The 70,624-nt window shown below is 38.8% G+C and overlaps 5 protein-coding genes across 5 annotated transcripts; all 5 read right to left on the reverse strand.

Moving 5' to 3' along the window:
• Nucleotides 1–10,886: 10,886 nt before the first annotated feature.
• LOC115685148 (receptor-like protein 7) lies at nt 10,887–14,018 on the reverse strand. Its single transcript, XM_030610163.2, has one exon. The coding sequence runs from the start codon at nt 14,016–14,018 to the stop codon at nt 10,887–10,889; it is 3,132 nt and encodes a 1,043-aa protein (XP_030466023.1).
• A 6,335-nt stretch (nt 14,019–20,353) lies between these two features.
• On the reverse strand, nt 20,354–24,452 carry LOC115685149 (receptor-like protein 7). The gene is made up of 2 exons (XM_056316679.1): nt 21,427–24,452; nt 20,354–20,537 (listed from the first exon to the last, which is right to left on the reverse strand). Exons 1-2 carry the CDS (start codon nt 24,450–24,452, stop codon nt 20,354–20,356), a joined length of 3,210 nt encoding a protein of 1,069 aa, XP_056172654.1.
• Nucleotides 24,453–30,568: 6,116 nt separating this feature from the next.
• Nucleotides 30,569–33,773, reverse strand: LOC130139521 (receptor-like protein 7). Its single transcript, XM_056316680.1, has one exon. The coding sequence runs from the start codon at nt 33,746–33,748 to the stop codon at nt 30,569–30,571; it is 3,180 nt and encodes a 1,059-aa protein (XP_056172655.1). The 5' UTR covers nt 33,749–33,773.
• Nucleotides 33,774–39,517: 5,744 nt separating this feature from the next.
• Nucleotides 39,518–42,368, reverse strand: LOC115667767 (transcription factor IIIA-like). The gene is made up of 6 exons (XM_056316585.1): nt 42,177–42,368; nt 41,844–41,978; nt 40,736–41,030; nt 40,402–40,637; nt 40,127–40,270; nt 39,518–40,002 (listed from the first exon to the last, which is right to left on the reverse strand). Exons 1-6 carry the CDS (start codon nt 42,312–42,314, stop codon nt 39,868–39,870), a joined length of 1,083 nt encoding a protein of 360 aa, XP_056172560.1. The 5' UTR covers nt 42,315–42,368; the 3' UTR covers nt 39,518–39,867.
• A 10,183-nt stretch (nt 42,369–52,551) lies between these two features.
• On the reverse strand, nt 52,552–55,722 carry LOC115668012 (receptor like protein 27-like). The gene is made up of 2 exons (XM_056316682.1): nt 54,905–55,722; nt 52,552–54,796 (listed from the first exon to the last, which is right to left on the reverse strand). Exons 1-2 carry the CDS (start codon nt 55,720–55,722, stop codon nt 52,561–52,563), a joined length of 3,054 nt encoding a protein of 1,017 aa, XP_056172657.1. The 3' UTR covers nt 52,552–52,560.
• Between the last annotated feature and the right edge of the window lie 14,902 nt (nt 55,723–70,624).

Here is a 70,624-nt window from a genome sequence, read left to right on the forward strand (position 1 = left end):
TTTGCCCCAGTGTCTTCTAGCAGAAAGTCTCGACCATGTGCTAGATTGAAATGTCCAGTTTTGACCAAGACTGATTTCCAAGTGGGGTTTGGAATTTTTGTCGGCGAGTATGAACCTAAAACTTGTAAAAAAGAAGTGCAATCAAATCATAAAAATGTAAAAAATTACAATCGAATTCCAAATTTATGAAAAAAAGTGTAAAGAGGTGCTTCCATTAATTTCTTCTATTTTGACGTGGTATTTTATTTTTATTTTTTTGGAAAGCATGGAGTGCTGATGGCACCGCATTAGAAAAAGATATATAAAGAAAAAAGTAGGGGAATAGAATGAGCAAATAGGTAAAGAGAGACTTTACTAATTTAAAACTGCAATACTGTAATAGAAATACAAACAGTGTCGCGGACTGGTTAGCGAAGACCCACAGAAACAAAACACTCACTGATCACTGGTTGATTTATCCTCCGCATGCCCTTAGAGACTTGCTCTGTTTTGAGATTCTGAAAAGGGGTTATGGTTTTACTAGATATCAATGAAAAGTATTTGATTTTGGCCAAAAAAAAAAAAGTAAAGAGAGGGGGGGAGAAAATATTCAGTAATCACTACGTCATTACTCTATGTGTCAATATTTAGTGATTAGTAATCACTACGTCATTACTCTATCGTGAGACTAGTCAGCTCCATTAAAGAGGTGACACATGTCATATGACATGGATTGGCTGAAAAATAAAAAATTAAAAAAGCTTTCTTTTCTATCTCCTCTAGCCAATAGAAAAGGACTGAACAACAATAAATGCTAAAAATAAAAATCCCGATTAGAACTCTGTCTCTCCTCTTTTCAATTTTAAAGGATTTCTTTACCTACTCTCCTAAAGAAGAACAACGAGGACACTCTCTCTCTTTCTTAAGTAGTCCCTTTCTGTCTCTGCCTCTACCAAGTGCCCTGTCAGTCGCTCCTAGCTCAGATTTGCCTCCGGCACGTCGCCTCCCGCAAGAGTCCGGCTGGTTGTAGCTGCTGGATCCCAAGGCCCCTCCGCCTCTGTCGTCGTCTCTTGAGCCCCATTGGCGGTTTACGATTTGTTAGCTAACTCCTCTCTTTGTCTTTCTTTCTCACACATGCACGATCACGCCAACGCGCAACGGACGGCACCAAATCCCCAGCCGTTTCCAACGCGGGGATTGAGCACAAGGTCTACTTGCGCCGGTTTCTTGGGGAACCCTAGTGATGTATACTACGATCGCACCATTCTCTCTTAGCCTCAACAACTTCTTTTGGGCCTCCTTCCGATTGCGTCCCTTCGCAATATAGCGTGTGCACATGTTATTGAAGGAGGAAGGCCTTGTCTATGTTATACTTGTGAAGAGAGAGAGAGAGAGAGAGAGAGAGAGAGAGAGAGAGAGGAGTTAGTTGATGAATCGTAGCCGCCGATGGGGCTCCGAAGGTGACGGCAAAGGTGGAGGGGCTCTTGGGGGAGGTGGCATGCCAGAGGCAAATTTGAGCTCCAAGCGACCAGTGAGGCACTTAGGAGAGGTCGAGGTGGTGGGGGAATCCTAGAGAAAGAGAGAGTCCTCGATGTTCTTCTCTAGAAAAGCAAGTAAAGAAGCCCTTGAAAATTTAAAAGACAAGAAAGAGAGTTTTAAGTGGGATTTTAATTTTTAGACTTTATTGTTACTTAGTCCTTTTCTGCTGGCCACAAGAGAAAAGAAAGCTTTTTTTTCTTTTTTTTCAGCCAGTCCATGTCAGATGACACAAGTTGCCCCTTGAGTAGTGTTAACTAGGCTCACATGCCACATAGACTGATAATGCGGTGGTTACTAATCACCGAATATTTTCGAGAGAGAGAGAGAGAGAGAGAGAGAGAGATTTTGCATTTTTCTAATATGTCGTTCACTTAAATCCACATCAACTCCAAATTTTATTGAGCATATAAAAAATTCCGAGTTAATTTTTTTCATGGAAGTAAATAATGAAAATACTTGATTGTAATGGACAAATTTACGATGTGATTGAACTATCTAAAAGTTCTTACACGTGGTCATACTTTTGTTATAAAATTTAGGACTTATGATATAATTGATCCTCAATATTCCTTAGTTTTCTTATTTGGCAGCTAAATAATGTTGCAAAGTAAAATTTTCAAATCCGACCTTAGGGGCCTTCAACTAGTTTCTAATAGCATTATGGCTTTAGGTTTAGACTTCACCAATTAAAAAGCATTCCATCTTAGTTAAAATAATCATCACTAAAGAATTTTCTCCATTGCAATTTTTCACTCCAAATCTTCGCGAAAATGGTTATGTAATTTTGTCATATTCTAATTTCTATGCTAGACGCAGACGTGCTTATTTTCTTGATTGGTAAGCAAGACTTCTATTGATCGATAAAGAGAATTGTCTTTTTTAATGGTGATGAATAAAAGTTTTAAACTAAGTTTTCATATATAGCTATTTAAATATCCTAACACTCCTAACGTTTAGGATGGACTTTCGTCTAAGATTAAGGGTCGATATATATAACAAGGAAGAAGGGATGCAATTAAGGCAACTGAAAATATTTGAATTCATAATCTCATGCTCTATACCAATTAAAATTTTATGAGCTTACTGTCAACTATTCTAAAAATTTAAATTGTTTGATAAAAATGCGATTTAATAAGTAAATACTTTAATAGACAAAAGAAATACTCTTTAAGTTTAACATCTAAAATCTTAGCGGAAATCTTCGTGGATGCGAGTGTCTGAATAATACTTTATCCCAAAATGATATAAGCAAACCTCCATAATCTTATAAGCACTAATTGACCACAAAATACCTAGAGGCCAACCACGAATCCAAGCAGTATGCTCATGTAAAACCAATTCTTCTCGCCTTCAATTTTGTCGCTGTCGTTATCTGTGTTGCTTTGAGTTGGAACACTACCTGCTTCTTCCGTCCCGTTCGCGGTAATTGAGCAACTTTTGTCGAGCGGAAGCCCGCACAATCCAAGGTTTCCTTTGAAGGAACTCTTGGAAAATGTGAGAAGCTGTCCGCTTGTCGGAATGCTTCCCACAAGTTGATTGTTTGAGTGGTTTAGGAATGAAAGGAAATGAAGATTTGCAAGCTGAGTCAGTATGGCTCCATTGAGGTAGTTCCATGACAGGTCCAATGACTCGAGCTGCCCCAAATTCCCTAAAAGAAGAGGAGTTGAACCCAAGATGGTATTATGCAATACTTTGAGGACATAAAGCGCTTTTGAGATCGCCAATGTGTTTGGCATTGGACTCTCCAAACTATTGCCCGAGAGCCCGAGAAGTCGATCAACCTTGTATGAGATTTCGATGCAGGTGTGTTTGGTCCATAATTCTTATCATATCGTACCATTAATTTTTTTTGGTCTCTATGCGGAACTATCTTAAGTTGGCTTGACTTGGGAATGCAAATTCATCAAATCACGTGGTTGAACCTGTGGTGGGTTTCAGCGGTTCTTGATTATTGATGCAACTTCTTGAATGATCTTGTGAGGGATGTCACGTTTGATATTGACTTGAGCTACTTGATCCAATAATTCGGGCGAGGGTCCAAATACCATTGGAGGAAATGGCGCACGAGATGGACGGGGATTGAGCGCGAGTACTTTGGTTGCCCTTGGTCCTTCATTATGGCTACTGTTGCTTTCAGTCACTATCCTTATAATTGTCGTGGTGGTGCCCTCGATTCTTTATTTGTTTTACGGAAGATGAATGATTTATAAAAAAATTTCAAAAAATGATCCCTTGTATCGCTTGAAAAAATTAATCAATAAAAAATATTTTCATTATAGACAAAAATTATATCTAACTTGTTTTGTGGATGATAAAATATTTTTTATTCATTTAATTTTGTTAGCGATATAAGTTATCATCTTTAGGAAATTGTTTTTCAAAACATTCATTTTCCGTAAAATAAACACACTCTAAAATTTGGTGCGAATTCGTTAAGTCAATTGTCGGTAGTAAAACTAAAATATCAGTGATAACTAAAAAGTGGCCAGTAATTTATGAATTCGATCAATTTTTTGTAAATTATTAATGAATTAATAATTTTACCATCGATAAATTGAATAGTAGATTACCACTTATTTTAAATGTTACAAGTGGGCGCGTAAGTGTTTGTAAGATACTAATGAAATAACAACTTTAACACTCACAAGACTCAGTAATAGATCACCACTTAATTTTTTTATTTATTTTACAAGTGGGCGCGTAATTGCTTGAAAGTTGTCAAGAAAATAACAACTTCATTACTCACAAAACCTAATCATTCGATTTTACAAGTGGCAGCATAAATGTTTGTAAGTTACCAATGAAGTAAAAATTTTACCATCTACAAACCCAATAATAGCTTACCGTTTATTTTAGTTTTTACAAGTAGGCGAGTGAGTATTTATAGGTTGTTAATGAATGAACAAATTTTCCATTAACTAAACACAATAGTAGATGACCACTTGTTTTTAGATTTTACAAGTGAGTGCATAAGCGCTTGTAAGTTACACATTAAATAGTAATTTTACCATCCACAAGCCCCGTAGTAAATTACCACTTATTTTAATTTTTATAAGTGTACGCATAAGTATCTGGAGGTTTGAAATAACAATTCTACCATCCGCACCCAATAGTAGATTATCATTTTTTTTTAGATTTTAAAGTAGGCACTTAATTGTTTGTAAGATACCTATGAACTAACAATTTCTACCATAATATCGACAAACCCAATAGTAGATCACGACTTGTTTTTAGATTTTACAAGTGGGCATGTAATTGTTTGTAAGTTATTAATGAACTAATTATTTTATCAACCAAAAAACCAATAGGAAGAGGACACCACATGTGTCATAACTTTGTTACAGTGCTTACTTGAGTACAATAACTTTTATTGCAATCACTTGAGTACTATAACTTATGTATGGCACGCACTTGTCGAGATCCTCCCGATAGGGGAAGAATGAGTTTAGAGGTAATGTCGAGGGTCCTCAATCGATGCGGTCTCCCAAACTTTTACCTTGCGTGACATTGGAAATTTCATTTTAGTCGAGTAATCCTATGAGAACTCGACGCTACTAGTCTATTAGGCTCGGCTAGAAGCCAAATGAGATACAAGAATATATCTCACTTCCTATGTAACTAGAGATATAAGAATGGGGACTCGATTACACTAGTCATCTCGCTAATACCTTTTCGGTACCTAAACTTGATTGTTTGTCAACTAAAATGTGCGCAAGGTCTTTCTACCAAATTATGAATCCTAAAATTCTCGTCCACTAAGTATCCATAAAATGTTTTTATTTTTATTATGATTCTAAGATGTAACCTACCATTTAACTAGAACAAACAAGTCCCCACACAAAAGCAATAAAAAGAATCGCAATAAATTCGGCAAGAACAACAATAAAAGAACGAGTAAAAGATTGAATGCAATAAATAAAGCAAACTAATACGAGTCGATCAAAAATATAACACGGCCTTATTATTAAGCCCCAAGATAGCAACCCTCGTGAGCTAAATTCAAATCGAATCCAATTTTTCTAAGAGACTAAAATATTTAAATCTAAACTAAGCTAAATCTAGCACTTAAATTTAACAGCTTAATCAAGGTCTCTGTTTCTAACCATTTTTCAATTTTTTTTTCGAAATTTTGATTTTTGAATTAATTTTATTCTTGTATTCTATTTTCATCATGCACCTTGTTAAAGTCTGCGCGATCAGTTTTTGAATTTTTCCGAATTTTTCTGTGTTTTTATATATTTTTAATTTTTAGAAAATGGGGACTCGGACCGAACCCCTTAGGCCGGGCAGGAATATGGGCAGCACGATGGTCTCACGGATCTGGGCTAATATGGGCACTATTGGGCTCTCCTATTGAGCCATCTTTTCAATTAGGAAAATAAGCCTATCTTTCTCAAAATCAGATTCAGCCCAAACCCATCTAACCTAAGTTAAGCCCAAACTAAAACTAAGCCCAAATTCAGTCAAGATTTGAGATTGTCACAGACCCAAATTCGAATATGGAAACCACCCAAGCCCGGTCATGAATATCGCCAGAAATGAAGGTCGAGAACCATAACTCCGGATCACATACTCATCGTGGACCGCCATGGAAAATCACCAGGACGTAGCACAAAGAACAAAGACGTATAATGATTCAGAAATGTTCTCGGCCATTCTGAAAACACGAGAACTCATGCTTAATTGACTTGAAAATTGATTAATATCACTTCATCTATGTCAACGTACTTTCGGATTCAGAAAATGACAGAAACTAATTCGCATTGAAACCTCATAGACATTTTGTCAAACAGGTTGCAGTCAATTGATCAAGGAGCAGATTTTTTACGATTTCAAACTCGTGTTTGTGACCATACGCGAACGAAATTAACATGTGAAGTTGATAATCGAATACACGACTCTAACATGACCAATCCTAACCGAAGCAAAACGAGCTTTACATTCACTTCGCCGCTGCCAGAACCATGGCACGAGATTACCTTGTCAATGAAACCAAGCTAAGTCGCAGTAGGCAGTCCAATCAACTATTGGGGGCTCTCTCATGATCGTCATCAGCTGAAAGGAAGACCGGTGGAAGAGCTTCAAGCGAGGTTTGGCCACTTCAATCTTCATGGCCGCGAAACAGAGTAGAACAGGACCTTCTCGGAGGCGGCAGTCCGGCGATGGCTACATCGCCTAGGGCGCGGCGATGAGCCAGAAACGAGATAGAAGTCTCTGGAAAAAAAATTTCCTGAGCGAAATCCAAAATGAGCTCCGATTGGAAATCAAGGACTGAAGTTTTACGGGTCAAAGTGAGCGGATTGAAGTATTATGGATCAAATTCATGCATATAGGATACAGCTTGCTAGTTAATGTACATTAGTGAGAAAAATCATAAAAATTGCATCTTTGATTGTCATGTGGCATATAGGCTATTCATGATCACCTAGGTAGTTGCAACTGGAAAGATTAAAAAATGAGGACATCTTAGAAGCATGCTAGGTGACCTTTTTTCCTTTGGTCTTGGCATGCTAGGCGACTTTGCATCTTAGATTACGTGAGTTTTGATTAATTCATGTTCGTTTAAATTAATAGGGCTATTTTGGCCATATAGCGCTATTCTCGATATGTAGGGAAATTTTAGGGTTTTAAATAGTGTTTACAAAGTTAGACAAAAGAAAAGACAAAAAAAGAGAGAGATTAATCGCATCTTAATCACATGTCGGCAACTTTTGCATCCCAGTGTTAGATAGTTCGCGATATTTGATTCACGCATGATGGCTCAGGCATGTTCGGCACTTAGACTGGGCATCTCATGTTTATTTTAATCTAGTGCACTTTTACTTTTTGATTTATAGCTCACAACAGTCCTGTCCTCGGGCTTAATAACGAGGCTTTGTTAAGTTTGCCCTATACTGTTCGGGTTCTTTATTTTCCTAGTACTTTATTTGCTTTATCTTTATTATCGCTTGATTTAATATATATTGCTTGAACCCCCATTCATGATCACCTTTTTCTTTTTTTTGTTACATGATTAGAGGATACTGGGAAAATAAAATTGAGAAGATTGCCAGCAAAAAAATTTCCGATTCTTCTTATTATTTATTATTTATGTTTTTTTAATCTGGCCAAATTTTAATTCAATGGCCGAAAGGGCTTCAAACATGATCTCTCTCTCTCTCTCTCTCTCTCTCTCTCTCTCTCTCTCTCTCTCTCTCTCTCTCTCTCTCTCTCTCTCTCTCTCATTCTTCTTATTATTTATTATTTATGTTTTTTTTATTTTTCCGATTTATTTATCCTACATATGCATATACGATTTTGCTGACAAAAATTCCAGCGTCAACACCACTTGAGGGCCATTATTTATTTTCTTATGACTTGAGTGCCAATCGATCGATTGACTGCCGTAATTTTTTGAAAAGCGTTCTCCATAGGTGTCATGCCACGCCAGATTTTCAGCACTTGGATGAACATTTTTGAAAAGTTGCACCACTCAAGTGATCAATTAAAAAATCACGACATTCAAGTGAACGTTGTTTAAAAGTGATGTTACTCAAGGTATCAAAATAAAAATATATATGGCACTCAAGTGGGCACCGTACAAAAATTATGATACTTATGCTATCCTTATCCAATAACAAATCACTAACATTGTTGTAAAATCAAGTTAGTTTACATGAGCAGTTGGTAGGACCTTGCTAAATATATTGTTGAATCATCGCAATATATTGTTGAAAAGTACACTCGAGGATGATTGTTTTGGTGCCTGAAACTTATTCTTTTGAGTTTGCGAGAGAAGTTACCAAACCTGCCATGTTGAATCGGAGAATTCACGTACTGTTTGTGCAGTGGAGTCCAATGCCGGCGTCCAACCCTCCAATCCTAGTGTCCACACTGAAGATTGTAGTGTTCTCGGTGTTGGTGTCCATTGAAAGTAAGATTTTTCGATCCCTTACACCTAGGAATTGAATTCCATCTAGTCTCGAGTGCATATTCATCTATTCGTGTCCATGATTCAATTGCATGTCTATGGCCAAGTATGATGATGACTTAGGTGCTGGGATTGTTGACTCCATGTTTATCTCTAAATTCCTCATCTTAACAGGATTGAGAGATTGCCATGTTTTGATTCCCCTTTGCATGAACTTAATCAGAGAAACGTCGCATCTTTATTACTTAGATTAATCTCTTTTTGCGTGGATTTGCCCTTGGTTGAATTATATGGATGATCTTTTTGCATGTTTGACATTGAATTGGACCGGATTGATGATTCCTTTGCATGTTGTTTATGGCCGGTCCCCTTGGTGCTCTTGGGCACGCCCCCTCTTTGTTTGATTGCATGTGTTTTAATGTTGTCTCGTATTGATTGCCCTTATTTTAATTTCCTTGTACCTGGGTTAGGGTTTGTCTTGCTTGGAAGAATTTTGATCATCTGTTTTGCTGAGATTCATGGAAAATAGGCTAAAGCTTCGACCTTTATCAATGACTTCGCTCATGTCAAAAAGATAGAATCTTTCAAGGAAAGATCAAGCCTTTACTGCTTTTTTATTCATGCATATAGGATACGGTTTGCTAGTTCATGAAGATTAGTGAGAAAATCCATAAAAATTGCATCTTTAATTGTCATGTGGCATTCAGGATATTCATGATCACCTAGGCAGTTGCATAAATAAAAAGGAAAGATTAAAAGTTAGGACATCTTAGAAGCATGCTAGGTGACTTTCTTTCTTTTTCTTTTTTTTTTTTGAGGGGGGGGGGGGGGGGAGGTCTTGGCATGCTAGGTGACTTTGCATCTTAGATTATGTAAGCTTTGATTAATTCGTGTTCATCTGAATTAATAGGGCAATTTCGGCCATATAGCGCTATTCTTGATATGTAGGGTAATTTCAGGGTTTTAACTAGTGCTTATAAAAGTTAGACAAAAGAAACGACAAAAAAGAGAGATTAGAATATCATCTTAATCGCACTTAGGCAAGTTCTGCGTCACGATGTTAGATAGTTCACAATATTTGATTCATGTTTGATGGCTCAGGCAAGTTCGGAACTTAGACTAGGCATCTCATATTCATTTTAATCTAGTGCACATTTACTTTTGGTTTATAGCTTACGACAGTCTTGTCCCTGGGCTTAATAACGAGGCTTTGTTAAGTTTGCCCTATATTGTTTGGGTCCTTTATTTTCCTAGTACTTTATTTGACTTGATTTAATATATAATGCTTGAACCCCCATTCATGATCACCTTTTTTTCTTTACATGATTAGAGGATATTGGGAAAATAAAATTGAGAAGATTGCCAGCAACAAATTTTCACAAAAAAAAAAATGTATTGGCAACGAATGTTAGATTTATCTAGTATAATCAAGTCTCCAAACTCACAAATCTCCAGTTTGCAAGAGTAAAGCGAGCTCCTATGTCTTACTCGGGCTCCTAATCGGCCCATAATTGATCAGTGCCAGCTCCAAAGCAAATTAAATTAAGCGATTGAATTGGAAAACCAAGTCGCAACTGGTAGGATACGGGAGTGTCCATGCTAGGCGTAAGCGCCACCTCGGAAGAGGAGTCATTAGCGCTCGCTTAGCAACCTATAAACATCCCTCAACTATGTCAAGCTCAGGAGGGTTGCAACATTACATATGATAGTTTGTCACTTAAGTTCCTTTCCTAAATGATGGTAATTGTTGGAATAGTCGGTAATTTAAAAAAGAGTTGATAAGTTCGCGTAAAAAAATGGTAAATTTAACCCATTGATGAGAAATAAATATAAATAAGCTATCAAAACCATATGAAATAATAAAATAAATGTTGGTGAGTGGACTCCAATAAGAATTGGTAGCTCAATCCACTTGTGATAAGTTCTTCACATTTTTCAACCATCACCATTCATCGCTGGTGGTGATTGCTGCCACCAAGTCCACCCCTTCTCTCGCTCTCTCTCGCTCTCTCTCCCTTGTGTTCTCCATTTTACTTTCCTTTTTCTATAGAATAAATCAGTTTCTTTTGATTTTAACATTACTGACATTAACCTTTTTTGATAATAAAGAAATATGAACTTAGCATACCACGTCTAACATACTAAGAGTTATTTTAAGGACTTGACTAAGAATAGGGTAGAGTTGGAGGAGTTGATTAAAAAAAAGAAAAGAAATGAAGGATCCAATTTTGCACAAGCAAATTTGAAGGATTCAATTGAAGGTCTAGGCCGCATACCTACATTTGAATGGTCATTTCTACGCAAGACACGGACCTGCATTTTTTCGCAATGGGTAAGCAAGAGTTCTATTGATCAGTAAACATAACCATCTTTTAGATAATGATGAAGAATTATGAAGATAAGAAAGAACGAAAATACTCTTTTTTCGAGTTTAGTAACTGAACCTCAGTGGAAATCTTCATGGACGTGAGTGTCTGAACAACACTTTATCCCATAATCGATAATAAGCAAACCTCCATGATCTTATAAACACTATGGGACCACAAAATACCCAGAAGCCAACCACGAATCCAAACGGTATGCCCATGTAAAACCACTCCTTGATATCATCACTGTTGCCGTCATCATCTATGTTGCTTTGAGTTGAAACACTACCCGCTTCTTCTGTCCCATTCGTTGTAGTTGAGCAACTTTTGTTGAGTTGAAGCCCGCACAATCCAAGGTTTCCTTCGAAGGAACTTTTGGAAAACGTGAGAAACTGTCCCCTTGTCGGGATGCTTCCCACAAGTTGATTGTTTGAGAGGTTCAGGAACGAAAGGAAATAAAGATTCGCAAGTTGAGCCGGTATGGTTCCATTGAGGTAGTTCCATGATAGGTCCAGCGACTCCAGCTGATCCATATTCCCTAAAACAGGAGGAATTGAACCCGAGATGGCATTATGCGATAGGTTGAGGAAATAAAGTGCTTTGAGATCTCCAAGTGTGTCTGGTATTGGACCCTCCAATCTATTGCCTGAGAAGTCAATCGATGTGAAAATAGTCAGAATCTTGACCAGTTCTAGCTTCTGACCTTTGAAGGTTACACTCACTGTATCTTCATAATAGGTCCCCATCATTCTGTTTAACTCATATTGCAGGTGATTGAAGTCTACGCTGGCCTTCATAGCCTCCCAAGATGTGAGGAGACTTGTAGGCAGCGTGCCTCTGAAATTGTTGGAAGATAGGTCAATGATTTGAAGCATCTGCCAAGTGCAGGGACTATGCGGACATCCAATTTCCCCGTGCAATTTGTTGGATCGTAAAACAAGGACACGGAGACTTGATATAGCATTGAAATGGCATGGAAATGTCCCGTCTATTTTATTGTCCCCGATGTTCACAATCTCCAACGTCGTGCAATTTGCCAACGACAACGGAATTTGGCCCTGCAGGAAATTCTCACTAATATCCAATGTCTTCAGACCGCATGTTGCTGGGATGTTTTGCGGAATATCGCCACTCAACTGGTTATTTCTCAAATTCAATACCGCGCGGGACGCCATCATTAAACAATCAGGAATAGTTCCGTTCAGATGGTTATGCGATAAGTCAAGCACTTCAAGACGACCAGCTTTGCAAATTGACTTCGGGATGGACCCATGGAAATTATTCTTCGAAAGGGAGAAGAATATTGTGTTTAATAGGTAGTCATCGATGTTATCCAGAATAACAGAAGTTATGTTGTTACTTGAGAAATCCAAGAAGTAAGCGAATGACGGCAGGGGTAGCATATTTCCTTGGAGCATGTTTGAATGGAGGTCGATGACATACAGAGCAAAAGTAAGATTGCCCAGAGGTGTTTCCAAATCTTCAAAGAAATTAGAGGAAAGATTGAGATGCTCAAGATGTTCTAGTGTCCATATCCATCTCGGTATATCCCCTTTTATATAATTGTTGGAGAGGTCGAGCAACTGCAATCTGGACTGGTTAGCCAGAAACTGAGGCAATGTCGTCAACTGGTTGGAAGCCAAATTTAAGAATTGAAGGTCAGGGAATGAAGAGGCCTGGGAAGCAGTATTTGTGGCATCAGTGGAAAAACGATTGTAGGAAAGATCCAAATCTGAAAGATTTCTCAGCTGCTGAAACAAATTAATGTGGAATGAGCCACTAAAATTATTGGAAGAAAGTAACAGGTACTTGAGCCCTCGGAGTTCCCATATAAACGTTGGTAGTTCTCCTATATTGTTGTTGCTCAAATCAAGTGTATTCAGCATGTGCGATGGAGCATCAAAAGATCCCTTCAATTGACCAGAAAATCGGTTGTTGGAAAGTCGAAGCTGCTGAATTGATGGATGTGTAAACAGAGATGAAGGAATACTTCCTTCAAGTAAATTGAAACCCAGGTCAAGAAAAAGAAGACTCAAGAGGGATTCCCATTGTGTTGAATCAATCGGACCAGTTAGACTGTTTCTGGACAAAATGATAGATGTCAAATCCTTGGACTCGCTGAGTGATGGAATTGAACCCGTAAAATTGTTGAATGACAAGACCAAAGAAGACAGCCGCGAGAGATTGGTGAGAGAGCTTGGGATATTTCCATCAAAGCTGCAATTCACCAATTCTATTCTTGACAGATTCCTGAGTTTACCAATTGAATTTGGGAGCCCCCCGGAAATATTCAAGCCTCTCAGAACCAGTGTCTCAAGAGAACTATTCTCCGGAAATATTGGCAAAGAACCCCAAAGAAGTTCGTTGGATGATACTTGAAGGTTCTGAAGTGTTTGTACCTGGAAGATTTCAGGAGGAAATTCCCCCTGCAGGTCACAATCATATAGGCTCAGTGTTTTCAAGCTAGAGAAATTCGCTAAGAAACTAGGAACTGTGGTGTACAAGTTGTTGTAATCGAGTTGAATGACCGACAGATTAGCCAGACTCGTAAGAGAAGCGCCGATAGGACCGGACAGAGAACAGGAAGACATGCTCAACACCTCAAGTTTCGGCACTGAAGAAGACAACGCGTCGCACCACTCACTTTCCTCAGCAGACACATTAACCCAATCAAGGTACAGCTCTCTCAACTCCCCCAAATCCCCAATCAGCGACCTCAAAGAGGGCATCTCAAGGAACAGCATTGAGAGATCAAGAGTACGTAGCTTCGTCAGGCGCGATAGCTCCGCCGGAATCTGCCCGGCAAATCCGGCATTGGATAAGTTGAGATGTACCAAGCGGCTGAGGTTCGCGAGGCCGAACGGAATCGCTGAGGAGTGGAAATCGTTGAACGCCAAGTTCAGGCTTTGAAGGAACTCGAGCCTGAAGAGGCTAGCTGAACGGCCGATTCCACCAGAGATCGACTCTTCGCTCAAATCGAGTCCCACGACGAGCCCATCCTCGCACGTCACGCCGCTCCATGAATCGGTGCTTCGGTCCCACCGTACTAGCTTGGACGACTTGGAGGCGTTGAAGATGAGGCTATTTCTCAGCTCGAGCAAGAGCGATCTCTGGTCGATGCCGAGACACTGGGCTGAAGCTGAAGTTGAAGCCGTAGCAACGCCGGAGAAGATGGAGATGGTGGATATCGCAAGAAGAAGCCATGAGATGATCGAACCGTTCATCGGAAGATGTTGAGGAAGAGAGCGGGAGGAGGGAACAGGGAAGAGAGACTCAACCGAAACAAAGTCGAACACTTTGGGAGTGGAGTAGTCTTCCAAGGAATTGCGTTGATATTCGGGATGTCATCGTTAGTCACGAAAGTTTGACTTATTTCACTTTCGACGATACTAGCACAAATATTCTTTATTTAACATACTTTCTCAATCGAAATAAAAGGCCATATTTTATTTTCAATGAGAAAAGGGAAAATAAAATAAATCTGCCTAAAATGTTGAGATTAGGACTTAGGATCCCTTGGAAATATTTTTGGCTTATCTTATTTGAACATCATAAAACAAATGATATTATGTGATCGGTTTTGTTTTTGTACATCACATTAACATGTAGCGATCCATTAAAAGTAAATAATGGATATATATCATAGCATTTGATCATAACACCAAAATACATATATTATATACTATTTCTTTTATTAAATAAGTAGATTCAAGAAAAGAAATAAAACGATGTACTTATATTTGGATTTAATTGTAAATATTCTAAAGGATTAATACCTTAAATTGGTACGCTTGTGACAAATTTACACCAAACTAATTTTTTGATCACGAAAAACTCCAAACTGGTACACCCGTGACAAATTTATTCAAAACTAATTTTTTAATCACAAAAAACCCTAAACCGGTACACCTGTGGTGAATTTATCCTCCGTTAAATTAGATTAATACCAAGAAAAATCATAAATTGATAAACATGTGACAAACAGAGGGGTAAATTCCCAAACCGGTACACCTGTCAACTGCCACGTGTCATCCAACTAAGCAATTTAACGGTAAATTTTAACAGAAATTAATTGAGGGTAAATTTGTCACAGATGTATCAGTTTGGGGCTTTTCGTTGTATTAACCTTATTCTATAGTACTATCAAAAAGCAAAAATGTATAAACTATAGAATCAGAAAATACAATGTATTAATCATGAAATATGAAATAGAAAAATACAGTAATATGTTAAAAAATAGAATGAATAACCAAATAAGCAAAAACTAAGAATAAATTTCTCTTATATTAAACTGAAAGGAAAAAAAAAGAAGAAAAAAAAAAGGAAAAGGCATATGTAAAACGAGGCAAAATGGGCACTGTCTTTACTTCGAGTGGTATAAAGGAAAATAAAAAGAGGGAAAAATCCGAAAAGATTTTAAAAAAATTAAACGAAAGAAGAGAAAAAGCGAACTGCAGGCACATGGAATTGATCCATCGTGCACGCTGAGAAAAGTACCATGGCCCCCCTCCACCGAGCTATTACCATTCGGCGCGTGGAATTGATCCATCGTGCACGCTGGGATTGTGCCATGGTCCACCTCCACTGGGCTATTTTATTGAATAGTAAGTGTGTGTGTTAGTTGGCTGAAGGAACAATCGACGTACGACGCATGGCAAACGCTGATAGTCGCCCCGGGTTTTCTCTTTTGGTATTGCACATTGAATATATTTAAAGGTTTTCTTCCTTCTTTTTTTCTTTGTTTCTTTGTGAGTTTTGCTATGCTAAGAGTGGTCTGAGAGAGATTCTTTGGGCTTTTGCTGTTTTTTTTTTCTTATTGTGCAGTCAAGTGCCGGGTTAGCTTACAATAAGACTCAAAACCAAGACCATAAGAAGAGGAACAAACTTCCTTACTATTTAAGACAACACATTATTATTAGATTTTTAGTGTAATTAAATTGTCGGATCTTTCAATAAGAGAAAGAGATCCTATTGAGTAATTCATAAATAAAAATCTACCCTCAAATGAGCGCCACATTAGCTATGCTCTATATCTTCTCCAAATGAAAGAAAAAAATGAGCACCACATTGTATGTTCACTTACACACTTCTCGAGGGCTTGTCCTACATGAAATGGGTCGGATAATTGCTAAGTCTTTCAAAATGGATCATAGACCCATTTCTTAAGCCATATTTGATGGGCTGAGTCATTATATGGATTAGCTATGTTTTTTTTTTTTCGGATTATCTATGTTCAGTAAATGTGTTATAAATGAATTTATAATGACAAAACCCAAAAAGATACGAGTGTTAAGTGGTTTCATAATTTACCGAAACCCAATCCACATTTGTAACTTTCTCTTTGCCCTTAATGAGAAAATAATAGACTCCTCAGACTATTCCAAGTTCAAAGAAGTCTTGGTGGGCTCGCAAGATGAGCCCGACTTCACCTTTATTAAAAATATTAAGACGGCTTCTTTTTTTCTCATTATTCTTTTATTTTTATTAATATTGTAAGTTTCGCCTGTTAGTTATTGGAGTATATCTTTCCTTGATTGCATTTGGCATTTTCATTTTTACATAATATTCTAATCTTAGTTCTTGTCATTACAATCCATTGTCGGTATAAATTATCTTATTAAACATCATACAGTTCATTTAATTAAAATTTCAATTCCTCCGCATTGTTTGTTGCTTTAATTTTATAAATTCACTACCAAGTACTAACTTTCTCTTACTCTTCACTGTGAATCGGTATAAAAATAAAAAATTCTATGCAATGCTTATAGTCTAAATAACGATTTTATCCAACTAACATATTTACATGAAGAGCTTAAAGTGGGTTAATTAGGTGGATACTGATTTACATAGGATGAATTAAATATAAAAGTATTTTAGTAAATGCGGTCGAGTACAGGTATGAGTTACTAACGGTGGAAATTCAACTTGAATTGTGGCAAGCTAAACTAAATCACCCCACGGTGCTCAACTTTGGCTACTTGATGAATAAGTGCTTGACTCGAGCGCTCACAGCTGCCTAGACACTTGACAATGATTTTGCTCATTTATGACGCTCGCAATTGCAAGAAAGTCCACCACATCTATGGTACGTAGGTGTTGCAGATTGGAGCACTAATGGCACCGGAGAAAACTTTATTTTGTGTTTTTCTTCATTTGGAATTGAAAAAGGACAAAAAAAACATAAAATAGAAAAACACAAAAATAGACTAAGACCAAAACCAACAAACAAACAGTAGTTTGATCTTGACAAAGAAGCAGAACCAATGACCACGATAAAGAAGGATTCACGAAGGAGTGAAGCTAGAGAACAAAGAGGCTCGACTTTTGGTAGACTTCACCAGCACAAGGATGTTTGCGACATGACTGATGAGGCCACAGAGAAAGGACAACTTCCTCTGACGACGAGGGAGAGTCCATCGACTCTCGAGATAGAGCTACCCTAAGAGACAACGTGAGCGACAAGCAGATGCCTGCCAATGAAGCACTGTTGATGACGAGGACTTGTTGCGGTTGCTCTCGACGATGAAAATACTCAAACGTTACATCTTTACTTTAATGAGTTACAATTAAGAGGTATTTATATCCGAACAATAAAAACAAGAAAGGAAGTAATCTAATCTAATAAGGATATTAGTTGTCCTAGGAGATAACGAAATGTCAAAAAAAATCCCTAACATCTAATAATATTTCTAACAATATCTTTTAATATTGAATTCTTTAATATTCATAAATATAAAGCCCATAAAAATGACGACATGGGGGAGAGGGATCCGGAAAATTTCGTGCGAAATGGGCAATTTCAAGAACCGAGAATTGCGGGGAGGAGGGGGAGGAAAACAAGGGATGGTACAGATTGGAAACAGGGAGCAGTCAAAGTAAACGATTATTGGTGGGGACGATTCTGTCTAGTGTTAACGTAAGCTACGGGACTGATGATGTTACTTACTCTGGGACACTTGTGTAGGGAATAGGAGCAGAAACGCGTCTGTCTGTCGGCTTTTCTTTATTTGTTTGCGGATTTTTCGGTGTCAATTTATGTTATGCTGGCCAGACCAAGAAAAATCAAACTTCAATGAATAGGATATGACTCGCTTAGGGGATTGGAATATGAGCTGTGGTTAGTGATGAAAATAGAGATTGTCAAGTAGTGCCCAAATCCAAAGGGTGGTTCAGTATTAGAACGATCCAACTATTGCGCTTCAAAAAACGAAGGATTTTATATTTGATCCATACTCGTCGCAGCCACTAAAGCCAAGATTGAATCAGAGATGGATTTGATTTTCATGGGAATGGGCCTGTTTTTGGGATTGGAGATTGTCGACGGACAAAAGGTTTTTGAGAATATCACAAATTCTCGATTAAAAGAAAATACCTTTCAGATCACTTGTTAAAGCTTGATAACTAATTGAAAACGAAAATTTTCTATCGACTGATAGTTGTTCTTTTGTTGATGTGTGCTTGTGTCTACTTGAGTGTTCCTCCTATATTAGTGATCTTGACTAGTGTGCAAATGATTCTTAATAGCAGACTCAATTTAATTTTATCGCAATTGTATTGTGGGTCTGCACTGGCATTGGGAACGTATTTGCAGGGGCTGACGTAGACGCAAGCTAATACCATGTCCAAATTTTCTTTGCTTTTCCACATTAAGTAATGTCATCTTGGACAAAGTCACAATCACATGCAAGATTCTCTTAGAATGAATGTCCAGTGATTACCGAGACTGATTTCCAAGTTTTGTTGGGAATATTTTTCAGCAGATACATAAAAGAGGTCTAATCGATCGAGTCGGTATTCATATTTGAATCGGACTAAACTTGAAAATTTAAGACTAGACACTTTATTCAGACTTGATCTCGTCAGACATCAACTTATTTGGATCGAGTTTGACTCGTGAATTATTTTTGTTAACTTGAAATGACTAAGTTTGATTCGACTCAGTTATCGTAAATGCGTATTTGTCATATCTTGATTCAAGCTTGAGCTCAAATTCGACTTTCATAAAATCTGAACAAATGAGGCTCAGACTTGACTCATTCCCGCACTTTGAACTCGTAAATAATCTAGGCGAGCTCGAGTAGCTTGATTGGTTTGCACATAAAGAAGCAATTAAAACCTGATTTCGAAGAAGCACGTGACAAAATGTTGGTAAAGCGCATAATCGTTTCAATCTTGAGTGTTGTGTATTTCATTCTAGTTGAGTTTTGTCTTCGAATGGGGTTAAATCTATTTTTAATCCTTCAATTCATAATATGTGCGATCAGGTCCTCGAGCCGGCAAGCCATTACCACTACGATGCAAAGTTGGAGTCCACCATGACCGCTTCTCCGAAGGTCAAGCCCATCGCTTCACATTTTCCAACCCTTACCAATGGTCGCTGGTGGGGGCTTCGGCCACCAAGTCGTCCGCCCCTTCTCGCATCTCTAGCTTTTCCACCTTTGTCTTCTACATTTGACTTTCTTATTTTTCTTAAACTAAAACTAGTTTCTTTTGATTTTAACATTATCGACTTTTACCTTTTTCAATAATTATAATAAAAAAATCATCCTAGAATACCACATCAAGGACTGAATTGAGAATAGGGTAGAGTTAGAGGAGTTGAATCCAAAAACAAAAAAAAAAAAAATTGGAGGATCCAATTCCACAAGCAACATAAGTTTGGGGACTAAAATTGAACTTAATCTTTTCTACTAGCAAGGGAACACCGGTTCGCTGGGGCCTACAAAAAATTATCAACTAATGGTAGAAGTCCTTAAATAATTGATAATGAGAACTGGAAAATATATTCGTAAAGTTCCAGCATTATAATGTAAAACTCTACCTACTGAAAACCAATAAGTGCCAATTTTTCTCATTAATCTCGACCAATATATTTTTTTAACATAACTATTTTTATAAATGAGGGTCATTTCAGTCTTTTTCTTGCTACATCAATACTTTACTCCTTTCTCAACTTTCTTTAAAGAAAGATTCCGTTTTTTTTTCCTAATTTTGGATATTATTATTAAGGCTAGGTTTAGTTAAGGGTGGGAAAATTACCAATTTAATACTGTACAGATTCCAGTGTAGTTCTAAAGTTTTCAATTGATTAAATGTAGCTCCAAAACCTCGCGCCAAATTCCAATGTACTCCTGCCCACCAATTTTCGCCTGAAAATGCTAACGTGGTATTCCAGTCATCGCCGGCCGTCCTATGAGCTCGGCCAGCGAGTGGACAAATTTATTCAAAATGACATCCTTTTGAGTAATTTTATTAATTTTTTGCTTTTTAAAATGTTTTTATTTCCTTTTTTTTCTTTTCCTTCCCTACTTTCCCTCTTCCCATTTCCTTTTTTCTTTTCTTTCCCATTAACACCAGATCTGAAACCCAATCCTCAAACTCTCCATCAATAACCCAGCATCACCACAATATTACATCCATATCAGCAGATATTGCGTAATAGTGGCATTTGCATAAACCATAAAGTTTTTATTTTTATTTTTCTTACGGATCATGAAAACTTCCAACCTAGCCTCGTTCATAAATTGCAAACATTATATTATTCTTGCTTACGGGGACATTATTCATCACCCACACAAGAAATGTGTTCAACGCCAAATCTGATGTCAGCATCGTTAGACTCTGTTCGCTTGCTTTGTTTGCCGTCGACCTCGACAACCTTGAGCTCCGCCGCGGCGACGAACTCGAGCCCCCAGATCTGGAGAGCTTGAGCTCCATCGCAGCACCGAGCTCGAGCCCCAGATCTGGCAGATCAAGCTACGCCATGGCATGGAGCTCCTAAAATTTATGCAAAAATTGTAACTGAGTATTTCCATTAGGTCCGACTGTTTTGACATGGTTTTTATTTTAATTTTTTTGCAGGACATGTAGAGCTCATATTGAGAGAGAGAGAGAGAGAGAGAGAGAGAGAGAGAGAGAGAGAGAGAGAGAGAGAGAGAGAGAGAGAGAGAGAGAGAGAGAGAGAGAGCTTTTTTATTTTTCACATTTTTTCTAATGTGTCGTCCACTTAAATCCCCATCAACGCCAAGTGTCACTAAGTATATTAAAGAATTCGAGTCAATTTTGTCATAGATATAATTAATTGAAATGCTTGATTGTAATGAACAATTAGCATGGGATTAATCTATATGAAAGTTCTAAGATTTATAGTTTCTATGAGTTTTAAGACTTTTTGATGCATTTATTTTCTAATATTATTTATTTTTCTAACAACATTATGGCATTAGGTTAAGACTTTTCCAATTTAAAAGCATTCCATCTTAGTTAAAACAATCCTCACTAAAAAAATTTCTTCATTTGCAATCTTTTAATTCCAAAACTCCGGGAAAATAGTTATATATTCTGTCGTATTCTTATTTCTACGCAATACACGGACCTACTTCTATTTCTCCTATTGGTAAGCAAGAGTTCTATTGATCAATAAACAAAACCATCTTTTCAATGGTGATGAAGAATTATGAAGAGAAGACAGAACGAAATAGTCTTTCTCAAGTTTAATAACTAAACCTTGGAGGAAATCTTCATGGACGCGAGTGTCTGAATAGCACTTTATCCCAGAATCGATAATAGGCAAACCTCCATGATCTGATAAACACTAACGAACCACAAAATACCCAAAAGCCAACGACAAACCCAAGCAGTATGCCCATGTAAAACCACTTCTTCTCGCTATCATCATTGTCGCCATCGTCACCAGCATCTTTCGTCCAGTTCGTGGTAATTGAGCAATTTCTGTTGAGCAGAAGCCCGCACAATCCAAGGTTTCCTTCGAAAGAACTTCTGGAAAACGTGAGAAACTGTCCGCTTGTCGGGATACTTCCTACAAGTTGATTGTTTGAGAGGTTCAGGGAGGAAAGGAAATTTAGATTTGCAAGCTGAGCCGGTATGGTTCCATTGAGGTAGTTGCCTGACAGGTCTAGCGACTCAAGCTGACCCAGATTCCCCAAAACAGGAGGAATTGTACCCGAGATGGCATTGTGCGATAGGTTGAGGACATGAAGTGCTTTGAGATCTCCAAGTGTGTCTGGTATTGCACCCTCCAATTTATTGCATGAGAAGTCAATCGATGTGAAAACAGTCATAATCTTGACGAGTTCTAGCTGAAAACCTTTCGAAGTTACACTTATTGTATCTTGATAATAGACCCCACTCAGTTGGGAAAACTGATACTGCAGACGATTGAAGTCTACATTGGCCTTCATAGCCGCCCAAGATGTGAGGAGACTTGTAGGCAGTGTTCCGCGGAAATCGTTTGAAGACAGGTCAATGATTTGAAGCATCTGCCAGGTGCTTGGACTATGCGGACATCTAATTTCCCCATGCAATTTGTTGGATCTTAAAACAAGGATACGGAGACTTGATATAGCCTCGAAATAGCATGGAAATGTCCCGTCTATTTGATTGTTCCCGATGTTCACAATCTCCAACATCGTGCATTTTGCCAACGACAACGGAATATGCCCTTGCAACAAATTCTCACTGATATCCAATGTCTTCAGATTGCATGTTCTCAGGATGTTTTGTGGAATATTACCATTCAACTGGTTATCCCTCAGATTCAATACCTTGAGGGACTCAATCATTAAACAATCAGGAATAGTTCCATTCAAATGATTATGCGATAAGTCGAGCACTTCGAGATTATTAAAATAACCAGCTGCGCAAATAGACTGCGGGATGGACCCATGGATATTATTCTTCGAAAGGGAGAAGAACATCATGTATGGTAGGTTGTTGCCAATGTCATCTGGAATAACAGAATTTATGCTGTTACTTGAGAAATCCAAGTAGTAAGCATATGCCGGCAAGGGTGGCATATTCCCTCGGAGCTTGTTTGAATGGAGGTCAACGAAAAGCATACTCATAGTAAGATTGCCCAGAGGTGTTTCCAAATCTTCAAAGAAATTAGAGGAAAGATTGAGATACGAAAGATTTGTTGGCGTCCATATCCATCGTGGTATTTTCCCTCGAATATAATTGTGGGAGAGGTCAAGGGATTCCAATTCGGACTGGTTAGCCAAAAACTGAGGCAATGTCCGCAACTGGCAGGAAACCATCTTTAAAGTTTTAATGACAGGAAATGAAGACGCCAGGGCAGTAGTGTTTGTGGCGTCAATCGAAAAATGATTGTAGGAAAGATCCAAATAGGAAAGGTTTCTCAGTTGCTGAACCAAATTAATGTGAAATGAGCCACTGAAATTATTGGAAGAAAGTGAGAGGTAGTTGAGCCCTCGGAGTTCCCATATAAACTTTGGCAGTCCTCCTCCTATATTGTTGTTGCTCAAATCAAGTGTATTCAGTTTGTGTGATTTGGTATTAATAGGTACCTTCACTTGACCAGAAAATCGATTGTCGGAAAGTTGAAGCTCCTGAATCAATGGAAGCTTAAATAGAGACGAAGGAATATTTCCTTCAAGTAAATTGAATTGTAGGTCGAGAATAAGAAGACTCAAGAGGGATTCCCATTGGGTTGAATCGATCCGACCAGTTAGATTATTGTAGGACAAAGTAATTTGTGTCAGATTCTTGGACTTGCTGAGTGATGGAATTGAACCACTAAAATTGTTGAATGACAAGTCCAAATAAGACAATCGCGAGAGATTGGTGAAAGAGCTTGGGATATTTCCATCAAAGTTGCATCGCTCCAATTCTATTCTTGATAGATTCCTAAGCTTACCAATTGAATCTGGGAGCCTCCCGGAAAAATTCGTGAAACTAAGATCCAGTGTCTGAAGAGAACTATTCTCCGGAAATATTGGCAAAGAACCCTGAAGCAGTTCGTTGAATGAGAGGTCAAGGGTCTGAAGTGTTTGTACCCGGAAGATTTTTTGAGGAAATTCCCCCTGTAGGCCACAATCACTTAGGCTCAGAGTTTTCAAGCTGGAAAATTTCGCTAAGATACTAGGATCTGTGGTAGACAAGTTGTTGTCATCGAGTCGAATGACCGACAGATTAGCCAGACTCATAAGAGAAGCGCTGATAGGACCATATAGAGAACAGGAAGACATGCTCAACACCTCAAGTTTCGGCACTGAAGAAGACAACGCGTCGCACCACTCACTTCCCTCAACAGACACATCGACCCCATCAAGGTACAGCTCTCTCAACTCCCCCATATCCCCAATCAGCGACCTCAAATGGGGCTTCTCAAGGACCAGCAAAGCCGATCCATAGTAATAAAGACTAGTGAGATCAAGAGTACGTAGCTTCGTCAGGCGCGATAGCTCCGCCGGAATCTGCCAGTCAAATCTAGCATTGGACAAGTTGAGATGTACCAAGCGGCTGAGATTCGCGAGGTCAGACGGAATCGCTGAGTAGTCGAAATCGTTGAACGCCAAGTTCAGGCTTTGAAGGAACTCGAGCTTGAAGAGGCTCGACGAACCGTTGATTCCGCCAGAGATCGACTCACTACTCAAATCGAGTCCCACGACGAGCCCGTCCTTGCACGTCACGCCACTCCATGAATCAGCGCTTCGGTTCCACCATACTAGCTTGGAGGACTGGGAGGCGTTGAAGACGAGGCTGTCTCTCAGCTCGAGCAAGAGCGATCTTTGGTCGATGCCGGGACACCGGGCTGAAGCTGAAGCCGTAGCAACATCGGAGAAGATGGAGATGGTGGATATAGAAAGAACAAGCCATGAGAAGATGGAAGTGTTCATCGGAAGAGGTTGAAGAAGAGCGCTGGAAGTGGGCAAGGGGAAGAGGGAGTGGAACGAAACAAAGTTGACACTTATTATGGAGTTGTCGTCGTTCGAAGTCAGTGCTAGCTGGTGTCGATTTTCGGGATGTTATTGGTCACTAAATTTGGACTCATCTCACTTTCGAAATTACTAGCAAAAATCGCGCATTCCTTTGCAACAAAATTACATCCTTTATTTAATATAATTTTTCAATAGAAAAAAAAACCATATCTTTATTTTCTAAGAAAAAACGAAAAAATAAACAAGTCCGCCTAAAATGTGGAGATTAGAACTTGACATCTCTTTTGAAAATGCTGTTTGCTCATCTTATTTTACATCATCAAACAAATGACAAATGACGAATCAATTTTTTCTTTGCGCATACATTAACGATGTAGAAATTTGTTAAACGTAAATAGATACCTAGCTTTTCGCGGTAACATCAAAATGCATCTATCATATCCTTTTTTTTATATTAAATAAGTAGATTCAAGAAAAGAAATAAAATGATTTATTAACGTTCGAATGCAACTTCATTACAGAATTTGTGAGTGAACACATAGGAGGAGGAGTTGCGTTCTTATTGGAAGGCAGACGAACATGAGCTTCCTTGGACAAGAGTTGTGCGTTTTGGTCCCTATGCGCGACTATCTTAAGTTGACTTGACTTGTGGTGGGTTTTAGTGGTTCTATGATTGTGGATGCAAATTCTTGAATGATCTCGCTAATAATGTCATGTTCGATATTGGCTTGAGTTACTTGACCGACCGAGTAATTCGGTCGAGTGGCGAGATACCACCAGAATAAATGGCGCGTGAGGTGGACAGAGATCAAGTGCGAGGACTTTGGCAGCCCTTGGTCCTTCCTTACGGCAACTGCTGCTTGCACTATCTGTCTTTTTCCTCGTTAACGTGTTTGTTCACCTTGACTAGAGAATGCGAAATTGTCGTTTCAATGGTGCTTTCCGATGGGCTGATTTCTAAAATTCTATCTCCGACAAAAACGGAATTTTTTCTGTGCACGTCAAACACGTAACGCCTGTACCGGCATTCAATTGAACCACGTAAACCTTTTGTTCTCGTTCTTTGTTGATTTCTCTGGTAAGCTTCAATTAAGGGCGATTCATGCTCGAGCAATATGTGCATGGAAGAAAGTGCTCTAATCTAACAAGACAATTAGTTATCTTAATCTAGCAAGGAAACTAGTTGTATTAGGAACTAACAAAATGTCAAATAATAACCCTAAAATCTAATAATATCTCCAATAATATTTTTTGATAATTCCTCAAATATCAATAAAGATACTTAGAACAAAGCCCATAAACATGATGATCCGTGAGCGAGGGATCTAGAAAAATTTCGTGCAAAATGGGCAATTCAAGAACAGAGAATTGCGGGTAGGAGGAGATAAACAGGGGATGGTTCAGATTGGATCAGAGAGTAGTCAAAGTAAACACCTGGTGGGGATAATTTTGTCCGATGTCTACGTTATTGTGGGACTGATGATGCTACTTTCTGGACTCATGTGTGGGGAACATAATCAAACTTCAATGCGATGGGATAGGACCAGCTTTGGGAATTGGAATCTTAGCTGGTCAATGATGAAAAGAGAGATGGTTAAATGGTGCCCAAATCCAAAGTTTGGTGTTTGAACAATTGAGATTTGCGCATCAACAAGCGTGAGTTATGCTTGGTCCACAACCGTCGCAGCCACTAGAGCCAAGATTGAATGGGAAATAGATTCGGTTTTCATGTGAATGGACCTATTTTTTTATTGGATCAAAGATGAGTTCAGTGGATGTATTAAAGGTTGCTGAAAATATCACCCGATCCCTATTAAAATAAATTACCTTTCGATCACTTATGTTGTACTTGTATCGGGGTGTATAAGGGGAATGTAACTGCTAGGCTGACTTCCGTGGTGGTAGATCTAAAGTAATTTACCATGTCCAAATTTTCTTTTGTTGTCCCCACCAAGCAATGTCATCTTGCACAAAGTCACGACTATGTGCTAGATTGCCCTCAATTGAATGAATGTCCATGGAAAAATTGTTCAAAAAATCCTAAACTTATTGCACTTTTGCCAATTTAGTCATAAACCTTTCAATTTTGCTAATTAAGTCCTAAACATTTTCACATTTTTTCAATTGAGTCTATCCGGTCAATTTTAGTTTGAAATCGCTGACATGGAAACTAGGCATTCTAAATGATGCGATCGGCGCTTACGTGAATAATGTTTATAATTTTTTAATTTTTTTTAATTTTTTTCCTACATTCTTCCTCTTCTAGCCAGTCGCCGGCCTCTGGCAAAGCTCGCCTGCCAGCCACTGGCGAGGGCAAGCCTCACCCGCCCCTAGCAAGGTTGAGGCTCGTCTGGCCGGGCTCGTCTGATCGGTTGTCGACCATTGCCAACGCCCATTGACTGGCTAGAGGAGGAAGAAGGAAGAAAAAGAAAGAAAGAAAGAAAGAAAATAATAATAAATAAATTCAAAAAATATTAAAATATTATTAAAAATTGTCCAAGTCAGAGTCGGCCGTTCTACGTGGCATGACCGACATCCACGTCAGCAATTTTTGGTCAAAATTGGTCGAATGGATTCAATTGACAAAAAGTGAAAATGTTTAAGACTCAATTGGCAAAATTGAAATGTTTATTATACAATTAACAAAAGTGAACACTATTGACTTTCACCTTTATGAATAATTAAAAAGTATTATCTTAGCATATCACATCAACATATTAAGAATTATTTAAGAAGGACTTGATTGAGAATAAGATAGAGTTACAGGAGTTGATACCCAAAAAAATTTGTTTTTGAAGAATCCGATTGCATAAGCAACATAAGCTAGGAACTAAAGTTCTGTTTATTTAGCAAAAAATGTGACATTTTTGTAAAATATTTTCTAGAAAGTCATTTTCTAGGAAAATGACAATATTTTTCATTTTTTTGGCTAACACGTTTGGTAAGGAAAATCTCATTTGATTGAAAATTACTGACTACATGGCACAGCCGTGCTGACATGGACAATTTTTGTAATTTTTCTAAAAAGATTTGAATTTTTTAATTGAATTTTTTCCTTTCTTTCTTTTTCTTTTTTTTTTCCTCCCTCGGTCGCCGGGCCTCGGCAACTGGCCACAGGCAAGGGCCGACCTCACCGGCCTCAGGCGAGCTCAACCTCGCCATATCCGGTGAGGTCGAGCCTCACCCAAGGCCAACCCACGCCTGTGGTCACTGTGGCTAGTAGCTAGCCATTGCTGAGGCCTGATGACCGGCGGAGGAAGAAGGAAAAAGAAAAACAAAGAAAAAATATATATAACATGAAAATATTTTAAAATTCGAAATTTTTTAACATATTTTGGCCTCGATGGACCCGGGCATGAGCATCAATGACCTAGAATCAACCTCGATACTACTGGGCCTGGCGTCTCGAGCCTAGCCATGATGGACCCAAGCGCGATAGCTAGGGTCTCGGGCGTGACCTAGATGGACCCGAGCTTGGGCGCTGGAGTCCCGGGCCCGACCTCAATGGACGCAGGCTCGGGCGTCAAGGACCTGACCTTGCTATTAAGGGCCCGAGAACGAGCGTTGGGGTTCCCATGCTCAAGCGCAGAGTTTTTTGTACAAGTACCGATACTTAGTCATATTTTGGAAAATGATTATTGATTTTTTAAAGAAGATATCATTTTCTTGAATTTATTAGTAAGAAAACATTTTCCTAAGCGATCCAAACGCCAAAAAATGAGAAAAATATTTTTTGCGAAAGAAACATAGCTTAAATCTTAAATTTAGGAAAATAATTTTCTCTTTAAATTCCGAGAAATGCATCTATCATATTGTTTTTTCTCATTAAACAAGTAAATTCAAGAAAAGAAATAAATTAAGTTGCTTACATTTGAATGCAACTTCAATAGAGTTTGGGAGGGAACACATCCAAGGAGTAGTGTTTTTATTGGAAGGCAGAGAACACGAACTTCCTTGTACGTGATTTCAATGGAGCGGTGTTTGGTCTCATTCATATCACGTCGCCTAATAAATTTTATGGTCCCCAAGAGCGATGACTTGACTTGGGAATGTAAATCCATCAAATCACACGGGGTTGAGCCAACGGTGGCCTTCAACGGTTCTTCACTATCGATGCAAATTCTTGAATGATCTTGCTAAGAATGTCGCGTACAGATATCGACTTGAGCTACTTGACCATGTAATTCGGGCGAGCGGCCAGATACCGCCGGAGCAATTGGTGCGTGAAATGGGCGGGGATCAAGCACGAGTTCTTTGGCTGCCCTTGGTCCTTCATGACGCGGCTATTGATACTTTTAGCCAGTGTCCTTTTACCCTCGTTAAGACCACCTTCGCTGCAAACTTGACTTGACTGGAGAACACAGAGTTGCCGTTTTCGTGGTGGCTCCCCGATGGGCTGACTTCTAAAGTTCCGTTTACGACGAAAATGGAATTTATTCTGTCCGTGGCAAATACATGACGTCGTTGTTAGTAAATTTAAAATATCAATGATAGCAATAGGTAATTTGTTAATCTGATTAACTATTTATAAACCGTTAACGAAATAACAATTTTACTATCAACAAATCGAATACTAGATTACCACTTTATATTTTACAAGCGGATGCATAAGTATTTGTAAGTTATCAATGAAATAACAACTTTACCACTCACAAAATCTAATAATAAATTACCACTTGGTTTTTTATTTTAAAAATGTACGCGTAAGTGCTTGTAAGCTACCATTGAAATAACAATTTTACCACTCTCAAAACCCAATAGTAAATTATCACATATACAAGTGGGCCCATAAGTGTTTGTAAGTTACCAGTGGACTAAAAATTTCCCCATCTGCAAACCCAGTTGTATATTACTCCTTAGGGACAAGTGTACCAGAAATTGTAAAACTTATCGCGAAAGTATAATTGAGTCCTAAAACTTTTAAAAAGTGCAATGAAATCTTAAAACTTGTCAAATCTGTGCAATTGAGTCCTCAAATTAACACCGTCAATTTGTCTAACAGAAAATGCTAATGTCACATTTTTAAATTAATTTCTCTCTCCTAGTTGGAATTTGTCGAAGCTTGATTCAAGAAGCAATTAAAACCTGATTTGGAAGAGGCATTTGAGAAAATGCTGGTAAAACGCTTAATTGTTTCCATCTTGAGCCTCGTGGGTCTCATTCTAGTTAGATCCATTTCTTCTCCTACCTTAAAATGTTCGTGCGATTGAGTCCTCGAGACGACAAGCAATTAGTGCTGGAAGGTTAGCTGTAGTTCACCACGATCGCTTCTTCAAAGGCCAACCTTGTGATAAGTTCTTCACATCTTCCAAACATCACCAATCATCGGTGGTGGTGGCTGCCGCCACCAAGTCCTCCACCATTCTGGCGTCTCTCTTGCTCTCCCACACTTGTCTTTCACATTTTACTTTCCTTTTTTTTTTCTAGAAGAAAATTAGTTTCTTTTGACGGTCGTCTGTCGGCCAACGTCCACATCAAAAAAATTCGGTCAAAATTAGCCGGAAGAACTGAATTGACACAAAGACAAAATGTTTAGAACTCAATTGGCATAAAGAAAAAGTTTATGACTTAATCGGCTCTAATGCAAAAAATTTAGGATTTTTTTTGACATTTTTCCCTATTTTCCAACCATCACCAATCATTGTTGGTGGGGGTTGCCGCCACCAAGTTCTCCACCCCTTTTGGTGTCTCTCGCGATTCCACCCTTGTCTTCTACATTTTACTTTCCTTTTTGTTTTTGTAGAACATAATTAATTTCCTTTGATGTTAACATCATTGACTTTTACTTTTTTTTTTATAACAAGAAAATTACCATCTTAGCATACCACATCTAACATACTAAGAATTATTTAAGAAGGACTTGATTGAGAATTGGGTAGAGTAAAAGGAGTTGATCCCAAAAAAAAAAAATATTGAAGGATCCAACTACACAAGCAACAGAAGTTTAAATACCGTTGACGCGGATCGGCAAACGCAAACGGAATGTCTTTTTAAAGGTGGTGGAGAATTGTGAAGTGAAGAACAAAGGAAAATACTATTTTTCAAGTTGAATAACTGAACCTCGGCAGAAATCTTCATGGACGTGAGTGTCTGAATAGCACTTTATCCCAGAATCGATAGTAAGCAAACCTCCATGATCTGATAAACGCTAACGGACCAAAAAATACCCAGAAGCCAACCACGAATCCATACGGTATGCCCATGTAAAACCACATCTTCTCGCTATCATCATTGTTGCCGTTATCATTTGTGTAGCTTTCCGTAGGAACACAACCCTCTTCTTCCGTCCCATTCGTGGCAATTGAGCAAGTTTTCTCGAGCGGAAAGCAACTTGTTTCCAGTTGTGGTCCACACAATCCTGCATTGCCTTCGAAAGAACTTGCTCCAAAGGTGCCAAATTGGTTGACTGCTGGGATGCTTCCCACTAGCTTATTGTATGAGAGGTTCAGGAAGGAAAGATTAGTAAGGTCTAAAAGCTGTTTGGGGAACGTCCCATTGAGGTCGTTCCGTGAAAGGTCCAAGGACTCAAGCGGTTGCAAGTTTCCTAGGGATGGAGGAATTGGCCCTGAGAATGCATTGTTTGATAAGTTGAGGAAATAAAGCGTTTTCAGATCCCCCAGAGTATCAGGGATTGGACCTTCGAAATTGTTGCATGAGAAGTCGATTGAAGTGAAAAGAGTCAAGATCTTCACCAGCTCAATCTCCACGTGCAGACCTTTGATGGTGACGCTTACCGTGTCCTGATAATAGAGTCCAGTGAAGCTAAGGAATGGATACTGGATATGATTGATGTCTACATTAGCCTTCATAGCCTCCCAAGTTGTTAGGCATTGAGCAGGCAGAATGCCGCTGAAATTGTTGGAAGAGATGTCCGCAATTTGAAGCATCTTCCAAGTGCCCTTATACTTCGGACATCCAACCCCTCCATGGAACTTGTTGGATCGTAACACAAGGACACGTAGACTTGCAATGCTCTCCAATCGACATGGAAACACGTCATCAATCTGGTTGTTTCCCACGTCTAAAACCTCCAGAGCTCTGCAATTTGCCAATGACTTTGGGAACTTCCCTTGTAATACATTATTACTGAGATCCAAAGTCTTCAAACCACATGTTTCGGGGAAATTGAAAATGCTACCATCCAAGGCATTATTTCGCAGATTTAATACCTTGAGAGACTCCATCACTAAGCAATCAGGAATATTTCGCCTCAAATTATTATGAGATAGGTCAAGCACCTCGAGATATTCAGCTTTGCAAATCGATTCTGGCATAGTCCCCTGGATATTGTTATTGGACATGGAGAAGAATATTGCCACAGAAAGGGTCGTGCCAATAGTAGGTGGAATGTCTAAAGTGAAGTTGTTGCTCGAGAAGTCCATATATGTGGCAAGCGGCGGCAGTGGTAACGTTTGTCCACGGAGCCTGTTCTTATGAAGGTCAAGAACTAACAGAGCAAATGTGAGACTAGGTAATGGTGTTTCAATATCGTCTAGTAAATTAGACGAAAGATTGAGATACAGAAGATTCTGAAGCTCCCATATCCATTTTGGTATCTTTCCCTGAATCTGATTGTCAGAGAGGTCTAGATATACCAATCTGTGTTGCTCAGCCAGGAACTCAGGTAAAGTCCTCAACTGGCAAGAAGCCAACTTCATAGTTGTAAGGTCAGAGAATGAAGACGCCTGGGAAGCAGTATTTGTGGTGTTAATGGAAAAACGATTGTAAGAAAGATCCAAATAAGAAAGGTTTCTCAACTGGTGAACCAAATTAATATGGAACGACCCACTGAAATTATTGGAAGAAAGTGAGAGGTACTTGAGACCTTGGAGTTTCCATATATACATTGGCAGTTCTCCTCCTATATTGTTGTTGCTCAAATCAAGTGTATTCAGCATGTGCGATGTAGCATTAAAAGATCCCTTCACTTGACTAGAAAATTGGTTGTTGGAAAGTTTAAGCTTCTGAATTGATGGAAGTGTGAAGAGAGATGAAGGAACATTTCCTTCAAGTAAATTGAATCGCAGATCGAGAATAAGAAGACTCAAGAGGGATTCCCACTGGGTTAAATTAATCTGACCAGTTAGCTTATTATGGGACAAAGTGATTTGTGTCAGATTCTTGGACTTGCTGAGTGATGGAATTGAATCAGTAAAATTGTTGAATGAGAAGTCCAAATAAGCCAGTTGAGAAAGATTCGCGAAAGAGCTTGGGATATTTCCATCAAAGCTGCAATTCACCAATTCTATTCTTGACAGATTTCCGAGATTAACAATTGAATCTGGCAGCCTCCCGGAAATATTTGTGAAACTAAGAACCAGCCTCTGAAGAGAACCATTCTCCGGAAATTCTGGCAAAGAACCCCGAAGAAGTTGGTTGAATGATAGGTCAAGGGTCTGAAGTGTTTGTACCTGGAAGATTTTTTGAGGAAATTCTCCCTGCAGGCCACAATGACTGAGATCCAGAGTAGTTAAATTCTGGAAGTGGGCAAAGAACTCTGGGACGGTAGTAGACAGATTATTGAAGCCCAGTTTAATCACTGACAGAAAATGAAGATTCAGGAGGGAAGAGCAAGCCCCAATGGAACCTGATAAATAACAATTCGTCATGCTCAGCACTTGAAGCTTAGGCATCGAAGAAGACAAGGCATTGCACAATTCATTGCCTGTAGCAGACACGTTCACTCCGTCAAGATACAACTCTCTCAGCTCGCTAAGATTCCCAACAAGCATCTTTAGATTCGGATTCTCGAGTTTCAGTGAAGTGAGCCCAGGAAAATAAAGCATGGATACATCAAGAGTAACCAACCTGGTCAAATGTGACATTCCAATTGGAACTTGTCCCGCAAACCCGGCATTTGAAAGATTCAGGTGGACCAAATTGGTGAGATTACCCAACCCAGATGGAATCTCCAAAGACTGGAAGTTGTTGAAAGCCAAATTCAGCATCCGAAGATAATTGAATCTGAAAAGACTCGACGAATTGCTTAGTCCACTAGTGATCCCCTCCTTGCTCAGATCAAGACCCGTGACTTGGCCACCTTCGCAGGTCACGCCATCCCAAGAATCATTGCTCTGATTCCATTTGATCAATTTCGTGGACAAAGAAGCATTGAAGTCGAGGCTATTCTTGAATTCCAACAGCAGCGATTTATGATCGCTGAGACACTGGCCCGAGACCAAAACCGTGCCTATGCTGAAAGGGTTGGTATGCGCGAGTATTAAGACCAGCCATAGGAGGAGCAAAATCCTCATTATTTTTCAAGCAGACTAGGAAATACTCGTGTAGTAGAGACAATCGGATGTTCTGAGTTCAAGAAATTGAAACCTATAAATATTCTTGAAATGGAGAGAGAAAATACTCAACAATATATTTTAGGGCCGGGCTTTTTCCACTCCTAATTTGGCTTAAACACTCCCAAACAAATTGGCTGTGTTCGTTTCCGGAAAAATATTTTTCCGAAAAACATTTTCTGCGTTTTCCGGTGTTCGGGGGCGGAAAATATTTTCCCCCACCCCCAATCCTTCGTTGTTTTGAGGAAAATGATTTCCTCTTTTCACAAAGAGGAAATAATTTTCCCCCAAAGTAAAGGCAAAATTGCCCATGGGAAGGAAAATGTTTTCTGTGGGAGAGGAAGTTGATTGCCGGTCACCACCGTCAGCCGCCAGCCGCTGCCGCCGCCGGTCGCCGCTGCTGCCACCGTCGGTCGCCGCCGGGCCCGCCACAGAGCCGCCGCCGCCGGTCGCCACCTCCGGCCGCCGGTCGCGCCGCCGGTCGTGCACCGCCGGCCGCCGGTCGCACGCCGCCGGCCGCCGGTCGCGCACCGCCGGTCATGCGCCGCCGCGGTCGCACGCCGCCGGCCGCGGTCGCGCGCCGCCGGTCGCGCGCCGCCGTCGCGCGCGCGGCCGGCGCGCGCCGCCGGTCGCGCGCCGCCGATCGTAGCGATCCGCGGCCGTTGGTCACCACCGCGGTCGCCGCCAATCGCCGTTTGCCGCCGCCGACCGCCACCTATCGCCGCTCGCTGCCGCCGACCGATCGCCACCACCGGTTGCTGCTGCCGGTCACCGCCGCCGGTCGCTGGACGCCGCCGGTCGCCGGACACCGCCGGATCGGCGGTCGCCGAACACCATAAAATATTTTCCGAGACTTTTTCAGATTTTAGACGAACGCTAGAAAATTGTGTTCAAGGAAAATATTTTTCAGGAAAATGACTTCCGGGAAAATATTTTCCAAAAAGAGAATATTTTCCGCCAAATAAACGGAGCCAAAGTGTTTGACCATTTTACCTATTGTGGATCTCACCTTTCAGCATCATTTTCTCTTAGTGTCTTTTTTACGTTTTCTTCTTTTGCGGATTCCACTTTCCTTATCTAAAAAAATCAATTGCTAGTATTTTTACGCAGTTTCATTTAGGTGTTTTTTTTTTATTTCCAATTATTTTTATACAAAAAGTGCGGAAGTGGGAGCCGCAAGAGAGAGAAAGATAATTGCCGAGAGAAAAAGAAAAGGACGAAGACGAAGGAACATGAGACCCGCAAAAGAAAACCAAAAAAGAGATACCAAGAGAACAATTAAGATGCTGAAAGGTGGGACCTACAATAAGTGAAATGGTCATAACACTTTATTAGGGAGTGTTTTAACCAAACTCGAAGTGGAAAAAGTGCCACTCATATTTTAGCTCAATATTTCAACTTTATAATGAGTCACAATCAAGGTGTATCGATACTGTAATAGGGAATTCTATAATATCCGTAAATATATTTAAACACTCCTCAAATTGGAGCATCCAACTTGCATATGAGTGGTGTAACTTTCTTCCAAAGTCTCTGTTTAACAAAGCACCGTGTAAAGCCAGGCCTTACACTACACAAGGGATATGGATAAGGCCATTGACAATTCGACTGGTGCGAGTTTGGAGTATTGTTAGCACACAAAAAAAAAAGAATTTGACAAAGCATTAGTGTCACACTAGACAAAGTTTAGGGTTTTTGATGGATATAGGGCAATGATAAATGGGTACTTTTGGGTCACTCACACAATAGTGGGGAGATTCATTATACAAAAACAAGTTTATGGTTTTGAGATCATAGTTGGTTATAATTATTATGTGAATCAGTTTTCTCTTTATACATCACATTAAGGATGTAGAGATCGATTAAAAGTAAATAGTATAGATACCCCAACTTTTGACCTTACCACCAAAATGCATCTATGATGTCCTATTTTGTCCATTAAATAAGTAGATTCAAGAAAAGAAATTAAATGATTTACTTATATTTGAATGCAACTTCGATACTATATTGCAGAGTTTTTTAGCAAATACATAAGGGAGGATTTGTGTTCTTATTAGAAGGCAGATGAACCAGAACTGCCTTGTGCAAGAATTTCAACGGAGCTGTGTTTGGTCTAAATCTTATCACAGGGTATCATAAATTTTTTGGTCCCCATGCGCGACAATCCAAAGTTGACTTGACTTGCGAATGCAAGTTCATCAATTCACTTGGTTGAACCAGTGTTGGCCTTCGGTGGCTCTCGACTGTTGATGAAGAAAAGCCAAGACAGAAAAAACAAAGAGCATCTCGTCCCCTTGTGTACCATTCCCTGCTTTCTACGGTACAAGTCCCCTTCTAGAGAAACAGATACACATTTCGCTCCCATTTATTGAATAACAGTTTCTCTGATTTCCTGTCTCATGATTCAGAGTTAAACTCCTGAGCCGCCTTTGAAATATATAAGCAATTTGTTGGGATTTCGAGCAGCAGCACACTGCTACTATTACTGTTCCAAGCTCGTGTCCACTAACGCGAACCTCATGGGGTTGCGAGATTCTTCAATGATCTCCCTAAGGATGTCAGGTTCGATATTGGCTCGAGCTACTTGACCGAGTAATTCGGGCAAGTGGCTAGATACCACCGGAACAAATGGCACGTGAAATGGACGGGGATCGAGCGCGAGTACTTTGGCAACCCTTGGTCCGGCTACTGATGCTTTCATTCTCTTTGTTTTTACCATCATTAAGGCCTTTTGCGGCTTACACATATTATCATCCCAAGAACTAACCAACCTTCAGAAACATAATTGGAGGAATCTTATCAAACCAATGAAATTTGTGATATGCCCCGTTTCATTTCTAGATATCACTTCGGCCGCTACTTGTAATTGGATTTGAATTGTTAAAACTTACATCTTCATTGCAGTTAGATCTTGTGCCACCACATGGAACTAGTCCATGACAGACGAAGAGCATCATATTAACGCCAGGATTTGACATTTCCAGATAACTTAAGAAGAATATTATTGCAGCCAACCGAAATTAGCAGACCGTATTTTTCATACAAAATGACCGTTGACTTGAAATCGGCACTACACGCTAGTCAGACCAATGATGAAGTGAACCAGGTCCAACTTCAAGCCCTTGAACTAAGCAGGAATTCGAAAACCTTTCGGGATTGAAATTTTCAAACCCTAAATTTCCATGCACCTTCTTAGAAAAGCTGGGAAGACCGTTGGTCCAGTTTGGTGGCGGGTTCACGGTTGAAGAATCTTCATTTTATTCAAGCTTGAAGAACTTTCCTACAATAGACAATTATGGAGAGGAAAAACATTGAACTCGGCAATTTACTGCAATCAGGCATAACGACAAAAGTACATGCTTTTCAGTTGACTTGACTAGAGAATGCAAAATTGTCATATATAAAAATTTCATGTACGAATAAAACGGAATTTCTTCTATGGACAGTAATTACGTAATGTCGATAATAAATTCAAAATACCAATAATAAGTTAATAGTGATCAATAGCTTGTTAATCCGATTAGCCGTTTGTAATTAGCGATAAAATAACATTTTTACTATTGACAAACCCAATCGGTATATTTCCCCATATTTTTAGATTTCACAAATGGACACGTAAGTAAATGTTGCTAAAGAAATAAAAACTTTATCAGCCACAAATCCGATAGTAGACTAACGCTTAATTTGTTATTTTACAAGTGGGTGCATAATTGTTTGTAAGTAATCAATGAAATAACAATCTTACTATCCACAAACCCAATAATAGAACACCATTTATCATGCCGTGATTTAGTTTTGAGTAGTAAATATATAACTAGAATATTTACGGTTATAAGTGATAAATATTGTTCCAAAATATTGTCAATATACATTACGAATAGGGAGCGCGAATTTACCTTCATTATTTAAAATTTTCGTGAGTGGTATTATGAATTTTCTATTGAAAGGAACATTGTTATGTATGAGCCAAACGGAAATACTTCTTCGTGACTATTAAACGATTCATCATGATCAAGAAACAAGAAAACGGCAGCCCTTCCCATGTCTCAACATGGCGAGTTTCCTCTTGAAGTGGTAGTCGCAAGCTCGGAGAGCAAAAAATGGTCCATTTGTTGCATGAAAAACTCAAAATTATGAATACATATTCCGAGAAATAATTTCTTATATCCCTTACAAAAATGAATGAATAAATGAAAACATTTCCATCACCCACTAAAATAGTTAGGCATAAATTTTTGTCAATCACGAAAATATTTTCCATTAATTAACTTTTCTAAAAGACATAACCAATCATTTTTCAAAAAATATTTTTCAAATCTTGAATTTTTTATAAAACAAATGCACCCTGAATTTCAAACAAGAGTACAGAGGCTTCAATGGCATTTTCCTTTTGTGCTACTTTACAGGGCATTGTTCGTGATAGCCACTTTGCAATTTTCTCTTGTTTTCTAGGCTTCAAAAAGGATTATGTTTCTGGACGAGCTTTGTGTTTTGTGAAACAAAATACGGAACACCATCGGCGACGCTCATGAATGCAATGAATCCTCGCCAATAATCTCGTGGTGGCTGCAAAGCCCTCTGGGACAAAGCTCACATCCATTCAAGCTCTGTACGAAGAGGTCGCAGGCATCCATGGCCGCAGCCATGGTACCCGATCTGGTCCAGTGGTTGGGGTCGTCCAACCTCGATCCGGACCAGATTCGAGGCGGCAACCATCGCTGGGCTCATTGCAGTAGTCACGATGGTCACGCTCATGAACAACTCTTCAAGGGACGATCTCAGGCGATGATCTGAGGAAGACGACTCTATTCTGTTATTCAACCTGTTTCAGTATTTACATTGGCATTTTTCAGTTTTTTCGTCCCTTGGAACTCCGTTTTACTTTCCAATATTTTTTTGGCCAACATCGTTTAGTTCTTAATTCGTTAATTTTTTAAAATTTTAGAATTAATTAAAACGCCATGTCAGTGCACCACTTAAGCACCGTTTGCCACATCATCCGCCACACAGAATAGTTTACATTAGGGGTGAACAAAGTTCCAATTAAAGGTTTAGGGGTGAGCAAGGTTCCAATTACAGGTTTCAAGGTATACAGGTTTCGACTAGTAAATTCCAAATAGGTAGAACCTGAAATCCTAAAGAAATTTTTTATGTTTTTTCCTGATCTATGTCTTCACGTGATCTCGCGTCGTTCATAGCATAGCTTTCATTTTATGACTTGTTAATGTTTCATATTTTTCGTGTATATAAATATAATTTATGATCAGTAAATCTTAACAAATGGTAATCATTAAAAGTAGTGATAATACATATGGAACCTGTGTAGACCCTGAAACCGACCCTAGATCCTGTGACAAGATTTGTTCAAGTTCCAAAATATATAAGATAGGTTCCAGGTTCCAAAAAAATGATGACCATGTTCCATGGGTGGGTTCCAGGTTGAAATTTGTACGGAACCTAGAACCACTGACTCCTAATTTACATAGAAAAGATAATGATGGTCACCTTCTTCCCACTCCGTGATTTTTTTTGGGACATTTAGTGACGTCATTTTTATCCCCTAGTAATGTGCACATGATTTTTCTTCGGATTTGGCCTGACATTTAAATAGACAGTAGGAAATTTTATGTACTTAAGAAAAATGATTTTTATAGACCATTATCAATTTTCTTTTAAGTATTACCAATTAAGATAGTAGAAATCCGACTTCCAAGCCTTCAAGAATCTCAAAAAGAGAAAAATACCGACCATAACTTTTGAACTGTTCAACGATATATATACCAGAGACAGATCAGTATGAGAACAGTGGATTCTCAGTTGAATTTTACTGTATATTGCATGATGTACAGCTGACAATGGCTCAACAAAAGAATCTTTTGCTAAGGATTAACTCGCTCTCTTATCTTTATAGACAAAACAATAGCAAACTCTATCAACTATTAACTACAAACAAGTGACAGGAGGATGATGGATGATGAGTGAATTTTTCACCTTTGCTCGGCCTATGCGGCAAAAAAACCACAGCTCCTATACATTATAATCCTCAGCTGCTGCCGAGCGCTGCCAAGAGACTTCAGCCACTAATCTGAAAGGAAATCTAGCTCGTTGGGTAGAGTAACTCTTTTTAGCAGTAGGGACTCGATCGTCGGACATTTCCTCTTTCTCCCGCCTCTGGGCCTGGATCGAAATTGCTCATCTGACTCCTCGAAATCACCCTGAACCCAAGGAGCCAAATTGCTAGGTATGAGGATCATCCAACTCTCATGTAGTAAAAAGCTGGATTTCAACAGCAGTAAAATTGAATTTCAATATTCAAGAGAATGAGAGAATAGGGCTCACTGGAGTGTAAACATGGCAACCAGTTTTCTCATGATGGTCTCTCACGTGCTTATATGCAAACTTCTTGCCACAATCCTTGTAGCTGCAAACAAATGGCCTCACCTCAAGATGAACAGCCTTCACATGCTGATGTAAATTTGATTTCTGTCAACAAGAAAAAACATCAGATGATGTACACTCAGCAGCCACAAGATAAAAGAACTCGAGCTTCAAAGTTCTAAACAATTATAATCCATGCACAGCCAGAATCTACTTTATAGGTGATTGCATCTTACTGTTGAAAAGATGCGGAGACAACCCTCGACATCACATCTGAATGCTTCTGAATCAGCCGAATTTTTCTTCTCATGCGTGCCGAGATGCCGTTGGAAATTCTTCCTCAACTGCTTAGTCCCGCATATGTCGCAATTGACAAATTGGTGAGCCGACTGCACGTGCTCCTTCAGATAGTCAACATTGCTGAAGTATTTCATGCACTCACAACAGAAAGCCTCCACGGTCTCCAGTTTGACTGCAGCAGTTGAAATGACGTTATTATCAATTAGCACACTAAACACCTCATAGATATCATTCGGCTTCACCAACACACTTTGAAATTAAGTGACTTACCATGAGAATCCTCATGCTTTCGCAACTTTGATGCAAACTTGAAAACCTTTCCACACCCAACCTCCGGACAAACACTCTGCTTCGGACTCTTAAATTCACCAAACGTCGATGGTAGCTCATCACTATGAATATCATTCATGTGCCTCTTCATGTTCCCTTGATATGCAAATGACTTATTGCAACCATCGACAGGACAGCTGAAGATCTTGCCTTTATGCTGAAGAAAGTGACGAGCCAAATGGTCTTTTCTCCTATAGCTGGCAGGGCAATCCTCCATAGAACACTTGAAAGGCCTCTGCAAATAAATTTAGCATGTTGACACATAGATACAGAGCATACCAAATCTCTAGATATCAATAGAACAAACCGAACGATGCTTCAAACCTCAAAATAGAACATGCGTGACCAAGGCTGACTTGATGGATCTTCTCAGGTGGTCCCCCAACCTGATACTAGTCCAATCAAGAAACAAGAATGCAGCCTCTTGCATTTTGGAGTTCTTTACTGTGGGATCCAATGCTTCACGCCATTACCATATCATAATCAGATGAGCCAACATACTTTATCCTGCAAGGTCTTGATTTCAGTATAGGTAAACTCGCAGTGGACAAATGGAAAAGAACAAAACAGCTTCATTTTTCAACCAAAAGTAAAACTTTTTCTATCCTAGAAATCTATCTGTGAAACCAGATCGCAATAAAAGATCGATGCTTTCTCGTAAGTGCTTCAATGTGATGATGCTCCACAAGTTCACGGCACTATATTTGTAGGTAATCATCATTCCACAGCCCAGAAAATCATGCACATCCCCAACGATAATATCCGAATTGCTGCTTCCGACACCTCATTATAAATTATAAATGTGAAGAGTTTGAAAGCAAAGACCATAACCGAGCATTGTACATCAAAACCATCTCCTCAACAAGACCGGTGCGACTGTGATCAGAACCTCTCCACTCCACAAACTGTACCTCACTGTCGACCACCTCAATGACAGGTGCAATCTAATGGAAACTCGACTGAAATTTTCAAGGTACTTGCTTTCACGTCGCACTCTCAAGAACAACAAACGAACTCCGGTGAGACAAACAGAGAGCGCTCGACATACCTCGAGCGAATGGCCCTGCATATGCTGCTTCAAGTAGGCGGGCTTCTTAAACGTGGCGCCGCATTCTTCGCAGGTATTAGCCTTGGCTCCCTCCTTCCCCTCGACCCCTCGAGCCATTGCCGCTTCCATCTCCTCCTGATGAGGACCCAAAGCAACACGAAAACCAGTTCAGATCAGTTCCGCAACGCAAAACCAGCAATTGTTGATCGAACTAATAATAATCGCATCGTAGCATCAGGACTCGCAGCCCAAAACGAACGGAGCTGCATAGGAAGCATCGGGAAGGCAACCGAAGCGAAGAGAACTGAGTAAGAAAGGGGAAGGAGAAGGGACCTTGTGGTGGGATTGGATGTGAGAAGCGATGAGGGGCTTCTTGGACCTCCAGATCCCGCAGTGCTCGCAGTAGTAACGCCTTATGTCTCCGAACACAGGGCCTCCTCCTGCCTTCTCGCTCCTCTCTTCTTCCCCCATCTCTCTCTCTCTCTCTCGCGCGTGCGCTCTCTGATGTTGCAAACTGGAATGAGACGCTCGGCTCGAACTCCCCCCGAACTCACGAGATCGCCACGGCTTGGGCCTCTTCCGGCTCAACTGCTATTGGGCCCCCACTTATTGGGCCCATTTTCGTGGCTTTGCATGAATGATGATGGGCCGAAGCATTGTTACGCACACAAACACGTACGGACATTTTTGCCGTTAGGTAGACCTATCAAAATGGGTCATAACATAACCCATATTTGATAAGCTAAGTTATTATATGTGTTAGTTGTAATTTAGTAAATGGGTTAGAATGATAAAACTCAAAATAATATAGGCGTTAAATAGATTCACGACTTACTTAAACTCAATTCACCTATATAACTCTCTATTCACTCTCACTCACGCCCTCACTCGATCTCGCGTTCGTTTGTTCTACGCTCTCACCTCAGTTTGGGTATGAATTTTCATAAATTGAGTTAAATGTGGAAATATTTTAGTAATATAGATCGGATCGGGAATGGCTCACTATATTTGTATTATATAGAAATGGCTCAAAATGGGTCAATTTAGGTGTGACCATTCTCGACCGACCCAAATCTGACACACCCGTTCCATTAAGTAGCCGTTTGTCAGCATGTTAACATCCATTGTGGCATCTGACGTGACATAACCGTTTAAATTCAGTAATATGCACTTTTCTCAAAGCAAAAGGGTGCCATCTTGTTTTGCTCAAGGAATCTCTAGCGTGCTCTCCTGAACCAGTCAGATTTTTTTTATGTTTAGAAGCTCATATTGAGATTTGTAATATACTTACGATGTGCTTTTGCATAGCATGTTACATCTGCATATTTATATTTCCTTTGATACATTAGTCTAGTTTAGAACTCGCATGGACTTTCCATTTACAGCTCACATGAATCCCGTCCTGGGGCATTATAACAAGCTCTTTTTATTTGTTGCCCGAGACGATTCAGTTATTATCTTCTGCCTTTTTAACTTTTTAATCTGCTCACCGTTTTTCATACTTTGTTTGTACTTGGTAACTTTTTAAATGTTTGAGTCATTACCATAAATGCATGAACATGTAGATGCATGTTAGGAAATAAAAGTCGCTCAAGATTGTATGTGGAATTTTCCTTAAAAGAGAAAAAAAAATACCAATCCATTGGTGTTAGTTTATTCTAGGCAACCAAGTCCCTTCGCAAAGCTAAAGCGATCTCTCGCACTTCTATCGAGTTCTTAACCGGCCTAGTAAATGGTTACTGTGGACTCTAAAATAATTTTGCAATAATTATGTAAGCATTGTAGCATCTGACATGACATAACTGAGTGGAAAGGTTATTTTATTTTAGATTAAAGGAAAACTAAGATTAAAAATCGTTGGGGACAAAATTTCAAAAATATGCGTTTTGCTCAAAGAATCCTTAGCGCACTCTCTCTGGCGCTCTCTCAAACCAATTAGGGTTCTTCAATTTTGACATGTCTCGAGTGAGATACATAGCAATTTCAGAAGTTGCAAGCGGAATCTATAGGGGAAAAGTGTTAAAAAAATCCTAAACCTATTATATTTGTGCCAATTTAGTTCTAAACATTTTTTTGTGCTAATTCAATTCTAAACATTTTTATCTTTGTGTTAATTCAGTCCTTCAGACTAATTTGCGGCTGGCCTACGTGGCACCGCTGGCACTGACGTGGATAATTTTAAATAATATTTTAATATTTTCCGAATTTTTATTTATTTTTAAAATTTTTTTCTTTTCATTTTTTTTCCTTTCCTTTTTTCTTCCTCCAGCCGATCGCCAAACCTCAGTGATGGGCTAGAGGCCAAGGTTGGCGAGGTCGACCTCGTCGGCCGCAGGCAAGGCACGCCCTCGCCATGGCTGGGCGAGGCTCGACCTCGCAAGAGGCGACGAGGGCGGCCTCGCGCTGGGCTAGCGAGGATCGAGCCTCGCTGGCCATGGGGGAGGTTCGATCTCGCCAGATCCAACGAGGTTGTGCCTCATCGGATGGCCACTAGGGCGACCTTGTACTGGGCTGGCGAGGCTCAAGCCCTCGCTGGATGGCCACAAGGGGGGCCTCGCACTGGGCTAGCGAGGGTTGGGCCATGCCGGCCATAGGGGAGGTCCAACCTTGCCAGATCTGGCGAGGTCGGACCTCGCTGGCTAGAGGAAGAAGAAATGGAAGGAAACAAAAGGAAAAAGAAAGAAAAGAAAAAATTTAAAATAATAAATAAATAATTCGAAAAATATTAAAATATTATTAAAAGTTGTCCACGTTAGCACTGGCGGCAATGTCACGTAAGCCGACCGACATCTACGTCAGTAATATCTTGCCAAAATTAGCCGGAATGACTGAATTTGCACTATATTAAAAAGATTTAGGATTGAATTGTCACAAAAAAAAGGTTTAGGACGGAATTAACACCAATGCAATAGGTTTATAACTTTTTTGTCACTTTTCCCGAATCTATAGATATACATTTTAAATTCATAGTTAGGGCATGATTAATAAATCACATCTTTAGATTAATCTGGAAGTCTGCAATAAAGGAAATTGCGTCTTGAATATCTGCATGGTTAGAAAAATTCATATTTGCATGTCTGATTGTGCTCACGTTTGCAACTTTAAGCATGTAGATTATTTTGCATATTAAAATATCTTTTTCATATTTCATTTGCAACTTAATAATTGCCATGTTAGGAAAATTAGGATTCTCATGGATGAATGTTTTTGTATATATTTATTTCGTTTTTTTATGCCATAAAGAGAAACAATAAAAGAGACCATATCTTGGATGTCAATACTCTTGGATTGCATATTCACAAAATATCACATAGATCTAGGATTGTATTTGCGTTTAGGGTAAAATTACACTTTCCATTATTTAGACTAGATTTAATTTCCTCTTATGCACAATTTGAGAGTCATTAAGGATTACATTACACATAGAAAAGTATTAGAAAAGTTATAAACTTATTGCGTTGGTGTCAATTTAGTTCTAAACCTTTTAATTGTGTCAATTATATCCTAAACTTTTTGACCTAGAGCCAATTCAGTACTTCCTACTAATTTTGCTGACATGGAGGCCAACCGTCTTACGTGGTACGGCTGACACTGACGTGGATATTTTCAATAATATTTTAATAATTGTCAATTTTCTTCCTTTTTTTTCTTTTTTGGTAGAAAGCCTTTCGATGGTGATGTTGCCAATGCTTATTTCAAAATGTCAATGCAAGTCAGATGAGTATTGTTGCCCCTGGCTTTCGTCACTGAGACGAAGGGTGCGTTTGGTACAGCATTTGGAATGCTACTTTGGGAATGCAAATGCCTTTGGGTGGAAGCCCTTTAGGAAAAATGCAAATGGCGTTTGGTAAAAACTCATTTGCAAAGCTATTTTGACCCAAGTGGTGTTTGGTTAATTTTTTTTACAAATGGGCTTTGGGGGGGTTTTTTTTTAAAAAAAGGCAAAAATACCCTTCGCCGGCTCCGGCGATGGGCTACGGCTCCGGCGAAGGGCTCACGCCGCCGGCGAGCCAGATCTGGCGCCGGCGGCCGTCGCCCGTCGCCGAGCGACCCCGGCGAGGGACGCCGACCTCGGGCAACGAGGCCCGAGGTCGCGCGACTCAGCCGACGGCCGCCCTGGGTCGCGCGACCCAGGCCGACGGCCGCTCGGGTCGCGCGACCCCGAGCCGACGGCGGCCGCTGGGTCGCGCGACCCCAGCGACGGCCGCCGAGGTCGCGCGACCCAGCGAGCGGCCGCCTGGGTCGCGCGACTCCCAGCCGACGGCCGCCTCGGGTCGCGCGACCCCAGCCGACGGCCGCCTGGGTCGCGACCCCAGGCCGACGGCCGCCTGGGTCGCGACCCCAGCGACGGCCGCCTCGAGGTCGCGGACCTGTGCGGCCGCACTGGGCGGTCGCCCGACCCCGAGCGGCCGTGCCTGGGCGATCGCCTGACCCCGGGCGGCCGTCGCTTGGGTCGGGCGACCTCGCCGGACCTTCGCCGTCGCCGGCCCTTTGCCCTCGCCGGAGTCCCTTTGGTGAAGAAGATGAACAGTAACAAGAGGGCAAAGCCGGAATATTGAAATTTGAGTGAGGGTAGTTTGGGTAGTATAAAAATGATTTTGGCATTTGGTTCAAGGCTGAAAGTCCAAAGCTAATCCTGATCAGCATTGGGCTTTCAGCATTGAAAATGCTAGTTTTGAGCATTTTCAATGCTCAATGCTAACCGTTTGGTTCAGCATTTTTGGGAAGGGGCTTTCGGGGCTGAAAGCCCCTTCCCAATGCTGTACCAAACGCAGCCGAAGTCTTCAGCCTTGCTGTAACTCTTTTCATAATGGAACATTGAGCAACTAAACTTGCCTCCATCCTCCAATGCGGTTAGCAATTGTGGATGTTGGAGAAAGACCTACTACTACCATAGACAAGTGACAATTGTCTCGATTCCACATCCACCGACCACCAGCAAGTACATTGTGTACTTCTTCAGATTGTCTTCAGTATCGAATTAAAGTTCTGCGATGAAACCTCAAAAGGGAAATTTACATGCTTCGTCTTGCAGGCAACCTCAATGAGACTGCTTCGTCTCCATGTTATCAGCCAAGATTTTAAGTCAGTTCATCTCATTTGAGACTGTCACAAACCCAAATTCGAATATGGAAACACCCAATCCCTGTCTCTATCGAAATCACCCTTAGCCCATACTAAGCTTATGATAACACTAAACCCAATTCCTATTATCCACTGATATCTGTCCCTCTCGCCCTTTTCCCCTTACAGGTCAAGAATCACCAGATTATACTCAAGAACTACATGAGTTTCAAAGCCACGATTTAAGATCATCAAGACACCCAGACTCCGAGCTGCACATAGACAAACTTAGCCATCAACCGCTTGTATTCTTAACCAAACGACTGCGATCGCTCACCATCTCCAGCCTCCGCCGTTAACCGTTATAATCCACCGGGACTCATACATGGACTCGCAAGGAAACTGAGCGTGGAAGACTAAAATGGTAGAAGCCTCGGTCATGAGTATCACCAGAAATGAAGGTCAAGAACAACAACTCCATATCACATACTCATCGTCGACTGCCATGGAAAATCACCGGAACGTAGCACAGGACAAAGAAGTACAATGATTTCAGAAATGTATTCGGCCATTGTGAAAACATTAGAACTCATGCTTAAATGACTTGAGAATCAATTAGTATCTCTTAATCTATGTCAACATACTTTCGGATTCACAAAATGACTGAAACTAATTCGCATTGAATCCTAATAGACAATTCGTCGAACAGATTGCAGTCAATCGATTAAGGATCAGACTTTTTGCGATTTCAAACTCGTATTTGTGACCATAGGCAAACGAAATTAACATGTGAAGTTCAGGATTAAAATACACGACTCTAACATGACCCCGATCCTGACCGAAGCAAAACGAGCTCTGCATTCACTTCAGCTTCGCCAGAATCATAGCATGATGGAGAATCGGAGACTGCCTTGTCAATGAAGAAGCCAAGCTAAGTCGCAGCAGTAGGCAGTCCAATCAACTATGGGGAGAATGAAGACCGGTGGAAGAGATTCAAGCGAGTTTTGGGCTACCTCGATCTTCACGGGAGGCGGCGGTCCGGCGATGGCGACGTCGCCATGGGGCGCGGTGATGAGCCAGCAGAAACTAGAAAGAAGTCTCTGTGGAAATCAATCGATTCCCTGAGAGAAATCCCAAAATGGGCTCCGATTGGAAATCGAGGACTGAAGATTTATGGGTCAAAGTGAGCCCACGCGGTGATTGAAGTCTTATTATGGCTCAAATTCATGAGCATACGGACTTGGGTTTAGGTTTGGGTTGATGGGTTTGGATCAAGCTATCGGTCCAAATTTGAATTCAATGGCCGAATGGGCTTTAAAAATGATCTCTCTCTCTCTCTCTTTTTCTCATTCTTCTTATTTTTATTTTTCCGATTTATGTATCCTATATAAGCATATACAATTTTGTCGATGAAAAATTTCGGTATCAACATCACTTGAGTGCCGTATAACTTTTTAATGGATTATTTAAGTGCCATAACTTTTAAATATGTTCTCAACAAGTGTCTTGCCATGTTAGGCTTCCGCTTTTTTGAAAAGTTATGGCACTCGAGTGGTTGAAAAGAAAAAAAGTTATGACACTCAAGTGAGCGCCGTATAAAAGTCATGTCACTTGTGATGTCCTTATCCTCAAATCTAATAGTATATTAGCTCTTGTTTTAATAATTTACAAGCGGGCACGTAACTTTAGTTACCAGTGAAATTTCAATTTTACCATACACAATAGTAGATTACCACTTATCATACTATGATTTAGTTTTAAGTAGTAATTATATAATATAATCAGTAAGTTATTAGACCATTGACAGTAGTAAGTTGGGAAAAATACACTACAATGCCACGACTTTCGTACGGCGTTCACTTAAATGCCATAACTTTTTTTTTCTAAGTATCATATACTTTTTGAATCGATCATTTAAGTGTCATAACTTTCCACAGGTGTCATGCCACATTGAATTTTCGGCACTTAGGTGAACGTTTTTTGAAAAAAATTTATGATATTCAAGTGATCAATTGAAAGTTACAGTACTCAAGTGAACTTTTTTCAAAACCTTATGACACTCAAGTGGTTGAACAAAAAGTTATGGCACTCAAACGAGCATAATACGAAAAATTATGACACATGTTGTTAACATCACTTGAGTACCACAACTTATTTTCTGATCACTTGAGTGTCATATAATTTTTCAATCGATTACTTGAGTGCTACAACTTTTTAAAAAAGGTTCTCCACAAATGTTATGCCACATCAGATTTCGAGCACTTGGCTGAACATTTTTGAAAAGTTATGGCACTCAAGTGATCAATTGAAAGTTATGGCATTGAAATGAACGTTTTTTTAAAAGTTATGACACTTAAGTGGTAAAAAAAAAAGTTATAGAGGTCAAATGAGCGTCATACGAAAGTTATAGCACTTGTGGTGTCCTTATCCCCAAAACTAATAGCAGATAACTCTTGTTTTAATAATTTACAAGTGGGCACATAACTATTTGAAAGTCAACAATGAAATATCAGTTTTACCGTACCCAATAGTAGATTACCATTTATTATACTATGATTTAGTTTTAACTTGTAATTATATAACATAATTGGTAAGTTATTAAACCATTGACAGTAGTAAGTTGGGAGAAAGATATTACAAGTACCATAATTTTCGTACGACGCTCACTTGAGTGTCACATACATTTTCAATCAATTACTTGAGTGTCACATACATTTTCAATCAATTACTTGAGTGTCATAACTTTTTGAAAACATTCATCACAAAGTGCCACGCCACGTTGGATTTTTGGCACTTAGGTGAACATTTTTAAAAAATTAATAACACTCAAGTGATCAATTGAAAGTTACGGTACTCAAGTAAACGTTTTTTTTTTTTTTAAGTTATAGCACTTAAGTGGTCGAACAAAAAGTTATAGTACTCCAATGAGTATCGTACAAAAGTTATTACACCTGTGCTGTCCTTATCCCATAATAAGTCACTAACATTGTTGCATAATCAAGTCAATATACATAAGCATGGGGAAGGAGGTTGTGCAATATATTGTTGAATCAATGCAATATATTTAGAATCAGCGTGAGCAATATATTGTTGGAAAGTACAATCGAGGATGATTGTTTTGGTGCCTGAAACCTAGTCTTTTAAGTTCGTATCTAACTCGAAACAAGCAAGAGAAGTTACAGAATCTGCCACGTTGAATCACAGCATTTGCGAACTGTTCGTGTAGAGGAGTCCAATCCCGGTGCCTAATCCTCCCAATCCCAGTGTCCATACTCACGGTTGCGTTGTTCTCGGTGTTTGTGTCCACTAAAAGTAAGCTTTTTGATCCGTTACACTAGGAATTGAATTCCACCTTGTTTCCAGCGCAAATTGATCGGATCGTGTCCATGATTCAATTGCATGTCTATGGCCAAGTATTGATCACGATTTACATGTAGGGATTGTCGATTCCATGTCTATCTCTAAATTCCTCATGTTCATAGGATTGATAGATTGCCATGTTTTGATTCCCCTTTGCATGAACTTAATCAGAGAGAGGTTGCATCTTTGTTACTTAGATTGATCTCTTTTTTGCGTGGATTTGCCCTTGGTTGAATTATATGGATGATCTTTTTGCATGTTAACATTGAATCGGGTTGGATTGATGATTTCTCTGCATGTTGTTCATGGCCGGTCCCCTTGGTGCTCTTGGTCACGCCCCCTCCTTTGTTTGTCTTGCTTGGAAGAATTTTGATCATCTGTTTTGCAGTGATTCATGGAAAATAGGCTAAAGCTTCGACCTTTATCGGTGACTTCGCTCATGTCAAAAAGATCGAATCTTTCAAGGAAAGATCAAACTTTACTGCTTTTTATTCATGCATATAGGGTAGAGTTTGCTAGTTCATGTAAATTAGTGAGAAAAATCATAAAAATTGCATCTTTTATTGTCATGTGGCATATAGGATATTCATGATCACCTAGGTAGTTGCATATCAATAATAAAAGGAAAGATATAAAAAAAGAAATTTAGAAGCATGCTAGGTGACTTTGCATCTTAAATTATGCAAGTTTTGATTAATTCATGTTCATCTAAATTAATAGTGTAATTTCGGCCATAAAGGGGTATTCTCGACATGTAGGGTTATTTTAGGGTTAAAAAGTAGACAAAAGAAAAGACAAAAAAAATTAGAATTGCATCTTAATCACATTTAGGCGAGTTCTGCATCATAGTGTTAGATAGTTCACGATATTTGATTCATGATGGTTCAGGCAAGTTCGGCACTTAGATTGGCCATCTCGTGTTTATTTTAATATAGTGCATGTTTACTTTTGGTTTATCGCTCACGAGGGTCCTATCCCAAGACTTAATAACAAGGCTTTGTTAATTTTGCCCAATACTGTTCGGGTTCTTTATTTTGCTAGTACTTTATTTGCTTCATCTTTATTATCACTTGATTTAATATATATTGCTTGAACACCCTTTCATGATCACCTTTTTTTTACATGATTAAAGGATATAAGGAAAAAAAATTGAGAAGATTGCTCGCAAAAAATTTTCATAAAAGAGAAAAGGTACTGGCAATGGACATTAGATTTATCTAGTATAACCAAGTTTCCGAATTCACATATCTCTGGTTCACAAGAGTAAGGCGAACTCCTGCCGGATTCACATATCTCTGGTTCACAAGAGTAAGGCGAACTCCTGCCTCGTACTCGGGCTCCTAAACGGCCCAAAATTGATCTATGTAAGCTCCAAAGCAAATTAAATTGAACTGGAAAATTAAGTTGCAACCGATAGGGCTTGGTAGTGTTCGTGTGAGGCGTAGGCGCCACCACAAAAGAGGAACCATTAGTGCTTGCTTAGCAACCTATCAACATCCCTCAAATATCTCAACCTCAGGAAGGTTGTGACATTACATATGAAAGTTTTGTCACTTAAGTTCCTTCACTAAATGATGGTAATTGTTGGAATAGTTGGGAATTTTAAAAAGAATTGATAAGTCCATATTAAAAATTGGTAAATTTAAATCACTGGGGAGAAATAAGTATTCATAAGCTTTCAAAACCTTATGAAGTAATAAAAAAAAATGTTAGTAAGTAGACTACTATAGAAATTGGTAGCTCAACCAACATAACTTCTTCACATTTTTCAACCATCACCAATTGTCACTAGTGGTGGTTGCTGCCACCAAGTACTTCACCCCTCCTCGCGTCTCTCTCGCTCCCCCTCCCTTGTGTTCTACAATTTACTTTCCTTTTTCTATAGAATAAAGTCAATTTCTTTCGATTTTAACATTATTGATTTTAACCTTTTTTGATAATAAAGAAATTATGAACTTAGCTTAACACGTCTTACATAATAAGAGTTATTTAAGGACTTGATTGAGAATAGGGTAGAGTTACAGGAGTTGATTCAAAAAAATACAAAAAATGAAGGATCCAATTTTGCACAAGCAAATTTGAAGGATCCAATTGAAGGTCTAGGCCGCATACCTACTTTTGAATGGTCAGTTCTACGCGAGACATGGACCTACATTTTTTCCCAATGGGTAAGCAAGAATTCTATTGATCAGTAAACAAGACCGTCTTTTAAATGGTGATGAAGAATTATGAAGAGAAGGAAGAACGACAACACTCTTTTTCAAGTTTAGTAACTGAACCTTAGTGGAAATCTTCATGGATGCAAGTGTTTGAATAGCACTTTATCCCAGAATCGATAATAAGTAAACCTCCATGATCTGATAAACACTATCGGACCACAAAATACCCAAAAGCCAATAGCGAATCCAAGCGGTATGCCCATGTAAAACCACTTCTTCTCGCTATCATCATTGTTGCCGTCATCATCGAGGTCACTTTGAGTTGGAACACTACCCGCTTCTTCAGTCCCATTCGTTGGAGTTAAGCAACTTTTGTTGAGCTGAAGCCCACACAATCCAAGATTTCCTTCGAAGGAACTTTTGGAAAATGTGAGAAATTGTCCCATTGTCGGGATGCTTCCCACAAGTTGATTATTTGAGAGGTTCAGGAACGAAAGGAAATCAAGATTCGCAAGCTGAGCTGGTATGGTTCCATTGAGGTGGTTCCATGACAGGTCCAATGACTCAAGCTGATCTAGATTCCCTAAAACAGGAGTAATTGAACCTGTGATGGCATTATGCGATAGGTTGAGGAAATAAAGTGCTTTGAGATCTCCAAGTGTGTCTGGTATTGGACCCTCCAATCTATTGCCCGAGAAGTCGATCGACGTGAAAATAGTCAGAATCTTGATGAGTTCTAGCTTCAAACCTTTGAAGGTTACACTCACAGTATCTTGATAATACTTACCTCTTAATCGGAATAACTCATACAGAAAACGATTGAAGTCTACGTTGGCCTTCATAGCCTCCCAAGATGCAAGGAGACTCGCAGGCAACGTGCCGCTGAAATTGTTGGAAGATAGGTCAATGATTTGAAGCATCTGCCAGGTGAAGGGACTATGTGGACATCCAATTTCCCCGTGCAATTTGTTGGATCGTAAAACAAGGACACGGAGACTTGACATAGCATTGAAATGGCATGGAAATGTCCCATCTATTTGATTGTCCCCGATGTTCACAATCTCCAACATCGTACAATTTGCCAACGACAACGGAATTTGGCCCTGCAGGAAATTCTCGCTAATATCCAATGTCTTCAGACTGCATGTTGCTGGGATGTTTTGTGGAATATCGCCACTCAATTGGTTATTCCTCAGATTCAATACCGTGAGGGACGCCATCATTAAACAATCAGGAATAGTTCCGTTCAGATGGTTATGCGATAAGTCAAGCACTTCAAGAATATCAGCTTTGCAAATTGACTTCGGGATGGACCCATGGAAATTATTCTTCGAAAGGGAGAAGAAGATTGTGTTTGATAGGTAGTCATCAATGTTATCCAGAATAACAGAAGTTATGTTGTTACTTGAGAAATCCAAGAAGAGAGCAGATGACGGCAGGGGTAGCGTATTTCCTCGAAGCATGTTTGAATGGAGGTCAACGAAATTCAGACTCAATGTAAGATTGCCCAGAGGTGTTTCCAAATCTTCAAAGAAATTAGAGCAAAGATTGAGATGCCCAAGATTTTCTAGTGTCCATATCCATCTCGGTATATCCCCTTTTATATAATTGTGGGAGAGGTCGAGGAAGAACAATTTGGACTGGTTAACCAAAAACTGAGGCAATGTCGTCAACTGGCAGGAAGCCAAATTTAAGTCTTGAAGGTCAGGGAATGAAGAGGCCTGGGAAGCAGTATTTGTGGCATCAATGGAAAAACGATTATAGGAAAGATCCAAAGCTGAAAGATTTCTCAGCTGCTGAACCAAATTAATGTGGAATGAGCCACTAAAATTATTGGAAGAAAGTGAGAGGTACTCGAGCCCTTGGAGTTCCCATATAGACGTCGGTAGTTCTCCTCCTATATTGTTGTTGCTCAAATCAAGTGTATTCAGCATGTGCGATGGAGCATCAAAAGATCCCTTCAATTGACCAGAAAATCGGTTGTTGGAAAGTAGAAGCGCCTGAATCGATGGATGTGTAAACAGAGATGAAGGAATATTTCCTTCAAGTAAATTGAATTCCAGGTCGAGAATAAGAAGACTCAAGAGGGATTCCCATTGTGTTGAATCAATCGGACCAGTTAGACTGGTGCTGGACAAAATGATAGATGTCAAATCCTTGGACTCGCTGAGTGATGGAATTGAACCCGTAAAATTGTTGAATGACAAGTCCAAATAAGACAGTCGCGAGAGATTGGTGAGAGAGCTTGGGATATTTCCATCAAAACTGCAATTCACCAATTCTATTCTTGACAGATTCCTGAGATTACCAATTGAATTTGGGAGCCCCCCGGAAATATTCAAGCCTCTCAGAACCAGTGTCTCAAGAGAACTGTTCTCCGAAAATATTGGCAAAGAACCCCAAAGAAGTTCGTTGGATGATACATGAAGGTTCTAAAGTGTTTGTACCTGGAAGATTGCAGGAGGAAATTCCCCCTACAGGCCACAAGCATATAGGCTCAGTGTTTTCAAGCTAGAGAAATTCGCTAAGAAACTAGGAACTGTGGTGTACAAGTTGTTGTAATCGAGTTGAATGACCGACAGATTAGCCAGACTCGTAAGAGAAGCGCCGATAGGACCGGACAGAGAACAGGAAGACATGCTCAACACCTCAAGTTTCGGCACTGAAGAAGACAACGCGTCGCACCACCCAGTTCCCTCAGCAGACGCATTGACCAAATCAAGGTACAGCTCTCTCAACTCCCCCAAATCCCCAATCAGTGACCTCAAAGAGGGCTTCTCAAGGAACAACAAAGCCGGTCCAGAGTAATAAAGACCAGAGAGATCAAGAATACGTAGCTCCGTCAGGCGCGATAGCTCCGCCGGAATCTGCTCGGCAAATCCGGCATTGGACAAGTTGAGATGTACCAAGCGGCTGAGATTCACGAGGTCGAACGGGATCGCTGAGGAGTTGAAATCATTGAACGCCAAGTTCAGGCTTTGAAGGAACTCGAGCCTGAAGAGGCTCGATGAACGGCCGATTCCACCAGAGATCGACTCTTCGCTCAAATCGAGTCCCACGACGAGCCCGTCCTCGCACATCACGCCGCTCCATGAATCAGCGCTTCGGTCCCACCGTACTAGCTTGGAGGACGCGGAGGTGTTGAAGACAAGGCTGTCTCTCAGCTCGAGCAAGAGTGATCTCTGGTCGATGCTGAGACACTGGGCTGAAGCTAAAGTTGAAGCCGTAGCAACGTCGGAGAAGATGGAGATGGTGGATATTGCAAGAAGAAGCCATGAGATGATCGAACCGTTCATCGTAAGAGGTTGAGGAAGAGAGCGGGAGGAGGGAACAGGGAAGAGAGACTCAACCGAAACAAAGTCGAACACTTTGGGAGTGGAGTAGTCTTCCAAGGAATTGCGTTGATATTCAGGATGTCATCATTAGTCACGAAAGTTTGACTTATTTCACTTTCGACGATACTAGCACAAATATTCTTTATTTAACATACTTTCTCAATCGTAACAAAAGGCCATATTTTATTTTCAATGAGAAAAGGGAAAATAAAATAAATCTGCCTAAAATGTTGAGATTAGGACTTGGGATCCCTTGGAAATATTTTTGGCTTATCTTATTTGAAGATCATAAAACAAATGATATTATGTGATCGATTTTATTTTTGTACATCACATTTACATGTAGCGATCCATTAAAAGTAAATAACGGATATATATCATAACATTTAATAATAGCACAAAGTACATATATTATATTCTATTTCTTTTATTAAATAAGTAGATTCAAGAAACGAAATAAAACGATTTGCTTATATTTGGATTTGATTGTAAATATTTTATAGTACTATCAAAAAGCAAAAAAAGTATAAACTATAGAATCTGAAAATACAATGAATCAATTATGAAATATGAAATAGAAAATTACAATAATATGGTCAAAAATAGAATGAGAAACCAAATAAAAAAAAACTAAGAATAAATTTCTCTTATACTAAACTGAAAACAAAAACAAAAAAGAAGAAAAAGGAAAAAGACATAAGTAAAACGATAAGAAAATGGGCGTTATCTTTACTTTCTTTCTTTTTTTTCTTTTGGTCAGTGGGCGTTATCTTTGCTTCGAGTGGTATAAAGAGCAGTATAAAGGAAACTAAAAAGAGTGAAAAATCCGAAAAGATTTAAAATTAAAAGAACGAAAAGAAAAAGCGAACTGTAGGCGTGTGAAATTGGTCCATCGTGAACCCCGGAAAAGTACCATGGCCCACCTCCACCCGTCGACCGGGCTATTGCCATACTTTCTATGCCTTTATGCAACTTTCACACTATATATTATAGAAATGCGTGTAAGTTGGCTGAAGGAGCATTCCACGTATATCACACGGCAAATGCCGATGGTCCACACGGTTTTTCTCTTTTCGTACTGCACAATGCACATTGATATATTTAAAGGTTTTCTTCCTTCTTTTTTCGTTCCGTTGTGTTTTTTTTTTTTGGTAAATAAAAGGTACAAAACTAAATAGATTAATGTCTAAAGTTTACTATTCCAACTTTATTACTAAACAAAGCATGAGATAATTCGCTAGGAGATTGTAAGTAGAACGTAGTATCCAATCGCTTCTCGCAAGAAGATCAGCAGGTTGATTGCCTTCCTAAAAATTATGCTATATTTTGAACTCAAAATGAGAGCCCAAGAATCTTCTGATATCTTTAAGTAGAGCCGGTCCAGTGTTATCTATTATACTGTCTAGATTGACAAGTTCGGTGATAATTTTAGAGTCCATCTCAATGATAATTTTATAGAAACCATGTTGCTTTGCGATGGGGATCCTAACCATAGTGCCCATAGTTCTGCTTGTGAAGACGAACATATTCCAAGAAATGAGGTAAAACCTCCAAGCTAGTCACCCCCTTCGTTTCTGAATAATCCTCCTACTCCTACAAGTCTAGGATTACCTTTAGATGCTCCATCTGTATTCAGTTTAATCCATCCTGGAGGTAGAGGATCCCAAGTGACTAAAATGGGAGAAGTATGCGATCCACGTGACGACAAGTTGATCATAGACGAAGCTATGATTTCCTTCGTGTGTGATTTGATAGAGGTTTTTTAGGCTTTTAATTATTTTGTTTATTCAGTAGTCAAGTTCCGGGTTAGCTTCCAATAAAGCTCATAACCAAGACCATAAGAAGATGAGCAAACTATCTTACCATCTAAGACAAGTTATTGTTAAGTTTTTTAATATAATTAAACTGTTAAAATCTTGGGTTAATATTATGAAAAATCCCAAACTGGTATACCTGTGACAATTCTACCCAAAATTAATATTTTGACCATAAAAAATCCCAAACTGGTACACTTGTGACAAATTTACTCTCAGCTTATTTCCGTTAAATTTTGCTATCAAATTGCTTTGTTAAATGACACGCGACAGTTAACTGATGTATCAGTTTTACGTTTTACCCTCCATTCGTAACATGTGTACCAGTTTGTGATTTTTTTTTGTATTAATTCAATTTAACGGAAATTAACGGAGGGTAAATTTGTCACAAATATATAAGTTTGGGGTTTTTAGTGGTCAAAATATTATTTTGGGATAAATCTGTCACAGGTGTACCAGTTTGGGGTATTTCGTGATCAAAAAAATAGTTTAGGGTAAAATTGTCACATGTATACCAGTTTAGGGTTTTTCGTGGTATTAACCCTAAAATCTTACATCATCCAAAAGAAATCTTATTGAGTAATTCATAAATACAAATCGACCCTCAAATGAGCACCGCATTGCTCAAGCTAATGAAAAGCTCTATCTTCTCCAAACAAAAGAAAAATGAGCACCACATTGCATGTTTACTTACACTTCACGCGGGCTTGTCCTGCATGAAATGGGTTGGATTATTGCATATGTTATCCACATAAACATAAGGTATAGGCTCAAATATTTTCCTGAATTATATTACACTTTTCTCTATCTAGACTTGTGAATTGTGTGACTTGTCGGATTCAAGTCAACTATATTCGCTCCTAAACCGAAGAAAAGTCAAAGTAAAACAACTAAGACATTTTTTTTAAGGGAATCAGCTAAAGTGTCTCTCTTGGTACCACACCAAGAGAGACCAACATTAGAGAAGATCCTGGATTTGCGCAAATTCTATTGAGAGATTCCAATCAATTACTCTGCATCCTCGAAGAACTTTCTGTATTGAAGGACCTTTTTAGTAGCAAGAGATAGAACCGGTCACGAAATTCTTTAGCCTAGTTATCTTCTCGTGGATGCAAATCACAAATCTACTTCACTGATCACTGAGACAGCAAAGGGCAATCAAGAAGAGGAGAAGATTTGAACTTATTCCAGATCAAGCATAACAACCGTAATATTTGGGTTTGTTGACTTGGTAGTGGCTAACTAAAAAAATTTACTAGTCAAAAAGAAAAAGGAAAGTGAACTCTCGTATTAAAGAGGAAAAGGCGAGCACGCCGAGAATAGAGGAAAGGAAAGAAAAAGAAGAAGAAAAGAAAGAAAGGGAAATTAAAAAGAAAAGGGAAAGGAGTACACGCCACGAGAGTCTCACCAAGCCAGATTAACTTCGTTTCGCAACGCCCGGTAAGGATTTAAGCCATTTCGTTCATCTAATCTGAGTAGTTTTTGGAATTAGGGCACACATTTAAAGTTATGTGAAATTTGAACTGCGATGTCCGATTTTTAAGTTGTTAAGTTGAGTAATTTCATAGAAATGATAGATTAGGGCGCTGTGAAACCATGGGGTTTGACGAACGATTTAGTCGAAGCGAAATTTTAAAATTCCGCACTCAAGTTCGACTTTACGGATAGATTTGAAAATCGTCTTCGGACGAGAGTTTTGTTAGCGAGTTAGAGTCATTTCATTAGCTAGTAAACTTGGTTTAGCCAATTCGTAGTTGAGGTAGCGTTTTTACTTGTTTTTTTACGTTATTTCTTGCTTATTTGATAGGATTGTGAGTTTGACGGTTCGAGTAATTTGCGTAGTTTGGTGTACATCACATTAACATGTGGAGATCCATTAAAAGTAAATAATGGATATATATCATGGAATTTGATCATAACACCAAAATACATATATGATATTCTATTTTTTTTATTAAATAATTAGATTCAAGAAAAGAAATAAAACAATATACTTAAATTTGTATTTGATTGTAAATGTTTTATAGTACCATAAAAAGGCAAAAAAGTATAAACTATAGAATCAGAAAATACAATGAATTAATTATGAAATATGAAATAGAAAAATACAATAATATGTTCAAAAATAGAATGAAAAACCAAATAAGAAAAAAACAAAAAATAATTTTCTCTTATATTAAAATGAAAAGGAAAATAAGAAGAAAAAGGAAAAAAGGCATAAGAAAAACCATGAAAAATGGGCATCATCTTTACTTCGAGTGGTATAAAGGAAAATAAAAAGAGGGAATAATCCGAAAAGATTTAAAATTAAAAGAAAGAAAAGAAAATACGATTGGTAGGTGCATGGAATTGATCCATCGTGCCCGACGGAAAAGCACCATGGCCCTCCTCCTCCCGTCCACCGGGTTATTACCATACTTTGTGCAACTTTTTAGTATATATAATAGAAATACGTGTTGGTTGGCTGAAGGAGCAGTCGACGTATGACATGTGGCAAATCCTGATAGTTGCCCCGGGTTTTCTCCTTTGGTACTGCACATTGACATATTTAAAGGTTTTCTTCTTCCTTCTTTTTTTTTTTCATTTCGTTGTTAGTTTTGCTATGCTAAGAATGGTTCGATAGAGATTTTTTGGGGTTTCTAATTTTTTTTATTCAGCAGTCAAGCGCCGGGTTAGCTTCCAATAAGGCTCGAAACCGAGACCATAAGGAGAGGGGCAAACTCACTTGCCATCATCTAAGACAACACCTTATTGTTAGCTTTTTAATGTAATTAATTTTTCAAAATTTTACAACAATTGAAAGAGATCCTATTGAGTAATTCATAAATACAAATCGACTCTCAAATGAGCACCACATTGCTCGAGCTAATGAAAAGCTCTAGTTTCTCCAAACAAAAGAAAATTGAGCAAGGCATTGTATGTTTACTTACACACTTTTCGAGGGCCTATCCTACTTGAAATGGGTCGGATTATTGCACATGTTATACATAGAAAACATAAGGTATAGGCTCAATTTCATCTCGCTGAATTAGCTTACACTTGTCTCTGTCTAGACTTGTGAATTGCATGACTTGTTGGATTCAAGTCAACTAAGTTATTCGCTCCTACACTGAAGAAAAGTCAGAGTAAACAATTAGGACATTTTTTTAAGGGAATCAGCTAAAGTGTCTCTCTTGGCACCACACCAAGAGAGACCAACATTAGAGAAGATCACGGATTTGCGCAAATTCTATTGGAAAGATTCCAATCCGTTACACTGCATCCTCGAAGAACTTTCTGTATTGAAGGACCTTTTTAGCAGCAAGAGATAGAATCGGTCTCGAAATTCTTTAGCCTAGTCATCTTCTCGTGGATGCAAACCACAATTCTACTTCACCGACCACTGAGACAGTAAAGGGCAATCAAGAAGAGGAGAAGATTGAAACTTATTCCAGATGAAGCAGAACAACTGTAATATTTGGGTTTGTTGACTTGGTCAAATGAAGTGGCTAATTAAAAAAAAATTTACTAGTCTGAAAGAAAAAGGAAAGTGAACTCTCATATTAAAGGGGAAAAGGAGAGCAGGCCGAGAATAGAGGAAAGGAAAGAAAAAGAAGAAGAAAAGAAAGAAAGGGAAATTTAAAAAGAAAAGGGAAATGAGTACACGTCATGAGAGCCTCGCCAAGCCAGATTAACTTCGTTTTACAATACCTGGGAAGGGTTTAAGCCCTTTTGTTCATCTAATCGGAGTAGTTTTTGGAATTAGGGTACAAATTCAAAGTTACGTGAAATTTGAACTGTGATGTCCGATTTTTGAATTGTTAAGCTGAGAAATTTCATGAAAATGATAGATGAGGGCGTTGTGGAACCATAGGGTTTGACGAAAATTGATTAGGAATAATGGTTTAGTCATAGTGAAATTATAAAATTCCACGCTCAAGTTTTGCATTACGGATAGATTTGAAAATCGGCTTCGGACAAGAGTTTTGTTAGCGCATAAGAGTCATTTTGTTAGCGAGTAAACTTGGTTTAGCCGATTCGTAATTGAGGTAGCGTTTTTACTTGTTTTTGACGTTTTTCTCGCTTATTTGATGTCGTTTCTTGCTTTTTGAAATGCTCAAATTTCAAAAAGCAATATGGATTAGATATAGTATCAATTATGAAATGGCATTTTTTGTTGCAAAAAAGTTTGGATTGAGCATTTACTACTCTTTGGTTATTTGTGAATGGTTTTAGAAACGTGTTATGAAAGATAGTGTGAAAGTTTATATATATGTATTGCTTTGCAAATATGACTTATGAAATGAATTCCGAAACGATTTGAGAAATACTTTACGAAAAGTGTTTCCATCGGTTGAGCTGAATTAATGATAGATAGTCGCCAATGTCTACCAAAATAAAAAGAAGTGATGTTGTTACTTGAGAAATCAAGTAGTAAGCGTATGATGGCAAGGGTGGCGTAGGAGTGGAGTGGTCCAATGTAAGTGCAATCTAGTGTCAATTTTCGGGATGTCATTAGTCACCAAATTTGAATTATTTCACTTTTGAAAATCCTAACTGTTAAAGTATTATCCCACATTGCTTAACAACGGGTCTTAAGACCCTCTTTATATTCATATGGTCTCTCTCCACGTATAAGCTTAAGATTTTGTGTTAGATTTTGTAACATGAAATTATTATAGGAGATCTTGAATTCAAATCTTTCGAGCCCCTAAAGCTTAAGCTTTTAGAACGTGCCGCTCGTCTTGACAACGAGATTTTCTAACATTAGCAAAATTTGGCAACATTACGCATCAAAATGATATTCTTTTTTTATCATAATTTTTCAATCGAAACAAAAGACCATATTTATGTTTTCTTGGAAAAAACGATAAATAAAAGATATATGCCTAAAATGTTGAGATTAGAACTTGACATCCCTTGAAAATGCTTGGCTCATCTTATTTTAAGATCATAAAACCACTGACATTATGTGATCAATGTTGTCTTTGTACATCAACATTAACCATGCAGAGATCGGTTAAAAGCAAACAATATAGATATCATATCCGATTATTTAATTAAATATGTAGATTCAAGAAGATAATATAAAATGATTTACTTATATTTGAATTTTATTTGCAAATTTTATAAGATTATAAAAAAAAAGCAAAAAAATATAAACTCTAGAATCATATCCAACCTTTCATATACAAAATGATAGTTGACTGTATTGGGTCAACCAAACACATGAACTGAACAGGAATTTGAAAACCTTTTTGGGATTGAAATCTTCGAACCGGAAATTACCACACGCCTTCTTATAGCTGGGAAGATTGCGCCTTTGGTGAAGTTTGGTGGGGTACACGCGTGAAAGAATCTTTATTTTATCCGAACGTGAAGAATGGTCCTGATTGAAGAACTTTCCGTCAATAGACAATTATGGAGAGGAAAAAGAATTGAACTTTACTCCAATCAAGCCTAAGACCAAAGTACACGCAACAGCTTTTAGTTGACTTGACTAGAGATTGCAAAATCATCCTTGTATGGGATTTCAATGGAGCTGTGTTTGGTCTAATTCTTATCACGTGGTATCATTAATTTTTTAGTCACCAGTTAGACTAAGTGATCCGTGTTTCTCGGTTTTTACTTTTGCATTCTTTCCCATATGCCAGATTTTACTCCTTTCAAACTAAGGTCAAGTCCTTACTATGCCTATTGAATTTACGATTGATGGACGAAGAGTTTCTCTGATTATCCTGTCTCAAGATTCAGAGGAAAGCTCCAGAGGTACATTATTTCTGCCTTTGAAATATATAAGCAATATATTGGGATTTCGAGCAGCAGTACACTGCTACTGTTACTGTTCCAAGCTCGTCTTCACTAACATGAACCTCATGAGGTTGCGAGATTCTTCAATGATCTGCCTAAGAATGTCTGGTTCGATATTGACTCGAGCTACTTGACTGAGTAACTCAGGCATGTGGCCAGATACCACCAGAACAAATCGCGCTTGAGATGGATAGGGATCAAGCGTGAGTACTTTGGCAACCCTTGGTCTGGCTATTGCGGCTTTCATTCTCTTTGTTTTTACCATCATTAAGGCCTTCTTCGCTGCTTACACATATCGTCATCCCAAGAATTAACCAATCTCAACAACTCAGTTTAGAGACACAACTAGAGAAATCTTTCTAGAGCAATGAAATTTGTGACATGCCCGGTTTCATTTCTTGATATCGCTTCGGATGCTACCCTTAATTTAATTTAAATTGCTTAAAACTTACATCTTCGTTGCAGTTAGATCATGTGCGACCACGTGGAACTAGTCTGTGACACAATTTAACATACAATGGGGAGCATCACATTACTGTAGGATTTAACATTTCTAGAGAACTTACTAAATCTTAACGGAGCCAATCGAAATTAGCATCCTGTATTTTATGTACAACATGATAGTTTACAGGAAAGCAGCAGTAATCACTAATAAGACCATGGATGAAGTAGTCAAACCCAAAAGCTACATGCACCACCTTTGGTCCGGTTTGGCGGGTACATGCTTGAAGAATTTTTAGGGAAAATTCCAAATGAGGCCTAAAGTGGACTTTATCTCAAATGATGGCATGATGTGCCATCGTTTTTTTAAATAAAGGCCTAAAGTAGCTTATTTCTCTCAAATAAGGGCCTGACCTTGCTGGCTAAAGAGCATTTTCATCATTTACCTTTTTTTTTGAATTTTTTTCATTTTTCCTTTTTTTCCTTTTTTTTTTCCCTCTTTCCTCCTCTAGTCGCTAGCGAAGGTCGCCGGACTCAGGCAAGAACCGCCCTTGCTGGTGTCGGGCAAGGGCCGCCCTCACCTGCCTTGCTCAGGTGAGGCAACCCTCGCCCAACGCCGGCGAGGGCAACCCTTGCGGCCTAGACGAGGGCGGCTCTCGCCCGCTTAGGCGAGCGTGACCCTCACTTGAGGCCGGTGGAGGTCACCGGCGATGGCCACAGGGGAAGAGAGAAAAAGAAAAAAGAAAACAAGAAAAAAAGAAAGAAAAAGAAAAGGAAAGTAAAAATATATATTTAAAATATTTTGACTAAAATACCTCTTCTCCGATGCTGGAATAGTCACCGGCCGGCCAAAAATCCTTATTTGAGATGATTTGGCCACTTCAGGTTTTTATTTGAGAAAATGAAGGCACTTTAAGCTCTTATTTGAAATTTTTCCAAATTTTTATATTGTCCAAACTTGACAAAAGTTCTTGATTGAAGGACTTTCCTTCTGTAGATAGACAGAACAAGTCTTAAAATTCTTTAATTTAGTCACCTTCTCCGTTCACCATTGACAATTATGGAGAGGAAACACATTAAACTACTCCAATCATGCGTAACGACCAAAGTACATGCAATAGCTTTCAATTGACTTGACTAGAGAGTGCAAAATTGTCGTTTCAGTGGTGCTCGATGGTCCGCTGATTTCTGAAATTCCGTTTACCACAAAAACGGAATTTGTTCATTCAACGGTGAATACATAACTTTGGCAGTAAATTCAAAACATTTTTCATAAGTAAAACATGACCACTTACTGATGGATTAACATTTTATTTCTACAAGGTTCATTCTCCTTAGAACCTGATTTTCTATTTAATGTTGCAAAAAGGAAAATGATACAAATGATCACTAAACTTTGGCCGGATATGCAATGTTGTACCTGTATTTTTAATTTATTCAATGTGGTCCCTGAAGTTTAGCTCAATATGTAATGTGGTCCAACTATATAAGGAATTTAATGGGTGTTGATTATATCCGCTTGCAATCCAAGTTAATCAAAAGGAAGAATTGAAAAAGTAAAAACAAGTCTGAAAACTGGAATAAAGAAAGAGGCAGTAAAACTAATAATAATCCGACGCCTACGACCTGCTTTGGCCCAAAATGCAATTCTCCAGATGGAAGTGGAGGATTTGGCCAATTGTTTAAGGTTGGGCGTAAAGAAGATTTAAAATTGAATAACCTCATATTTTAGATGGTTACTTGGATTTCTTATGTAGAAAGGTTGATAATTGACAGCCATCTCATGTTCCAAAGCTGCAAAATTTTAAATGGTGTCCATGGTCAATGAATTCGAGATCCTCTCAATTTAAACGTGCTGTCAATATATAGATTATGCAACGCACGATCGAAAACAAAACGTAATTGTTACCACAATTAGCTTTTTTTTAATAAATCAAGGGCACAAGTGCAGAGATCTAAACACACAATTCACTCTCTCTAGAACATAATATAGTATAAAACAAATGTTAATATGTTCACTGTGGGGAAGAAAATATTTTACAGGAAATGGTTGGATGAATTAAATGTGTGCCATTAGCCAGTTATGTAGGTGGTTCTTCTATATGTCAATTGTATTTTCTCTTTTGGTGGAAAAAACATTTTAGATATTTTCTTAATAAAATTTTCTATTTCAGATTTGATTTTTTTCCATTTACAAAAGTTTCCAACAACATTAATGTGACTATGCTAACGGTAGCGACGATGGTGGCTGAGCAATGGCATTGGACACTTTGTTAATGCATTCAAGATATGGGTGGACTAATGTCAATAATTTCTCATTAGCTAATATTATCATGTTTAATTTGTTTTATAGGTTAGGTTTTCTTTAGTAAGCTATTTTCTATATTTGAGGGGGAAAGTTGCTAAAAATTGAAGTTTGGATTGGATTGGATATGTGTTGGCATTGGATTGAATCGGGTATAGGTTGCCAAAATTGTATTATATAAAAATGCATCAATATAGATTAAAAGAGTCAATTTGAGTCGGACACATTTTCAATCTATCCAAGCCCAATCCGACCAATCCATTGGACATATCTAATTTCGGCTACTACTGCTTTTCATTCTCTTTGTTTTTACGGTCACCAAGGCCCTCTTTGCTACTGACACCTATTATCATCCCAAGAATTAATCGTCCTTAGCAACTCAATTTTAGAAACATATTTAGAGAAATCTTACCAAGCCAATGAAATATGTGACATGCCCAGTTTCATTTCTTGCTATCGCTTCGGCTGCTACTCTCAATTTGTCTTAGATTGCTTAAAACTTACATTCTTTGGTGTAGTTAGATCATGTGTCACGACATGGAACTAGTGCGTGACACAGACGTACAACGAAGAGCATCATATAACGTTAGGATTTCAACATTTCTAGAGAAGTTACTAAATGTCAACGCAGCCAATCGAAATTAGCGGGCCGTTTTTCATATGCAGCATGATTGTTGGCTTGAAAGCAGCGGCAATCACTAATCAGGCAATCGAGCGAGTCAATTGGATCCAATTTCTCGCACCAAGTACACGAACTGAGGAGGAATGTGAAAACTAAAATTTTCAAGCCCAAAAATTACGTGTACCACCTTTGGTCCAAGTTTGGCGGGTCCACGCTTGAAGAACGTTTATTTTATCCAAAATCGAAGAATGTTCGTGATTGAATCGCTTTCCCACAATAGACAGAACAAGCCTTGAAATTCTTAATTAATCATTGAACTTGCTCCGATCAAGCATGACAGACCAAAGTACACGCAATAGTTTCCGGTTGACTCGACTGTAGAATGCCAAATTGTCGAGATGCGTATTGGCGAGTAATCTTTCGCTCTATTCACTATTAGCACAGAAAAGAATTTCGTAGACTGTGCTAGTGCGTTAATCCACATCAATCAATATATGGAAAAATTGTCCAATTAATCTTGAACCGATTATAAGGATGCCAATTCATTCTTAATCATTTCAATTTTGCTAATTTATTCGTAAATCTCTTCTTGAAATTCTAAGGCAGCCCATCTGGCCAGTTTTCATCAGCAATCGCCAACGTGTGATGTGCCACGTAGGATGATCGGCGATGACTAGCCGCACATCAACGATTTCAAACAAAATTGGCCAGCAGGAATACATTAGAATTTCACGCAAAAGTTTAGGACTAAATTGGTAAAACTAAAAAGTTTAGAACTGGATTGACATCCATATAATAAGCTTGGAACTGATGTGTTGATTTTTGTACGATATTTTTCTTTCTTTGTCCCCAATGAGTAGTGTCATCTTGCACAAAGTCAGGACCGTGTGCAAGATTCTCTTTGAAGAATGTCCAGTGATGATCAAGACTAATTTCTAAGTAGTGTTAGGAATATTTTTCAGCAGGTAATTACAAGGAGAGGTGTAATCGAGTTTAGTTGAGTTGTTGTGGTCTAATGTTTGAACCAGACTGGAGTGAAAAATTCAAGACTGAATACTCGATTTAAATTCGTTCTTGACGAAGCTCAACTTTTCCAAATCGAGTTTGGCTAATGAAACAATTTTATAAGCTTGAAATGACTTGATCTGATTCAACTTGTTTATTATAAATGAGCAGTCGTCGGAGCTTAATTCAAGCCTCAGCTCACATTCGACTTTGGTAAAGACCGAACTGATGAGGACGATTTTCTCAATTTTTTACGTTAGTCGTAGGACTGATGATGCTACTTTCTTTGTGGACTCCATGTAGTGGGAATAGGAGCAAAAGCGCGTTTGTGTTTGTCGGCTTTTCTTTCTTCGTTTGCCGATTTCTTGGTGCCAAATTCTCTTGATTTCATACGCTGGCCAAACCAAGGAAAAATCAAACTTCGATTGGGTGGGATATGACCAGCTTTGGGAATTGGAATATGAGCTACTCAATGATGAAAATAGAGATAGTTAATAAGTGCCTAGGACGACTAAGATATTGCGCTTCAAGAAGAGTGGGTTTTATGTTTGGTCCACACTCGTCGCAATCGCCGTAGCCAAGATTGAATTGGAGATGGCTTTAATTTTCACGTGAGTGGACCCATTTTCAATTGGATTGGACATGGATTCAGTGATCGGATGAAAAGCTCGATGAAAATATCACATAATCTCTGCTTAAATGAAGTACCTTTCGCTCACTCGTTAAAACTCGATAACTAATTGAACACGAAAATTTTCAATCGATGATGATTGTTCTTTTCTTAATGTGTGCTTCGGTCTACTTAAGCGTTCTCATTAGTTTAGTAATCTTGACTAGTGTCACATGATTGTCGTTAAGAAATTCAAGTGAATAAGATTTGAATTGCATTGGTGGGTCTGTAATGGGAATGTAACTGCTGGGCTGACTTCCATGGGATATGTAAGGTAATTTACCATTGTCCCAGTTTTCTTTCTTTTTTGCCCACTAAGTAGTGTCATCTTGCACAAAGTCAAGACCATGTGCAAGATTGTCTCTTTGAATGAATGTTCAACAATGACCAAGACTGATTTTCAAGTGGTGTTCGGAATATTTGTCAGTCGTTACTTAAAAAGAGAGGTGTAATCTATTCTAGTTGAATCGATATAGTCTAATGTTTGAATTGGACCGAACTTGAAAATTTGGGACTGGATACTCAATTCAAGCCCAATCTTGATGATGCTCAATTTTTCCAAATCGGTTCAACTAGTTTAGTGTTTTTACAAGCTGAAAATGACTCGGTTGATTTGACTCGATTATCATAGATGAGTTTTTGTCGAAGCTTGATACAGTCTTGCGCTCAAAGTCGGCTTTCGTAAAATCCGAACCGATGAGGCTTGAACTTGACTCAGTCTTGCGCTTCAACTCGTAAATAATTTATTCATGCTCAAGTAGCTTGATTCGTTGTTACATGAAGAAGCAAATTAAACCCAATTTCGAAGAAGCATGTGAGAAAATGTTGGTAAAGCGCATAATTGTTTCAACCATGACTGCTTCTCCCAAAGGTCAAGCCTGTGATATAAGTTTCTTCATCACCCATCATCGCTGGTGGTGGCTATGGCTATCACCATGTCCTCCACCCCTTCTTTCCTCTCTCGCTCTCCTACCCTTCTCTTATACATTTTACTTTCCTTTCTTTTTATATTAAAATTAGTTTCTTTTAATTTTGACATTATTGGCTTTTACCTTTTCTTAATGACAATATATATATATATATATATATATATATATATATATATATATATATATATATATATATCATCTTAGCCTACCACATCAACATGAGAAGAGTTATTCAAGAAGGACCTGATTGAGAATGGGGTAGAGTCAGGGGAGTTGATTCCAAAAGATTCAATTGCACAAGAACAAAAATTAAGGGACCTAAAGTGAACTTACTCTTTCTAAATGATTTTTCTACTAGCAAGGGAGCACCAGTTTGCTGGGGCCCGCAAAAATTTATCAGCTATAATCTCTATGATTTGAAAACAAATAAGCGGACAATTTTCGTTTTAAATTTCCATCATCGTACTTTGTATCATTACTTTTTTGAAAAATTAGGGTGTCTCTAGTCTGTTTTTCCTATACATCAGTCCTCACTCCTTTCTCAACTTTCTTTATACAAAGATTTCGTTTTTTTCCTATTTTTGGCTGGTCATTTTAATCTTTTTAACATTTTGTAATCTCTTGGTGAACAACTCACACATACCATGGGCCTACTTTATAAGTTCAATATTTTCTTTTTTGAGGGTAAGGGCACTAGAAGTCCTAAAATTTGTGCAAAAAAGCTTTACCCATTAATTAGGATGAGATTGACCTATTTGAAAGTTCTAACACTCGGTTATACTTTTGCTATAAGATTTTGGACTGATGATACACTTAATCCTCAATATTACGTAGTTTTCTAATTTGGCAAATAAGTAATGTTGCAAAGTAAAATTTTCAAATCCAAACTTAGGAGCCTTCAATTAGTTTCGAATAGCATTATGGCTTTAGGTTTAGACTTTACCTATTCAATAGCATTCCATCTTAGTTGAAAACAATCTTCATTGAAGAATCTACTTCATTGCAAATTTTTCATGCCAAAACTCCGGGGAAAATGGTCATATAGTTCTGTCGTATTTTGATTTCTACGCTAGATGCATACCTACTTTTTTCTCCCAATTTGTAAGCAAGAGTTCTATTGAGCAATAAACATACCTGAATCTCAGTTGAAAGAACAACAATACACCTTTTCAAGTTTAATAACTATTCGACCAAAAAAAAAAGTTCAATAACTGAATCTTAGTGAAATCCTGATGGACGTGAATGTTTGAACAATACTTTATCCCAAAATCGATAGTAAGCAGACCT

This window comes from Syzygium oleosum, unplaced genomic scaffold (genome assembly GCF_021117445.2).
Source record: "Syzygium oleosum isolate NSW1041296 unplaced genomic scaffold, Sole_v2.1 Sole_v2.12, whole genome shotgun sequence".
NCBI classification, from domain to species: domain Eukaryota; kingdom Viridiplantae; phylum Streptophyta; class Magnoliopsida; order Myrtales; family Myrtaceae; genus Syzygium; species Syzygium oleosum.

Excerpts from the sequence above, each read along its gene's own strand:
- LOC115685148 (XM_030610163.2), bottom strand. The coding sequence starts at position 14,018 with ATGAACGGTTCGATCATCTCATGGCTTCTTCTTGCGATATCCACCATC.
- LOC115685149 (XM_056316679.1), bottom strand. The coding sequence starts at position 24,452 with ATGAACACTTCCATCTTCTCATGGCTTGTTCTTTCTATATCCACCATC. Across the intron at positions 20,538-21,426 it reads TACATGGGCATACTGCTTGG|ATCTGGGGCTCGAGCTCGGT; the intron begins GTTTGTCGTTGG and ends TTGATCTGCCAG.
- LOC130139521 (XM_056316680.1), bottom strand. The coding sequence starts at position 33,748 with ATGAGGATTTTGCTCCTCCTATGGCTGGTCTTAATACTCGCGCATACC.
- LOC115667767 (XM_056316585.1), bottom strand. The coding sequence starts at position 42,314 with ATGGGGGAAGAAGAGAGGAGCGAGAAGGCAGGAGGAGGCCCTGTGTTC. Across the intron at positions 40,638-40,735 it reads AAAGCATGAGGATTCTCATG|TCAAACTGGAGACCGTGGAG; the intron begins GTAAGTCACTTA and ends CAACTGCTGCAG. Across the intron at positions 40,271-40,401 it reads GTCTCCGCATCTTTTCAACA|AAATCAAATTTACATCAGCA; the intron begins GTAAGATGCAAT and ends TCTTGTTGACAG.
- LOC115668012 (XM_056316682.1), bottom strand. The coding sequence starts at position 55,722 with ATGAACGGTTCGATCATCTCATGGCTTCTTCTTGCAATATCCACCATC. Across the intron at positions 54,797-54,904 it reads AGCCTATATGCTTGTGGCCT|TTCTCTTGAGACACTGGTTC; the intron begins GTAGGGGGAATT and ends TTCGGAGAACAG.